We start from the raw sequence: 72,089 nt of genomic DNA on the forward strand, positions 1-72,089 counted from the left end.
GAAGATTGCAGGTTTCAATAGTTTTCTTCAAAACAAGACTGAGCCTTCGTTTAATTCAATCAGCTGGTATCAAAGCAGAAAAAAATAAAGAAGAGATCAATCGATTGCAGTGATATTGACTACAAGAGATCAAACTAATACAACAGGACTCCTTGCTTTGGATTATGTACCTATCTATACTTCACGTGCATGGTTTAATGTGTTTAATATTGCCTTGTTGGCTAAACCATTTCATTCTGGACATTGATGGTTAAAAGTATTTGTGTCTAGACTCTAACATGGTGGAATAGTCTCTATCCAAACCAACTATACTCTACAACTTGGTTCCCCCAAGATGTTTGCAAGGGACCTAGTTGTGCTGTGAATGACTTGGTAAGGTGAAATGTGGTAACTACTTATGCTAAACAATCTGTTGAGCCTTGTATTTAGCTGTGACACTCTGAATTAGTTTCCCAGACTTGAAGAAGAGCTCTGTGTAAGCTCGAAAGCTTGTCTCTCTCACCAATAGATGTTGGTTCAATAAAAGATATTATCTCACCCACCCCGTCTTTTGGTAAGGAGAAAATCAGTTTCATTTTCTTCCTCCTACAAAATTCGAGTTATTTAAATCTATTTTACCAGGCAAACGCTTTGAGTCAAAACACTTTGTTTCTAAGAGTGTCTCATGAGATAGTAGCAACGGAGGGAAAATGACATTTCTTTATCCGTTACAATACTAATGTGACATTCAAACACAACAAGTGCTATTCAGTTGCTTGTAAGTCACAAAAGGTGAGTGAAAACACTTACCTCTTTTGTACAAATTAAAAAGGAGGTGGAGAATCCTCAATGCAAAGATCCACTTTGACTTAAAATATAGAGTAAGCAGCACTACACATTTATGAGCACAAAGCCCATCTATTAAGATTCTGAACAAATAGTAAGCTTAGATACCAAGAAGCTTTCTTGTTAATGTACGGTTAGTTATGTCAAGGACAGTAAATGAAGCTGCTTTTCATATCCAAATTGATCAGTGTATGTACACAAGAACTACTGGGTCAAACTGTCACCACCAAAAATTTATTTTTCAGTGTGTTACAGATGATCAAATGTTAATAGGTAAAGGAGAAGAATTTGTAAATAATAACGTTCCACTCCATTAGTAGTTGTTTAATACATACATAAAGTTGATGCAATATTCAATCCAGGTGGATACTCTTGTAAACAAATTCTTAGTTTAAAACTCTGAAGCTCAGTTTAAGACAAATAGAAAGAATTGTTCAGGTTTAAAAATTATTCCCACACAATTGCACCAAAGCATTCAAAGTTACCCAGTGAGGCCTTGCGCCTACAATCTGGAAGACAAATTCAGACAAATTCAAAACGAGAAATAAGGTGCTTTTACAAATTGCTGCATGTCATCCTCGGCAAAGACCCCACCACCATCTTGAATAGCCCCGTGAATACTTTGGAGGACCCCAAGTCACAGGCCACCAGAGTGAACAGTGAGGAGGAGGTGTTGGACCAGGAAGAGGAGGAGTATGGGGGACAGGTGACACAGTGAGCCAAGACCTACAGAACAGTCAAGTGAGTTCCTACAGTCCAGCATGGACAGGTCTGATGCAGAGAAAGGAACTTCTGATAAGTACACAGTTTTCTTCAATACTGCAGGGACACACCTGTTCATTTACTCTTTTATAATCATACTAGAAGAGGTAGTGAAATAACCAGTAGAATTACTATCTGCTTCTCATTCCCCTGTACGGTTAGGTAGAGGGAGCCCTGCAGAACAGTTTGTTATGTGCACCAGGATGTCCCGTGAATCCTCCATAGAGATCTTGAGGAAACTTTCCTGGAGGTAGGGAGGGCTGCCTTTTTTCTTCTGCTGGGGTAAGACACTTTCCCATTCCACTCAGCAATTACTTCAGCCAACACCATTGCAGCACACAGGCTAGCAGTATACGGACCTGGTCTGTAGCCAGACATGGGCAGGAGCTGTTCCCTTTCAGCCTCCATTATCCTCAGGAGTCAGATATCAGCTAAAATCACCACTGCCAGTGAAAAACAGGGCCAGTATTCAGTTCAATTGTTCAATTACCCTAGCCGCACACACTCTCACCCGCGAACTACCCCCCAAGCTCACCCCCTCCCCTTTGGCTGAGACTGCTTCCATGCTCTATGAATCCCAAGTAGAAGTGAGAATGTTGTGCTTGTAACTTGTGTGGGTCAAGGGGAGTGAGTTCAATATACCAGTGTTAGGAATACACTCACAATAGTACCACTGTGCATTGTATCTTTTACGGCTAGACAGATGGTCTTGAGGGTCTCTCCATCCACTGCAGCCGAGCAGCTCAGCCAGATAAGGAGGAGAAGGAAGAGGACATGGGATGACATGTTCCACGAGATCCTGCAAGCCTCTGCTTTGGATACTGAGCACAGGACTTGGAGGATCACTCTCATGGACAGCATGGACTGGGAAAGAGCAGAGGAGAAAGGTGGGGGAAAAGGAAAGGGACGTGCCGCAGGAGATACTAACGCTTCTCAAGCAGCCAGCAGACATGCTGGAGACTCTTGTTGACTTTCAGGCTCAACAGGCCCATGCTCGCCTCCCTCTGCAGCCCATAGAGAACTGCATTCCGGAACCTCCCCACACACACTCACACACATTCCACGTGGCATCCAGGGTGACTACACTACCCCTACCATTCCAGCCAGGGGAAGAGTGCAGACAATCACAGCCGCACATACACTGACCTGTGAAAGACACAGTTGGTGTATGTGTTTCTGAAATGAAACGGACTGTTCTTTCCCCTGTATTTATAAAGTTTCAGTTACAAATATGTCTGTTTGCATGGGTTTGGAATAAAAGTCTATTTACGGAAGCTTAATCTTTTTTAGTTCACAACATACGCTGGCTGGGGCTGACATCATTCACAGATAAGAGCAAAATGTTATATTACTACACACACAGCACTCATTGCAAGGTTCATACCAGGATGCAAAACAAAAAACAAAAAACAAAAAACAAAAAAACAAAAAAAAACAATGCCGGGCAGAGCCCACTACAGCAACACACATTACTCTGGCTCACTATTAAAATGGTCTTTCAAAGCCACCCCGAGCCATATAGTTCCCCCTTGAGCTTTTCTTATAAAACCCGGTGTCTGGCTGCTCAAAATCAGCAGACAGCCATTCCACCTCTGCCCTTCATCACAGCTGAAGCTTTACCCCCTTTGCTTCACAGGTATTATGAAGCACATAGCATGCAGCTATAACCATTGGGATATTTTTTTCACGGAGGTCTAATCTAGTGACTAGACAGTGCCAGCAGCCTTTCAAATGGCCAAAGGTGCATTCAGCTCTCAGTCTGCACTTGCTGAGCCTGTAGTGGAAGTGCTTCTTGCTGTTGTCGACGTGGCCAGCGTACAGCTTCATGAGCCACAGGAGTAAGAGGTAGGCTAGGTCTCTCGGGATCTCTATTGGCATTTCAACATCCCCGGTGGTAGTCCTCTGGTCTGGAAAGAAAATCCCTGCTTGCAGCTTTCTGAACAAGCCTGTGTTCTTAAAGATGCGAGGGTCATGCACCTTCCCTGACCATCCAACACTAATGTCAGTAAGATGTCCCCAGTGATCCACCAGCTTTCTGTTGATGTACTCTGTGGCAAGGTGGTCTGGTGCCAAAATAGAGATATGCATACCATCTATCACCACACTGCAGTTCAGGAACCCCATTGCTGGAAAACCATCCACTATGTCCTGCACATTGCCCAGAGTCACAGTCGTTCATAGCAGGACACGATTAATGTCCCTGTGTACTTGCATCACAGCAACTCCCACAGTGGATTTCCCAACTCCAAAATTATTCCCAGCTGATTGGTAGCATCCTGGCATTGCAAGCTTCCACACAGTGATCACCACTTGCTTCTCCACTATCAGTGCAGCTCTCATTTTGGCATCACTGTGCTGGAGGACTGGGGAAGCTCCGCACACACGTCCAGGAACGTGACCTCATGCATCCAAAAGTTCTGCAGCCACTGCTCATCACCCTATACATGCATAATGATGAGATCCCACCACTCAGTGTTCGTTTCTCAGGCCCAGAGTGGTGCTCCGCCATCTGCAGCTGTACCGTGAAAGAAACAATTCAAGGTTATTGTTAGCAATGTCCCACAGCAAGCTAGCCTCCAAGAAATCATCATGTTCCCCATGGCTCCTCTGGCTGCTCTGCAAATACTGCAGGATCAGGCATGCCATGCTCGCAATGCTCATCACCATAGTGCAAAGCTGTGAAGGATCCATAATTCTCACAAAGATGATGGACGTGCGGGTTTGCAGGGCTTTTGAAAAAAGCCGTGAAACATTATGGGGTGCAGATAACATTACGGGATGGAGAAAACTGCATGTTCCCAATCACCCCTGCACGACTCGTTTGTCCCCATGAGGCATTGCAAACCCTTTCCAAAACACCCTGCACTAGATGGGGACACATTGCGTGGTGGGATAGCTACCCACAGTGCACTGCTCTCTACATCAATGCAAGCGCTGCTCGTGAGGAAATGCATGCCAGTTTGACATAACATAAATTGACTTAATTTTGTAGTGTAGACTTGCCCATAGTGAAAGATCAAGGCCTACAGCCTCATTAATGTACTTCTTCAGCTTTGCCCTTTTCGTTTGCTCATATTTATTCTTACAGATCTGAAACAGCCTATATTCCAAATCATAAATTTTAATGTCTTCCCACAATTTGTCTGAAATATATTCCTGCAAGAGATCCCTCATGCCATGTTATTGGAATCAGCTGACTGAGGCCAGACCAGAACTTCAGCAAGTGAGTACTTCTACTGAAGTCAGTAGTAATATTTCTGAACAAATGCACCCAGAGAGTTAGTAAGACTACTCATGTACTTAAAAGTTAAGCACATGCTTAAGTGCTTTGCTGACTTGAGGCTTTAGTTACGTATTTCATAAATAAAGAAGAGTCCATTTAAAATATATTTAGAAATGTTAAAGAGTCTATTGTCTTTATCTCGAGCTAAATACACATATAAGTCCAATTAAGGCTATTTAAATGAATAGCTGGGGAAAGGATGTATACAATACACAGTGTAATTAGTGCACCTGAAGGTTAAATACAATAGAAAACAAGCCTTAAATAGATTGATTAACATATAGGGCCAGATCCACAGCTAGGGTTAATTGGCATGGCTCCACTCAAGTCAATAGAACTATGCTAGCTTTCTATCAGGTGACGATCTGGCCCATAAAACAGTGCCAAATATAAATGCATTGGTTTTGGTGGGTTTTTTTTAAATGGAGATTTCTTAAATGAATAGTTGTGAAAAGCTAAATTGGCTTTATCTGGACACAGAGACAAATGAGGACAGACTGCAACTTTTATTAAACTATTACACACAGGGCTGGGGCACTACCTACCCATCACCCATGTGTTTTAGTGGTTCCAGTGCAGGGGATATAGGGTTCCTGTCATGTAATCCACAAATTGGGGTAGGATCTCCTCAGGTTAAACCCAGGACTCAGCTCACTCCAAGTCCAACCATCACCACCCCACAGTGAGAGGAACAGAGGGTACAAACAGGTGGGGACCTTGGCTGACGAGGTTAAATCCCTGGAATGGGGGATACTTGCCAATCAGCACCCCTCACCCCCAACAGCCCAATGGGTGCCAGTAACTCCAAGGGGTGGGGGAGTTACCTGGTGTCCCTCAGTGAGTATTTTCCTCCCTTACCACGATTGCTGTCCCCTTTCACCACTGGCCTCATCAAGTTCTCCCAGCTCATTGAGGTGGGCAGGTGGCATTTGATCTGGACACATCAGTGAAATGAGGACAGACACATGGATGGATTTAAGTGGCAGGCCACAACTCTTATTAACTTAAACACAGGAGAGGGGAGCTACCCACCCATCACCCACACTCTTATAAATCAGGCATCTAAAGTGATTCCAGTGCAGTGGTTATAGGAACATAAACATATAACATAACATATAATCAGTACCTTGGGGTAGGCTCTCCCCAGGATTCAGGTCACTGTGAGTCCTATAACCACCACCCAGCAAGAGGGTCAGAGGGTGCAGCAGGGTGGGGACCTCAGCCCATGAAGGCCACAAGGTCTCACCCCAGCCCATGAATGTAAGGCCCATCAGAAATATCTCAGGTCTTTTACATGTGGGAACGGTTTGTTTGTACTGAAAAATGGCCACAGGGGCACCAGCAACTAGCTTAGTCACCCCCAACCCTGCCAGTTGGCATCACAACTCCTGCCCAAGCCATGCCCTCCCATTCTGTAGCTAGATGTTAGCACCTCCATCCAACAAAGGTACACCATCGTCCTTGAAAAATTCAGCTGATTATAACTGATGTCTCTAGGCTGTACCATTATCCTGCTGACCTCCTGATATACTTTCTTCCTCACCTTGTCCAAATGGGCTGGGTCTGTGCTTCCCCACCAAACCCACCTTGCGAGCATTTGACCACACTAACCAAACCTCTGGCCACAGTTGCCTAATCAAGCCCACATCCCTCTGGAGTCTGTCCCTTAAGCTGACTCCCACACAACCCCCAAGATTGTTCTCCAAGGTGAATACCAGAACATGAGACAAGTACATTTTTTGTCAATGAGTGCAGAAGTGGCATGAGCTGATCCTGCTGCATGCTTCTGCTGCTGAACCACTAGAAGCAAACAGCTGAGATCTGCCTGCCATCCTGGTCTTCCTTTTGTGGGCCTAATGCACTGTAGAGTGCCTGCAAATCCAAACACTGAGCATGCTCTGCATGCCCTCTGAAGCAACCAAACCAAAACAAAAAGCACATTGGGCTAGTTACATTTTACCATTCCCTGCCATCTTCTCCTTGGTGCAGACATAAGTCCTGTAACACCTGGATTTCCAGCACCCTATCACCTGCACTTTCCAAGGGCCAAAACCCCCTACAGCCACTGATGTCACTGCCCTGATCCTGAGAGTACCAAATGTACCCCAGTCCAGACCACAGTAGTGCAAGGTTTTTCTCAGTAGTGTGATCAATTGATACCCCTCAGACAGAGATCAACACCTACAAGATCTTCACCAAGCATTCTCAAACTACAATACCCACACGAGGAAATAAGGAAACAGATCAACAGAGCCAGACGTGTACCCAGAAGCCTGCTGCTGCAAGACAAGCCCAAGAAAGAAACCAACAGAACTCCACTGGCTGTCACATACAGTCCTCAGCTAAAACCTCTCCAACGCATCATCAGTGATCTACAACCCATCCTAGACAACAATCCCTCACTTTCACAGGCCTTGGGAGGCAGGCCAGTCCTCGCCCACAGACAACCCGCCAACCTGAAGCATATTCTCACCAGCAACGGCACACCACACCATAGTAACACTAACTCAGGAACCAATCCATGCAACAAACCTCGATGCCAACTCTGCCCACATATCTACACCAGCGACACCGTCACAGGACCTAACCAGATCAGACACACCATCACCTGCACATCCACCAATGTAATCTACGTCATCATGTGCCAGCAATGCCCCTCTGCTATTTACATCAGCCAAACTGGACAGTACCTACGTAAAAGGATAAATGGACACAAATCAGATATTAGGAATGGCAATATACAAAAACCCGTAGGAGAACACTTCAATCTCCCTGGACACACAATAGCAGATTTAAAGGTAGCCTTCCTGCAGCAAAAAAATGTCAGGACCAGACTTCAAAGAGAAATTGCTGAGCTTCAGTTCATTTGCAAATTTGACACCATCAGCTCAGGATTAAGCAAAGACTGTGAATGGCTAGCCAACTACAAAAGCAGTTTCTCCTCCGGTGGTGTTCACACCTCAACTGCTGGAAGAGGGCCTCATCCTCCCGGATTGAACTAAACTCGTTACCCCTAGCCTGATTCTTGCTTGCATATTTATACCTGCCTCTGGAAATGTCCACTACATGCATCCGACGAAGCAGGCATTCACCCACGAAAGCTTATGCTCCAATATGTCTGTTAGTTTATAAGGTGCCACAGGACTCTTTGCCGCTCCTCAGGAAGCTGCCATCCTCGTGTATGAACAGGTGGCACAGCTGCTGGCCCTGGATTTTTAGTGAGGCTTTAGTTTTCTTTCCTGGACACAGGCATTCATCTGCACATGCCTTCAACACCACATGAGCCCCCCGCCCCCATTCTGGTCCATTTTTGAGTACCTTAAGTGCAGGGACACCTCTCCTGTAGATAGCTGTGCATTTGTTAAGTTGAACGCATGCTGGGAACCTGTTCACAGCTGCCAAAGGCATCAGCTCACTCACTTTAAAAATGCCAAAGAAGGCAACAACGAATGTCGCCCTAAATAAAACGGTGTCCCTCCCACAACTGCATACCTGTGGTAGAGCCTCTAATAACTTGTCAGGGTTTCCACTGTTATGGGTAATCTGTCTTCCCTCCAGTGCCTGCCCCTCCTGGGCCCCCCTTCTAAGAGCTTCCGTATTATGAAATGCCTGGATGGGTCTGAGAAACTGCTTCAGTAGGACAGGCCCACTAGCTGGCCAGATATAATGGAGGGATCCAACCCGCAGTGGGCCAAAGACAACACATGCTGCCCCTCTTCATATGCAGCTCTGGGACACCCATGATGAAGCCCTTCCTGTGTCCTAAATTCTGTGAACTCTGAAAGGCTGGCCTTAGAGGCCCTCAGAGTCTGCGGGGCCACCAAGTCCTCAGCTCGTCCCACAGCTGTCATGAGCCAAGGTTCCAGAGTTGTTGGGGCACTGCCCACAAATCCCTGCTGGCCAGTGGAACAAGTTCCCAGAATCTGTCATGCGGAAATTGAGATAGAGCATCCACAGCACCATTATCCACGCCCAGGACATGCACTGCATGAAAAAGGATGTTAAACCACAGACAGAGTTAAAAAAAAAACACAAAGGCCCTCACCAGTCTCATAACCTGAGCTGTCTTAGCTGACTGTCAATATACAGCACAGACCACTAGAAACAGATGTTTTTGTTCTCCCCAAATAGTGACTGCCACCAATACAGGAAAAACCTCAAGGAAGGTGATGTCCCCTTAATGCTGTGAGCCACATAAACTTTCTATCCACCTCTCCACATACCACTCTCCTTGAAAATTAACCCCCAAACCTATGCCTCCCGACGCATTGGATTGTACCTGCAGCTCAGTCTTGAGCAACCAGTCTGAATGCCCCATTAAACTCCTCCAGAAATCTCTCCCACACTTCAAAATCTTCCTTCATTTCCCTCATCATTCTGATAAAGAAGTGAGGTTTTTGCAGTCCAGAGGCCAACACCAGGCAGGCACAGAATGCCCAACAGGAGCCACCATCTGACATGCAAAGTTTAGGTGCCCTGTGACCACCTGAAGTTCCCTCAGCATAATTTTTTTTGCCCCTTATGAGAGCATGTATCATGCCCTGACCAATTCCAACTTCCCTGCAGGTAATCTAGAAACACCATGAACTGTGTCCAGTTCATTGCCCAGATATGTTAAACTTTGGCAAAGCCCTCTCTTTTTTCCATGGTGACGGGGACCCCAAGGTGTTCGGGTAGGTTCTGGAACACCTGAAGCAAGTACTCACAGTACCAGCAGCACAGCTGGCTCCCAGTCTGGTTGCTAGGCAATTCAGCAAGCTCAGCTGGGCCCAATGAGCCTTCTCTAAAAGGTTGTACTTCCTGACTGGGCAGGACAGCTTGTGGCCTGCTACTTGAGCCTTACAGTTGCAGCAGCACAGTGGCTGTTCAACACGTACCTAGCCCACAGCTGCACTTGCCCTGGTCCTACTTCCAGACCTGGTTCCAGCCCTGCTCCAGCCTACTTCCAGCCTTAACTCCAGTCCTTTTCCCGCCCCGCTCTGGCCTTCCTCCAGTCATCGGTCCAGCTTTGTTACAGTGCCGTTCCAGTCTTGACTCCTGTCAACTCCTGTCTAGTCTTTGCCTTCCTGCCCTGCTTCCGAACCTGATTCTAGTTCCAACCTTTGGCTTGGCTCCTCACCCCAGACTCTGGCTTCACCCTCAGCCCAATATCAGACTCCTGGATTTATGCTGGCTGAACTACCATCACAACCAGCAGACAAAGTCCTGCTCCACCCTCAAGGCAGGTAGGTTACCCGTGCCCTGGCATCTTACACACAGTTGCCTGTCCCTAATCCTACTGCAAATAAGTCATTGAGATAGTGCATTGGTTCTCAACATGTACCCCTTGGGGTACAGAGAGGTCTTCTAGGGTGTACATCAACTCATCTAGATATTTGCCTAGTTTTACAACCAGCTATATAAAAAGCACGAGCGAAGTCAGTACAAACTAAAATTTCATACAGACAATGACTTGTTCATACTGCTCTATATTCTATACACTGAAATGTAAGTACAATTATATGGTAAAAATTACAAAGGAAGCAATTTTTCAGTAATAATGTGCTGTGACACTTGTATTTTTAGGTCTGATTTTGTACAAGTCGTTTTTAAGTGAAGAGAAACTTGGGGGTACACAAGACAAATCAAATTGGTGAAAGCAGTACAGTAGTCTGGCAAGGTTGAGAGCCACTCAGATAGTGTATCTCATGATACAGGCCAGCCTTGCACACAATTGTTCACTCCATCCCGCAGGCACTGTTTATCAAAAGAGTAGTGGCCTTCCATCTGACACACAAGCAAGTTAAAGTCCCTGGGATGTGCTGGAAGCAACTGGAATGCAGACAATGTCACACTTCCTGAACATTGCCCCACGACCACACTCTTTAACCATGGCTACCGCTGCATCAAATGAGGAGTATCTCACTGAACACAGTTGGGGGTCAATATAGTCATTTACTGATGACCTCAGGGACAGGACAAGTGATGGATAAGACTGTAATCCCCCTTTGCCTTCTTTGGTACCACACCCAAGGGAGAGATGCATAATTCCAGCAATGGAAGGTATGGGAAGGGGCCTGCCACTCTCCCTGCTCCCACTTCCATGGTGAGCTTTGCCCTTACTATACGCTTGAAGCCTTTAACAGACTTCCAAGTTCTCCACCCAGGAGTGGCACCTCACTCCACATACGGGATTTGAAAATTGGCTGAAAATCCATTTCATAAATCAGCTGCATCTTTTTCCCTGGGGTAGTCCAACAACAAATTCCATAACACCCATGTCTTAACTGGAGAAGGAGCCTTTCCCCTGGTTACTGCTTCCACCTGTAGCATCTCCCAAAGCACTGGATTCTTGCAGAAGACCTTTCCTACCACGCTGTTGGAACTGCCCTTTACCCCCATAGCAGGAGAGGGCACTATGCTAACCACTGCACCTTCTACAGAGGTCTTTGTACTTGCATTGGGAGCAAAAACATTTCCCATTGTCAAATGCAAAGCAAACATTCACTTCTATATCTATTTTGAAAGCTAGGTTTTGGCACTGACAACCCACTGTCTGTGACTGTCAGCTGACTAGGATGATAAGGATATACACTGCTGGAATGGAGCCAAAAGTCTCCCCACATGGCCTATGCTCCAGGGATGGACTATTTGATGCTTACCTGTTCTGTTCATTCCCTCTGGGGCACCTGGCATTGGCCATTGCCAGAAGTCAGGATACTGGGCTAGATGGACCATTGGTCTGATCCAGTATGGCCGTGCTTATGTTCTTAGTCATTTTTAGGTAAATATAGGCCAAAAAGTGTTTCTTTAGCAGTGTGTTGGAAGTTAAATGGTTGCCTTGTTAACAGTGTGAGTTGTGTGTGTTTTTCCTGAACAATTAAGTTGTTTAAATCCACAACATGGTTTATAGCTATTTTCCCAGTCTTTGAAAAAAAAATAAAAATATGTACTGCATATACACTACACTTTAAATATTTTCATGATTAATTTGTTTGTAATAAGTCTAACCCTAATCCAATGTTTGTTAGAACTGGACAGGATTTATTAAACTGGTTAAAGATTATCAAATATATGCAGCTCTTTACATATATTACATTAATTCTCTTTCTAAATATTTGCAAAATTTATCAAGTCTTTGCAAGAATTTAAGAAACACTACACAATGCTAAAATTGACTGTGTTTGTAGCACTGATAGAATGTGCAGATTACGAGAGAAGCCAGAAAGCCACGTCACAAGAAATAAGCCACTCAGTAAGAGCGGGGCAATCCAAATAGCATTTGTGTGTGTTTTTATACAGGACATATTTTCAAGGGGAAACTCTATTTAGAAGTTTTCAACTTGATTCTCAGGTCCAGCTGTGGTCTCAATGCAGGATCCAAGAGGATGAGGGGGGCAAAGATGTTTTTGTGCCACCTTTGCATTCCCCAGTCCTGAGATTTGATGGAAGCCATTTCAGTCTCTGTTACAACTAAACTTCTTTCAGCTGACCACAGCCCTGTTGGGCCATTCCAACAGCTGGGAATTGCCAAAGTGCAAGCTATGGCTCTTAAACTGGGGGCTGCAAAAGGGGACAATGTAGAGGGTGAAGGGATGGTGTTATAGATAACGCACTGGACTGAGATTTGGGACAGGAGAGCTGAACTCAATTCCCAGCTTTGTCACATACTTCCTGTGTGACCTTGGGCAAGTCACGTAAGCCAAGATTTTAAAGTTGTGTGATTTTAGGTACTTCAGTTTTTAGGTGCACAACCTGAGACTCCTAAAAGGGGTCTGATTTTCAGAGACTGGGTACTCAGCCCTTTCTTTAAATCAAGCCCCTTCGAGGTGTCTCAAGTTGAGCACCAACTATAGAGGCACGCAAAATCCCTAGTCACTTTTAAAAAAGTTGGCCTTAATCCTCTGTGCTTCAGCTACTCATCTGTAAAATGATGAATGCTGGCCTGCTTCATGGGGTGTTGAGAGGATAAATTCTTCACTGCATGTTTGGTGTTCAGCTATTACTGTGATGAGGGTCATATAATTACCCACTAGAGCTGGCAGAAATTTTTCATTTGAAATGGATTTTTTCCATTAAAATAGCCTATTTTTGAAGCAGAAACATTTTTTAAAGAAAAGTTCTGATATTTTCCATCAAACCAAGGATTTTCAACTTTTGATTTTTCTATTTTCCCCTCTGTATCTTCCCCTTATTCCTTTTTTTTTAAGCAATCAATGCAAAAATGGCCTTTTTTCCTTTACATTTCATTTTTCTTTTCTTCTTTTCACTTTTGTCCTTCTGTAACTTTTCAAAGCTTCCTCATCTTTGAAAGTTACAGAGTGGCAAAGTTAGAGTTTCATTTTCCATTTGCCACCCTGCAACTTTTCAAAAATCTTTGAAAAACCACAGAACAGAAAGAAAAATAAGGAAAAAACAAAAGAAGGACTCTGACTGCAATAAAATGAATGACACACAGTGGCAAAATGGAAGAGAAGGGAGGAAGGGAAAGATTTTATCAAGAATTACAAAAATTTGAAATTTATGTTGTGACAAAGTTCCTGCTCTACCTTGGTGGGTCTTGCGCTTATTGGTAGATTTGCTTGCCTTGGAGCTTCACGGCAGCCCTCAGCTTGGCCGTTTTTCTGAACCCACAGTCCATGTCAACTCCTCCTGTGTCTGACCAGGAGTTAGGAGGATTTGGGGGGAACCCAGGCCCGCCCTCTACTCTGGGTTCCAGCCCAGGACCCTGTGGAACCCTGGAACAGCTGTGTGACAGCAACAATTCCCTGGGCTACTTCCCCATGGCTTCCTCCCAACACCTTCTTTATCCTCACTGTAGGACCTTCCTCCTGGTGTCTGATAATGCTTGTACACCTCAGTCCTCCAACAGTCCGCATTCTCACCCTCAGCTCCTAGTACCTCTTGCTCCCAGCTCCTCACACGCACACCACAAACTGAAGTGAGCTCCTTTTTATAACCCAGGTGCCCTGATTAGCCTGCCTTAATTGATTCTAGCAGCTTCTTGATTGGCTGCAGGTGTTCTAATCAGCCTGTCTTACCCAGGGAAAAGGGACCTACTTAGCCTGCTCTCCTGCTGCTGCCACCCTCTAGGCTGGGCTTTCCTTGCTTTTTGCCCCTGCTTTCGGCTTCCCCCCCGACCAGGCCAGATGCTCTCCCCCCCTTTCTTTTCTTTTTGTTGGTTTTTTTTTCTTTCTCTGCTGTTACTAGAGTGCTGGCCGGCTGCCGGCCGGCTGTTAGCCCCCCCCCCGCCCGCCCGCCTGCCCTCGGACACTGCTGCCGCTCCAGCTGAACCCCCCCCAAGAGGGGGGAGGCCTGCCGGCCCGCTTCCCCAGAGAGGGGCAGTGGAAGGACCCAGCCTCCAGACCCAGCCACTTGCTGTTTGTCTGCGGACCCGTCTCCAGCTGAGAGAATTTCTTATCATCTGCTCCAGCATCCCTGGAATGCGAAAAAGAAAGCCCAGAACAGACAGAGAAACAGCCGTCTACCAGAAGAACACTGCCCGGGGAATCTACAAATCACCATGGAGGGGGTCAAGACTGAGTAACTTTCGAACTGTGCTCTCGTGTGGGGGGAGGCCTTGACTGTGTCGTGACTGTGTTTGTAGGGACACAGGGGGTGTGGCACAGAGCTGCCCCCCGATCCATCTGTGTCCTCCCAACCCTCACATTACTATCCTCATCACTGCCCCCTCCATCGTCATTGCTGGCTGTTTAACATCTGCCTCTGGACTTAGCTGCTCACCCTGATTCCACCATGTGGGCCAGAAGCACCAGCCAACCAAACAGGACTCTCTGGACAAGTGTACAGTGGTTCATGTGCGCCCCTCCCCCCCTGAACTGCCCATCCCACAGCCTGTCCCTTTTTACCTGACCCCAACTCCTGTTAACCACCTGCCACCACCCCCGCTGGGGCTTCGGCAATGGAGGGCACCAGGGTGACCTCCGCCGCTGCCATGCCCACCGCCTCCCCAGACTCTATGGGAGCCCCCCCAGCCGGCGGGAAAGGCCAGGGCAAGAAAAAGGGAAAGGGCCCCGCTAAAACCACCAGGCCCTCCGTGGCAGGAGCCACCCCACACTGCTGCGGCCCTGCCACCGACCACGGCGTCCCTCCCTGCTGCCCCCTCTACCAGCTCTGCGGGTGTCCCTCCCTCACCCCCCAGGACGTATGCCCAGGTGGCGGCAGCCCCCCCCCGCCTGCCACCTCGTCATCTCTCCCGCCGACCGTCTCCGCCACCATCAACAGCGGCCGGGGCCCCTTCCCCACCATGACAAGGAAGCACGGTGTCCGATGCCTCCTGGTGTCCGCCTCGCCCCACATGGAGACCTACGTGCGGGCGTTGGTGAGGGTGGTGGGGCCCTCGGCCATTGTGGTGGCCTCCAAAATGTATGGGAAGGTCATCGTCTTCTTCGCATCGGAGGCTGCTGCCCAGGAGACAGTGGAGAGGGGCCTGGCAGTGGGGGGAGTGTTTGTCCCCCTAGAGCCACTAGAGGACCTGGGCGTCTGCATGGTCCTGATCTCCGTCCCTCCTTTTCTCCCCAGTGCTGCCCTGTGTTACCCACCCTTTCCACCCTGGGGAAACCTGTTTCTGTCATCAGCCCTCTCCCGTTGGGCTGCAAGGACCCCACCCTCTGTCACATCTTTTCCTTCCGCCAGCAAGTGCAGCTTCTACTGCCATCGGCGGCATGTGACAGAGAGGTGCTCAAGGGGTCCTTTCTACTCCCCCACCAGGGGGCCCGTTACCAGGTGTATTTCTCCACGGGGAAAGCCCCATGCTACCTCTGCCAGGTGTCAGGGCATGTCCGGAGGGACTGCCCCTTAACCCGCCAAGGAGGGGCACCTGGGATCCCCGAGACCCAGCAGGACATCGGCCCCATCATTGCCGACGCCCCTGGCCGCCCGATACCCGAACCCGCCCCCCCCCCCCCCTTTGGACCATCACTTCTCCCGCTCAGGCCCAAGGGGCACCTCCCCTACAACGCCCAGACAAGCGGGAGAGCCCCCCCCCTCGCTGCTGACAGTCTGGCGGGGCCTATGGAGGAGGGTGTGGCAGAGATACCACCAGGCATGGGAGAGAGCCTGCCCCAGGGAGAATCCTCCATCCCTTATGCTGCCCCACCGCAAGTCCCTGAGCCATTGCCTTTACCTCCTGATATGACCCCTGCTAACCAGCCCCCAGATTTTGCCATGGAGGGCTGGGCCCTAGTGCAGGGGAAGCGAGGCAAGCGGAAGGCTCGAGCTCCGCCTCATCTACCCTAGGCGGAGGCCCCCCAGAAGACCAGGAAGGGGGGCACCGATGCCGAACCTTATGCTTTGCCCACGAGTGTGTCCCGTCCACCGATGTCAGCCAGGAAAGACATGGTAGCACAGGAAGAGCACCATGGGAGACCCTCCCCTCTGAGACCCTCGAGGAAGCCCCTTCTGTCCTGACACTACCTGAAGCCCCCATGAACCCCGAGGCAACCGTTGTGGCGGGTGCCAGAAGGGAGAACCCCGGGGAGACGGAAAGTGTCCTCTCCTCCATGTTCAAGGAGATCAAGGCCCTAGATCTGACCCTGGTCGCCCAGGGGGAGAACGACCTTTTGCCAGCAAACCTCGATTTGGGCAACCTCACTCCACCCCTCTTTTCCCCATGCTCCCTGCCCCTAACTGCTGCTTCTGCTCCCACCTCCAAGGAGCCCCTGGACTCTTCCATCGACCCGGCCGCTGATGGCACCCCGCTGACGACCACTGAGCCTGCTCAGGTGACAGCCGGTACCACGCAGCCGGGACACGAGCCGCCAGGGGCACCCCCCGTTGGTGCGGAGCAATCCATTTCCTTCCCGGACGGCGGCCCAACAGAAGATAATCCACCTCCTGATGCTGTGGCCGCTAAATCCACCATAGAGCCCATGCCCAGTATCACTGAGAGCTCCCTCCCCACCCCCTTAACTCTCGAGCCTGATCGGGAGGCGCCACCATCCAGCTGCTTGCCTCCCGAAACCCAGGACCTCGCCTCTGCCCCTGCCCCTATCCAGTCTACCTCCTGCGATGTTATCGCCGCCCCCAGGGCTGACTCCTTCCCTTTTCCAACCGATGACCCCCAGGGAACGGCCTTTGCATTCTCCTGCCCTGACCCATTAGGGGCTGCTATTTTCCCTCCACCGCCCCCTATCACCCCAGGGCTTGAGGTGGGCCTAGAAGCTCCAGCCCATCAGGCACCCCGTCGGGGGTCCGCACCATGCTTGCCCGTTTTAGTGGGCCACGGGGCTGCACCAAGAGCCCCGCCAGGGAACAACCGGGAAACCATAACCCCCCCCCCCCCCCCCCATGAGCTGCGAGGAGAGCTGCAGAAGTTTTTAGAGGATGTCCGTGGCTCCCACAACAAGGTACAGCTTGCTCTCCAGCGATGGGGGGATTTTTTTCAAATCCTCTGGGCCACAAGGGCCCTCATGGGGGAAGGTAAAGGGATGGGGAAGCAGGATGCCGCGGCCTACTGGCGGGTCCGCGTCTTCCCGTAGGTGAATAATTGGTCACGGATGGGTCAAGGACTGTTGCGTGGCCCGCTGGGAAATGCGAGCATCCCTGCCAATGAGGATCCCCGCCAGCCCTCCCCATGACACCTCTCACCATCGCAATTTTGAACTCCCGGGGCTGTAGGATGGCTCTCCGCAGGTCCCAGGTGCTCTCCTTCCTTCGGGAGGGAGGGTACTCTGTGATTTTCCTGCAGGAGACCCATACAGATCCAACCGCCGAAGATAGTTGGCGGCTGGAGTGGGGGGACAGGGTCTACTTTAGCCATTCCACGATTCAGCAGGCTGGAGTGGTGACCCTGTTCTCCCCCGACCTATGGCCCGAGGTGCTAGGGGTCGCCGAGGCCATGCAGGGTCGCCTGCTGCATCTCCGGGCCCGTATAGAGGGGCTCGTGGTTAACCTCATTAACGTCTATGCCCCGACATTGGGCCCGGAGTGGCTGCAATTCTATCAGCAGGCATCCGCCTTCCTTGGCACCTTAGATTCTCACGAGCGCCTGGTCCTGGGAGGGGATTTTAATACCACCCTCGAGGAGCGAGACCGCTCGGGGACCGAGCAGTGCCTGGCCGCCGTGGACACCCTCCGGGAGATAGTTGAACATCACTCCCTAGTAGACATCTGGCGTGACCACCACCCGGATGACATTTCCACGTTCACCTTTGTCCGGGTGGAAGCCCATCGGTCGAGCCACTCCCGGTTGGACTGCTTTTATTTATCATGCTTCCATGTCTCACGAGCCCACTCCTCCAGCATTCGGCTGGCCCCATTTTCTGACCATCACCTAGCCACCGTGACAGCCTCCCTCTGTGCGGAGAGGCCAGGGCCGGCCTACTGGCATTTTAACAACAGCCTGTTGGAGGATGAGGGCTTCGTGATGTCCTTCTGGGAATTCTGGCTGGCCTGGCAAGGGCAGCGGCGTGCCTTTCCCTCAGTGCGGCGATGGTGGGACCTGGGAAAGGTGCGCGCCTGGCTTTTCTGCTGCGACTACACCCGGGGCACCAGCCGACGGAGAAATGCGGCGATAGAGCAGTTGGAACGGGAGGTCTTAGAGCTGGAGAGGCGTCTGGCCGCCAGCCCCAAAGACCCGCTCCTCTGTGGAGCGTGCCGGGAGAAGCGGGAGGAGCTCCGGGCCCTCGAGGAGCATCGGGCCCAGGGCGCCTTTGTTCGATCCCGCATCCGCCTCCTTCGGGAGATGGATCACAGCTCCCGCTTCTTCTATGCCCTGGAGAAAATGACGGGGGCCAAGAAACACGTCACCTGCCTCCTGGCAGAAGACGGCACGCCCCTCACGGAACCAGCGGAGATGTGTGGGAGGGCCCGAGCCTTCTACGCAAGTCTTTTCTCCCCGGATCCGACCAACCCTAGCGCTTGCAGAGTGCTTTGGGAGGAGCTCCCTATGGTCAGCGCGAGCGACCGAGACCGGCTAGAGTTGCCTCTCACTCTGGCCGAGTTCTCGGAAGCCCTCCGTCGTATGCCCACTAATAAGTCTCCAGGCATGGACGGGCTGACCGTGGAGTTCTACCGCGTGTTTTGGGACGTCCTCGGCCCAGCCCTAGTCACCTTCTGGGCCGAGTCTCTGCAGAGCGGGGTCCTCCCTCTTTCATGCAGGCAAGCTGTGCTCGCCTTATTGCTGAAGAAGGGGGACCTCCATGATTTACGAAATTGGCGTCCCGTCTCGCTCCTCAGCACGGACTACAAAATCGTAGCGAAAGCAATCTTGCTGCGGCCAGGGTCTGCGCTGGCGGACGTGATCCACCCAGACCAGACCTACACCGTCCCAGACCGCAGTATCTTTGATAACCTATTTCTGGTTCGGGACCTTTTGGAACTCGGGCGTAGAGACGGTCTGTCATTCACCCTCCTGTCCCTAGATCAGGAGAAGGCATTAGATAGGGTGGACCACGGGTACCTCCTGAGCACTCTGCAGGCGTTCGGCTTCGGACTCCAGTTTGTGGGTTTTCTCCGGGTGCTGTACACTTCCGCAGAGTGTCTGGTTAAGTTCAACTGGACCCTGACCGAACCGGTCAGCTTCAGGTGAGAAGTATGGCAGGGGTGCCCCCTCTCGGGCCAGCTGTACGCTCTGGTGATCGAGCCCTTCCTCTGTCTCCTCCGCAGGAGGTTGACAGGGTTGGTGCTGCGAGAGCCGGAGCTGCAGCTGGTCCTGTTGGTGTACGCTGATGACGTGCTCCTCATGATCCAGGACCCCGGTGACTCGGCGCAGGTGGAGGCTTGCCAGGCCATCTATTCGGCAGCCTCCTCCGCCCGGGTCAACTGGGTCAAGAGCTCTGGCTTGGCGGTAGGAGACTGGCAGCAGGCGAGCTCCCTCCCACCCGTGCTTCAGACCATCCGGTGGAGCGCAGGTCCGCTGCTCTACCTCAGCGTTTACCTTTCTGCCACGCATCCCTCTCTGCCGGAAAATTGGGAAAATTTAGAGGACGGGGTGATAGAGCGGCTCCGGAAATGGACGGGACTACTCCGATGTCTCTCCCTCCGAGGGAGAGCGCTGGTGCTTAATCAACTAGTCCTGTCCATGCTCTGGTACCGGCTCAACACCCTGGTCCCGGCCCCGGGTTTCCTGACCAACCTCCGGACATCAATTCTGGGGTTCTTTTGGTCAGGAACGCACTGGGCCCCTGTAGGGGTTCTTCATCTACCCCTGAAGGAAGGAGGACAGGGCCTGAAGTGTCTACACACTCAGGGCCGTGTCTTCCGCCTCCAGGCCCTACAGAGACTCCTCTATGGTGCATGCAGTTCGGCGTGGAGCACACTGGCGCATGCTGAGACGCATCCGAGGGCTCCGATATGACCGGCAGCTCTCTTATCTCCGTCCGGGAGGTCTTCCGCAAGACCTCTCAGGGCTGCCGGTCTTCTACCAGGACCTCCTCTGGACTTGGAAACTATTTTTAACGACCAGGTCTGTGGCAGCCACTGAGGGGGTAGATCTCCTCGCGGAGCCCCTGCTACACAACCCCCAGCTCCGTGTGCAGGTGGTGGAGTCCCGCTCGGTGCGCCAGAGCTTGATCCTGGCAGAAGTCACGAGAGTCGGAGACCTCCTGGACTACGACCAGGGAGACTGGGTGGATCCCCTGATGCTTGCCTGGCGCATGGGGCTCTCCAGACCTCGTACCCCCCGGCGCGTACTTCAGGAGGCGAAGGCCACTTTGCCGCCTGCTGCTCGAGCTTACCTCGACCAGCACGCCCCGCCCTCTCTATACCCCAGGCCTGCCGGACCTTTTAATTGGACCCCTGCCCCACAGACCCAATTGACCCCCTCACCCCTTCACTGCGAGCCGGCTGCATGAACTGCAGCCGGTACATTGCCAAACTGCGCCAAGGAAACATCTATACACGCTCACGCTCCACACCCTTCACGCCCTCACCCTAGTGTCCCGCCCCGACACAAAGTGGCGAGACCTTCTGCCACCTTTGGAGGGTGAGCAGCCCCGGTGAGCCAGCCTATATTCCACCTTGGTTCTGAGGCCCGTTGGGGACATCAGTTGGCGGCTCCTTCATGGAGCTGTGAGCACGGGCACGTACTTGGCGCGATTCACCCCTGTCCCAGATACTTGTCCCTTTTGTGGTGTGAGGGAAACCCTGGCGCACGTATATTTGGAGTGTGCCAGGCTGCAGCCCCTGTTCCAGCTCCTCACAAATCTCCTATTATGTTTTTGGTTGCATTTTTCCCCTCACCTTTTTATTTATGCACTCCCCATCCGTGGCCTCACAAAGTCATGGGATCTCCTAGTTAACCTCCTCCTGGCCCTGGCTAAAACGGCCATCTATAAAACCAGAGAGAGGAGGTTGGCCGATGGAGTTTCCTGTGACTGTGAGGCCGTTTTCCGATCCTCAGTCCGTTCATGTATCCGGGCGGAGTTCCTCTGGGCGGCGTCCACCGACTCCCTTGATGCTTTTGAGGAACGGTGGGCACTGTCCGAGGTTCTCTGCTCTGTGTCCCCATCCGGGTCCCTTTGTCTGACTCTTCGATGGGGGAGAGAGTAAGGGACCCCAGGCCCAACCATTGCTGCTGCGTACACCACCACCTTAGAGGGGCCCTTTCACACATGGGACCCGGACTGTCCACCCCACAGCCTGCCCCTTTTGTTGGGTGCTTTCAGAGGAGGGGCTTGTTGGTGACACTCGGGCGTGGCGCCAGGTAACTCGAGGGGGTGGAAGACCCCAAGAGTTGATGAAGCCCCCTCGCTCTGGGCCACCAGGTAACTCGGAAGGGTGGAAGACCACGAGAGTCGAGGAAGCCCCCCGCTCTGGGCCCAGGCAAGCTTGAACACTTCCCTCCCCTGAAGCTAATGAGAAAACAGTTGTGATTGGTTGCTGCGTTACACATTGCATATGCTGCTGTTTTTACTTTGTAAGTGTGTTATGCAAATAAAAACATCTTTTGCTTCAAAAAAAAAAAATTACTCTCCTATAGTGGGGCTCCTCTAGACAGGGCCCGATCCTGTCACTATATCTATCTATCTATAGTGATTTTTGTAAAAAAAAATATATATATTTTTTTCCATTTGACCCCTGCAATTTAGAAAATAACATTGAAATATCAACATTTTTAATGACTTTTTTTCCTTTTTTTGACCTGCTGTAATACCTAGATAAAGCCAGCTGTCAGCTGCGCCGGTTCCCTTCATGCCAGAGGAATCCTCAGGAGTCATTTAAACTGATGTTATGGATGTTTTTCCACAGTCAGAGCAGCTCAAAGGAGTCTAACCAGATCAGAGAATCTTGCCCTTCAACATCTCTGTTGTCAAATTGTCTTTTAATTTTACCAAATACAAATAGATGAAATAGTATTTATCGGTGTTGGGTGAGTTATTACATATTACAATCCGACCAATGAGGTATTTATACACAGGAATTCCACTATAAGATCATTTTGTGTGTACACACACACTGATCTCTATAGCTGAGATTTGTTTCCTTCTTTTTTCGTGCTCTCATTCCTATGTATGTCGTGATATGACAATCCCCTTGGGGCAGGGACTATGCATTCGTTCTCTCAGTAAAGTGCCATGAATGCCTATGTCAGTATATATGAATACTAAATAATGATCACATATACAAAACAGTAAACTTTGCAAATCACACATGTGTAGAGAAATGCTTTCCGTTTTGCAAAATGGATATAAACTGGCCATCAACAAGTTTAGGCTTGAAATTAGATAAAGGTTTCTAACCATCAGAGGAGTGAAGTTCTGGAACAGCCTTCCAAACAGAGCAGTGGGGCAAAAAACCCAACTGGCTTTAAGACTGAACTTGATAAATTTATGGAGGGGATGGTATGCTAAGACTGCCAACAATGGCATGCAGCTGATCTGCAACTGCTAGCAGCAAATATCTCCAATGGCCGGTGATGGGACACTAAATGGGGAATGCTCCGAGTTATTACTTTCCCTGGTGTCTGGCTGGTGGGTCTTGAGCACATGCTCAGGGTCTAACTGATTGCCATATTTGAGCTTAGGAAGGAATTTTCCCCTAGGTCAGATAGGCAGAGACCCTGGGCAGAGGTGCCAACTTTCTAATGTGGCGGAGGATGCTCCCCCTGGCTCCACCCCCACTCCACCCCTTCTCCCAAGGCCCCACTCTGCCTGCTTCTTCCCACCCCATTCTGCCCCCAACTCCGAGTGTGCCCTGCCCTTGCTCTTCCCCCAAGACCCTTCTGCATGCTGCAGAACAACTGATCATGGCAGGCAGGAGGCACTGGGATGGAGGAGGAGGCACTGATAAATGGGGCCGCCGGCTTGCAGGAGGCACTGGGGAGGAGGCGCTGATAGGGGGGCTGCCATTTTTTTCCTGTGAGTGCTCCAGCCCTGAAGCATCCACAGAGTCGGTGCCTATGAGCGTGGGGGTTTTTCACCTTCCTCTGCGGCATGGGGCACAGGTCACTTGCAGGTTTAAACTAATGAAAATGGTGGATTCTCTTTAAATTGAAGTCTTTAAATCATGATTTGAGGACTTCAGTATCTCAGCCAGAGGTTAGGGGTCTATTACAGGAGGGGTGAGTGAGGTTCTGTGGACTGCAATATTCAGGAAGTCAGACTAGATGATCATGATGGTCCCTACTGACCTAAAGTCTATGAGTCTGTGATAAGGCCATATTCTTAGCTGGTGTCAATCTGTAGTCATTGAAGTCCATGATTTACCACCAGTTGAGGTTCTGGCCTATAACGTGGGTCCCACTAGGCATTCTGGTCACTGATTCTAATTAACCTTTCCACAAACTATAACATTCTATACTTTCCGCCACATGGCCTCAAATATATGCAGAATTCTTCGCTGCTTATGAAAACATCTGAGATAATTTTTTTAAATCACTTGCAGATTAATTTTTGCAACCAAAATCTGTACTGATCAGTACAAACAAGAGGCAAATGCATTAGCAGCTATGGGAACCAGCTTCCAGAAAGTAAGATTTTATTCACATCGATGAATGATTACTGTGAGAGGTCACCACCACAATCAAACTCCACTGTTTTATTTTCAATAAATCATCAGTTATATTACCCCATTGATCACTCCACTGCAAAATGCCAACTACCCCCCTCACTGAGTTGGGGAACTTGATGGGGCTGGTGATGTAAGAGGACAGCCCCACCAGCTGAGGGACATCTGTAGGTCTCCCCATTGGCTGGGAGGGAGGGAGGGTGGCTGACTGGCCAGCATCCCTCGGCTCTAGGGATTTAACCTATCATAACATCACTGTAATACTGTAAAGTCAAAATGGCAATGATCTAGGTGATGGTGGGAACCATTCAGAAAAAAGTTTACCTGAATGTATGAATTAGTAGTAGAAAGTGCTGCTTGGAGAATGCCCATAATCTGCCTGTGTTTACATATACTCCCTCTTCTGAAGGGCAACATACCTGACATTTCTAATTCGTAGAAATTAGAAATTTAATATTAGAAATTAGATATTTAATATACATGTGCATATTAAATAAATATGCACATGCTGCATTACCTTGTGTTGGACCATTCCAAGTTTTCCCATGTTTTAAATTTAAAACATTAAAAAAGCTCAAAAAAATTACAACTTTTCAATTTGCCAAAAAAAAATCAATTTTTTTAGAATGGCCATTGAACCAAAGAATTGGCTGTGTGCACAGCTCCACGTGGAGGGACACAAGGGGTGGGGAGGGTGATGAAGTAAGGGCAATGAGCCAAGAAGATGATTTTAAGCAGAAGCATTTTTAATAGACATTTAGGGACCAAGGTTGCAGTAGTCACTGCCAGAAAGCAAGGAAACTGCAGTAAAGATGTGAACTGATGAGTGCTTGGATGAGTTTTGGCTGTGTGGACTGGCAAGAAAGGCCAGATTTTAGAGATGTGTAAGAAAAAGTGGCAAGATTTAGAAATAGACTGAATATTTTGGTCCACTGACAGGCTGAGTCAAGGAAAACAGATTATGGGCCTGAGTGACAGGAGGTTGGTGGTGTTGTCCATGGTGATAAATTGGAGATAGGGGAGGACTTGGGTGAGGCAGGGAGAAATCAAGTGCTCATGGTCATGGTAAGCTGAAGATGGCAACTGGACATCCCTGAAGAGATGTTGGAAAGACAGGCTGAGATACAGATTATATGAAGAGATATAGCTCAATCAGCTGAAAGGCAAATTTGGACCATGATGATAAAGATGGTAGCTAAAGTCATAGTTGTGAATAAGAACACCTAGAGTTTGAATGTAGAGAGAAGAGGAGGGGGCCAAGGATAGAGCCTTGAGGGACACCCCCAGAAAAAGGGAGATGAGGAGGATGACCAAATGAGACCCTGGAAGAGTAATCAGAGAGGTAGGAGGAGAGCCATGAGTGGACAGAACTATGAAAGCCAACAGAGGAGAAAATTTCAAGAAGTAGGGTGTGGTCAATGATGTCAAAAGCCACTGAGAGGCTAATGAGGTTAAGGATGGAATCCAGGCCCTGAGATACAGCCAGGACTTGATCAGTACAGGTTTTAGTGAGAGACATTTTAGTGGAGTGCAGAGCATGGAAGCCAGACTGGAGAGGGTCAAAGAATAGAATGGTGGGGGGGGTGGGGTTGGAGAACAAGTCCAAAACTCCATGGTTGTAGACAATATGATCATTGAGTTTGGAGAGGAAAGAGAAGAGAAAGATTGGGAAATAGTTTGAGGATGAAATAAGGCCAAGGGTAAGCTTTTTAACATAGGCAAAGACCAAAACACGTTGATTCTGGGAGGGAAAGCAACCTGATCAAAGTGATAGATTGAGGAGAAAAGTGAGAGATACAAAGTGAGAACAAGGGTAAGAGAGGTTCAAGATGAAAGGGGATGGGAAAATTTGTGTAGACCGCCTTAAGAGATTACAATTATTATTCCTAAAGAAGGGTTTTTGAAGGGGATTTTGTAAAATTCAATGTATTATAATTTGTTTTTAAATTTCTGAAGATGGAAAATCCCCAAGTGTATAGACAACAGAGAGAGAAAGATCTTCAAATTAATCTCTGAAATCAAATTGGTGGTCAATTGTTCTAAATCATTAACCTCTACAGAGATGCAACTCAAAATAACATGCAGGTTGCAGAAAACTCCTAGCAAACTTTCTATTATTATTGATTCCCTCTCTACTTACTGTTGGGAAGGATGTATTGAATGAAAGGTACCCTTGGTGTTTCTGGTGGAATTGCTCTACTATTTTGGAATTTAGGCTACTGGTTAAACACAGAATTTTTTAAATCACCAGATTATATTTTCCTTTTATGGAAAATATTTTCTCATTGTGCTTATGGTCTCAAATCAGCCTGCTGAGCCACTGAAAGAACCTTTACTCACACATGATATTAGCTATGAATAATGTATTCACTATCTTTTGGGAAAGGCCCACACCTGCCATAGAGACAGAACAGGTGGAAAGGATGTGGTTCATTTCAGCCGGGGCAAGTTAACACTGCACCTGCAGAACAAGTTGCAGGCTTTGTTGAGAGTCAGTCTCAGTTTTACACTTTCATGGACAATAATTTCCTGCATGCTTGGAACCCAAACGTTACAATAATCTTCCTTCCTCTTTTTTTTTTTTTGTTTGTTTTGGTAATTCTCTCTTATTCGAATACATGTGTATAGTAAAACCATTCATATAATCCCACGGCAGAGACTTGATCTCTTACAGTGTTCAAGTTTAGTTAATAACATACAGCCAGATCCTCAACGCTGCTTCCTCTCTTTTCATTGTGAAAGGCATAGACGGTGAGCTGGCAGCATGCTGAAGGCCTGACTCAATAATCTCTTATTAAATAATAATTATAGCTAAAACTGAGGAATCTTCACAGCTATTCCACTAACAGAAAACAAAATACATTCTTCATTTGGGTTTGCAGATAACTTATTTAACTGGTGTGCTCTGGATAAGTGTTAGAGAAACTGAGGGTTTGCCTTAGTTAACCTGAGGGATGGGGTAATGCTGTTTCTCCCTATCTAACTTTTCTTTGGGTAATGTTTATGGCTAATTCATTTTATGGCAGGACTAAGCATCTGGAAAAAAAAATCAGGGCCAGATTTCCAATTAGGCACAGTAGGCATGTGCCTAGGGGCGCCTTACCTCTCTAAAACCGTGTGCAACACAAAGATCAGCTGTAGGGGCTGTGGGGGGGATGGGAGGGAGAGCTGAAGATGCTGTGCCTAGGGGCACATAAGGTGTAAATCCGGCCCTGGTTGGAATCTTGATGCACTGAGACCAAGAAATGTTCTGAGAAATGTAAAGCAGAGTAACCAGAGAAATCCCTGTTGAAGGAATGCAGAGGAAGATTGTTGCAAACTTTCTGGCCTTGTCTATACCAAGATGTTAAAGCACCTAAGGCATAAATTCAAATCTCACTGAAACCAGCAGCAAAGAGAATTACAATAATCTTCCCCTGCATTCCTCCAACAGGGATTTCTCTGCTTTGCATTTCTAAGAACTCTTTTTCGTCTCTGTAAATCAAGATTCATAGAAATGTAGGCCTGGAGGGGACCTCAGTAGGCTATCTAGTCCAGGCCCCTGCACTGAGGCAGGACTAAGTATTATCTAGACCATCCCTGACAGGTGTTTGTCTACTCTGTTCTTAGAAGCCTTCAGTGTCAGAGATTCCACAATCTCCCTAAGTGCTTTGTTCCAGTGCTTCACTACCCTGACAGGACGTTTTTCCTAATCTAAATCTCCCTGGCTACAATTTAAGACCATTACTTCTTGTCCTGTCTTCAATGCATAAGGAGTACAATTTATCATTCCCCTCTTTATAACAAGCTTTTACATACTTGATGACTATTATCATGCCCCCTCAGTCTTTTCTTCTCCAGACTAAAGAAAACAAGTTGTTCCAGATACTTAGTCCCACCATAAAAAGATATTGGTTTTATTGGTCCCTATCACAGGGTACATTTGCTGCTGGGGCTGCCCCTTGTGGTTGGGTCTAGGGATTAGCTCCCACCTGGCCTAGTGTCCCTTCTGTTGCTCGCTTGCTCACTCATTCCATGGCCCTCTCACTCTCCAGGACTTAGGGTGCTCTCTCTTTGTGACTCAGCCCTCCAGTCAGATCACTCTATAGTCCCACCCCTAGGGTATTGATGTTTCACTGGACCAACTGTCCAGATGCCCCTTCACCAGTCGTGCATCACTCCTTGGTGGCTGGTAGGGGAACCTGGGCTTACCTGCTATTCCAGCTCCCAGTGCAGGGCCCCTATAATCATGACTGGTGTGGAGAAAGTAAATTAGGAAGTGTTATTTATTCCTTCACATGACACAAGAACTAGGGGTCACCAAATGAAATTAATAGGCAGCAGGTTTAAAACAAACAAAAGGAAGTATTTCTTCACACAACGCACAGTCAACCTGTGGAACTCTTTGCCAGAGGATGTTGTGAAGGCCAAGACCATAATACGGTTCAAAAAAGAACTAGATAAATTCGTGGAGGATAGGTCCATCAATGGCTATTAGCCAGGATGAGCTGGGATGGTGTCCCTAGCCTCTGTTTGCCAGAAGCTGGGAATGGGCATGAGGGGATGGATCACTTGATGTTACCTGTTCTGTTCATTCCCACTGGGGCACCTTGCATTGGCCACTGTCGGAAGACAGGATACTGGCCTAGAAAACTTTGGTCTGACCCAGTATGGCCGTTCTTACGTTCAGCAGCCAAGGTCTACAAAGTCTCAATCCTTTCTGCCCTTTCCCTAGGCTTCTTCCTACTCCACCTTTCTTCCCCACAATTCCTCTTAGTAAACCCTTCCCACAGGGCTAGGATCCTAGAGCTTTTACTCCCCCTGGGGTTTACTCTTACCCATCGCTTTGTGCCCAGAGAATGACTGTAGACTCACTCACTGTAGTCGCCTACTGCTCTCAACAACTTGGCTTTATACAAGCCCAGGTGGACTTCATCTTCAGTTAGTGCTTATCACTCAAGCCTGACTCTCCCCGTGGTGCGGCCTATAAGGTTAATGGCCCCTTTCTGAGCCACCTTAACTCCTTCAGGCCTCGTGTGGGTTGAACACCCATTACAGTTCCTAAGTAGTCTATGCTAAGATTTGAAAGTGTAATAGCACTAGAAAGTGCCAACATGATTTCCAGCCTTAGCATAGAGAGGGTCTTTGCATCAGCAAAGTCTGTCACATTATGTCACTTGATGATATAGGCACCAAAGACAGGAGTTTCCAAAGGGTCATTGCCCCCTACTTTTTAAATGGGGGGGCATGCCTTTCACACACACTTTTGAGACCATGAACTTGGCAGAGGTGCTACAAGGCGGGTGAGGGCCCAGGCCCCTGACCAGAGCTGTTTGGCATAATGGTGGAGCCCCTTCCCTGCTGGCATGACAGAAGGGTGGCCAAGCCAAATTTGAGCAAGTGGCATTGTGACCATTGTGCTCCTACCCCTCCCCCCCACACACACACACACTTTTGGAGTCCTTCCACCACCCCTGCTTGATGGTACCATAGATCGATGGTTAATAACAAGCTGTCTTGAAAAACAGTCAAGCCAAGAGCTTGGAAAAAGAGGTAAGAAACGTTTTGGTGCAATAAGGTAAAAAACGTAGCTGGAATTCTGCATGGAATCCATACAACATGGGGGGAAAATACATGCCTTTACTGCATCAGGTAAAGTAGTTTCTAGAGGAGTACGCTGTATATTTCTAAATAGCTGCAGTGATATGCAGCATTAATATTTGAAGGTTTGAGTAGGTTATCACTATATGGTCAATCCATCCGTCACAGCTTATTTCTTTGGAAGCCCCTGCTCCTCAGACATTAAATAAGTACTTTGGGAGATCACCCATACAAATGGATTGTCACTTATGTATTATTTTAACTGGCGGCAACAGGGTTAACATTGTGAATTGTGGTACACCTTGATAACCAGCATGTATCAAACTTTGTCAGGAAAGGAGATGTACTCCAAACAGGAAGAGACACAGTGCTGCTGAGAATCCCTCATCAAATGCAATAGAATATGAAGGTACTGCTCTGTTTTTTTAGTTCTGCCATCCAAAAGCAATTCAGAACCCCGAGGACACTGTCTTAGTCAGAGATCTGAAATGCAAATGAACAGTAACGTTGACAACCCAAGACCAAACAAGAACAGAGACAAAGGACTTGACTTGAAAGCTTCCTGGAAAGGTCTTTCTGTGAACTCATAGCTTTATGTGTGGCAGAGGCATATTTATATCTTAAACTTTACCAGGATAAGCTAGATGGGTAGTTTTATTGATTGCTTGAGTCCCCCAGAAGATTTTAGTGGAGAGAAAACCTGAGGTGATGGTACAGAGAAATCATTTAGCAGTGGAAGACTTTAGGACTAATGAAACACCTGTCCAACATGAAAAGTTTTGGGGTATGATTTAGCCCCAAGGAATTATCATTCAGATCACTCAAGTAGCAGAACATTCTCATGCCTTCTTTTTCTTGAAGATGCATTTCTTCAGATGAGAAGCTAAGTCCAGCTCCCTTCTGTGTCCCTCTGGTAATTTGTCATAAGGTCCCTTACCAGGAAGTTATAACCCCCAACAAAGTCAGATACTTTTGATAATCACAATGTTATTCATCCAACAACACCATCAAAGACACTTTGCAGACACTGTCAGCAAATGCAAGGAGTAATATGAGAACTTTAATCCACAAAACACTCCACTCCAGACTCTGCCATTTCATTCAGAAGACACAACCAACTAATAGGGGCATCCACAATCCAGGGGAGAGATTAGGATTCCATGCCACTTAGAGAGTAGAGGGGGGATAATCAAGCTGTGCTAGCCAACAATCCTGCTCTCAGGGTGGGGTTTTTTTGTTTGTTTGTTTTTTTAAACGTTCTAATTAGATCTGAGCACAGATTTTGTAATTAATGCTGAAAAACAGGTGAAGCTCTCTTGGTTTGGGGTTCATTACAAATTGAAAAGTTGGCCCTGTTTATTACAATTCTTTCAGCTGACCCCGAGTTGAGTTTTAGGCTGAATTCAACCCTCTCTGTAGATGCCAAAGGGCAGCTTGTGGTTCAGAATGGAAACAAGCAAAACTCAGTAGAAAATCAATGTTGCACCTCTGAGATGGAAAACATGCAAAACTGCTGAGCCTCGTATGATTCCCACCTGAAGACATAAGTATCTCCTCAGCACCTTGGGGAGGGAGGCATCTAGTCAGAAACTCAGTCCAGGTTCACTCAAATCTGGCCTAAGTTCACCTGAAACGTATAGCAAAACTCAAGAGCTGTGTGCATACGTATTGGCAGCTTTAGCTCCAGGGTCCAAGACTGTGTGTGGTTCATTATTTGGTGCGACACTAGCAGAAGCAGTAGCTTTGGGGAAAGAAGCCAAAGAGAAAAACACATGGAAAAGGGATGGTGAGAGGCCTACTGTGGCCATACTGTTCCTGCTCTGCAGCAATAGATAGAGCTTCCTGCTCTCCCTCCTTGCACACTTATTGTAACATCTCTCAATGTCACTTTCTGGCCAACAGCACTGGGTGGCAAATCAAAAGGCATCTCATACTTGGCACTTGCCTGGTGCTGGTCTTGGCTATTTTCTTCAGCCTGTCCCCCTCCCCCAACACACTGTCTCTCTTTCTCACCCTATCAAGAGACTCCATGAGGCTTTTGCCTTTTACCCCTTCCATCTTCTTCCTACTTAAAACAGAAAATTCCCTTATTTCCATCCAGCCCCACAGGTTTGGCTGCTGATGGGACACCACAGCCAAAGGGTTATCCCCTGTGGCCACACTCTTCACACATCCCTAGGACTGGCTATGCACTTGCCAGTAATATTCCTGTGCTTTGCAGGGCCCTAAGAAAGGGGTTTGAGCTGTGAGTGATTGAGACTCGCATGGCTCAAAAGAGTGCTTGTCTTGCTTGTTCTTAAGGCTTGGCACCTGCTGCAACTTGCACAATATCCAAGGACACTGGGAAACCAGACAAGTCAAATACATAAAAAACTTTCTGCTGGATGTTCTGTTCCAAAACTAATTATGGCTGACTGATGCCAAATGGTGCATTGTCTCAACAACAGCCAGGTCACTCCCGTAAAGAGATTTACCTGAAACATTAAATTTGCATCTGGATCCAGATACATATTTGTCCAAGGTTTGGAACTGACATTTGGGTAGCTGGGCTTTTACATTGCTTCATTATAGAGATAAGAGCTGGAAGCAAAGTTCAGAACCAGATCTGAAATACCCCAGACTGAAGGGATAGTCAGATCACAGTTTTGGAAGCAGGGATATGCCAAAACCCGCAGCATCAGAGCAGGGAATAATATAAAAGGAGAGGAAACAAAGAAGAGTACAAATAAGGGAGAAAATCCTGCTGCTCAATTATACTGTGGGCTTGGCACACAATATTTACTTTCACCGTTCACTCAGTTTGCCACAGCTTGGAATATTACTCACAGGTTCATCAAGGTACTTAGGAATGATTATGAAAATGTCCCAGGAATCCAAGTTTGTCAATAACTTCATTAAAAGGACTTATGTAGAACAGAAGAATAGCTATTCCTATATTGCATGGCCATCTACTTCTATCTGATGAGTTCCCTGATTCAGAACGAAACATCACAATATCGCATCATATATATCAGTAATTCTTTATTTGCCCTGCATGCTCTTTTTCAAGGTGTGTCTTTTGAACCTTAACAGATCTTATTGATACAGTCGGGTTTAAAATGTAATGAACCAGTCAGAGGGTCCTAATTTCTGCATGTGTTGAATTTTTGTATTAAAATAGGCATTTCCACACAAACTGATTAATTTGCACACTTAACTACCCAATTTGCATGTACAAAATGCTCACTTGTGTGCACACATAGCGTACAAGCAAATAAGTATTGTGACGGGGCAAGGCCAGATGGCTATAGAAAAGTAGTGGGAGATAGATATATTAGCTCCGGGCTAAACAAATCCCTGGTACCAGGTTAAGTGAAATGGAAGCTGCTCCAGGTCAATTAAGACACCTGGGGCCAATTAAGAACTTTCCAGAAGGCAGGGAGAATGCTAGGTTGATTGGGACACCTGAAGCCAATCAGGGGCTGGCTGAAACTAGTTAAAAGCCTCCCAGGCAGTCAGGTGGGTGTGGATGTCAGGAGCTGTGGAAGGAAGCTGTGCTGTTGGAGAGGCTGGGTAGTACACACCATATCAGGCACAAGGAAGGAGGCCCTGAGGTAAGGGTGAAGTGGAGCTTGAGGAATTGAGAGCTGCTGTGGGGTAAGTAGCCCAGGGAATTGTACATGTCATGTTTCTAAAAGGTCAGCTACCATAGCTGATACTATTAGGGTCCCTGGGCTGGAGCCTGGAGTAGAGGGTGGGCCTGGGCTCCTCCCCCCCACCTTTGCCCCCTGATTAATCACTAAGACTGGGAGACATCAGAGACTGTGCAAGAAAGGATAACTTCTCCACACCTCCCTCGCTGGCTTATGATGAAAATGGCTCAGTAGACTGTGACCCTTGTCCCTAGAGAAAGAAGGGTTACGTGGAAGGTCAAGTGAGTCTCTGAGGCTAGCGAAATCCACCAGGAAATGTGGGACCCATGGAGGCAAGGACAGAGCTTTGTCACAGTATTTGCAACTGCAAATCCAATAATTAGGCAAGAATTGAGGAAACTTTTGTGTGCAAATATCAATTTCTGTGTGCCAACAGGTACATGCACAACTGTGTCCACAGGACTCAGAGGCCCTCTGAAAATATCCCTGTCTCTGATAAAAGCAACATTAAGTTCTTTCTGAGATAGGGGAGGAGACAGAACACTTCAACAGCCCTATTTAAAACACATTTCTGTTTTATGATATTCAACAACTACAGGGAGCAGCAAGTTTGCTTGATATATTTGTGGGGAAAATACAAAATGTCCTTTTATTTTATGAATAAATTTATTACTTTTCTTCAAATTTACACAGTTTTTAAAAGGTGGTACGATTTTATGTCACACCTTGCATGCTGAGTATGTTTGTTTAACCCTGCATTATTGGGATATTGAATTGTAAGTTAGAAAGGGATGAATGTTCTATATTTATAGGCCTGATTCAGAAGAAGCAACCAACTACCCACACAAAATACACAAACTGTTTTGCACATGCTGTTATCATGACTGTACATGCAATTCTGTTGACAACTATATGAACAAACAGCCAAGTTCTCAGCATTTTGCACACACAATTGCACACATATGGGGAAGACTTTGCAAGTCTTAGATGATCTGAGATAAGCATCCATACCTGGGTTGCTGGGGAAGGCATTTATCCAAGCCAAACCTCCACTCCTTTGGAGATTTACCCATCACTAGCATAAGGTGCTTATGTCACCACAAACAAGAGGTAGTTAATTCCATATTGAGTCACAATGGACTAAATTTTACTCACACTTCCAATGGTACAAATCTACAGAAACTCCATTGAAGTCCACTAGAAGTTACATCAGTGTAAAATGGTGAGAGATCAGAATTGGGCCCAGTACCCCTCTCCTGGCCTGACAGTTTCTCACCAACTTCTTTGATCTACCAAGGTCAAAGACCTTTCCCAGCTCCACAGCAGATCATAATCCAAATACTATATTTACAGGCCAAGGCTCCCTTTTTTAATAACACTACTTATTTTCTTTTCTGGTAGCCCCATTACCACCTACAAATCTTAGACAAGGCCAGGGGAGCACACATGTTTCGGGGAGAAAGGATCCCAATTTCTGAGGCAATATTACTACCATCATCATCATCTACTTTCTGCCCTTGATAACATCCTCTGAAAAGCTGGCAGATGTGAAACTTGAGCTACCCATTGGCCTCCAAACATCCCATAGCTATAGGTATCCAAAGTGGTTCGGATCTTCTCCAATTTCTATGCTGATCATACATCTCCTTCTGAAAAAGGCAGGGGGAGTAATGTGTGTGAGAGAGAGAGAAACAGAGACTAGGCTAATCATATTTCTCCTTCAGAAAAGGGGGGATGAGAGAAGCAGAGAGAGATTAGATACAGAAAAACTACAAAATTTTAAACACATGGATATATTAACCGTGTGCAAAAGTTTCCTAGCGAGAATATTTCCTTTTGGATGATTTAACAAATGTAAGCTGGATCAAGTCTACATTATGCAAGAAATATGTTAGCTTTCTTCTATAGTCACGCACAAATGGCTGGAACTAGCTCGATATGGTCCCATCCTATAAGCTGAAAACAGAAATAAATTGAAAGATTTATAAATTGGAGGTGCAATTCTTCAGCTACATTCATTTAAAGATGGTGAAATAAATGACAAAAGCATTCACTCAGAATGTTTTATGAAGCAGATCTAATGTGCAGGTTTTGTGACCTGCAGTGACTTTAACTTCTCAGTAAATCAAAAAGCTTAACAAATATTAAGATGGCAAAGATTACCTGTGTGTGCCAGATTTTATCTTTTATCCGTTATCATTTAGGAAATGAAAAGCTTGACTCGGAAATCAGACAGTGGGTCATGTGATTCAGGAGGTCTGGCAGTCCCACAATACAAGGACCTGCAGCAAGAGACAGACATTCCACATTTACTGATTAGTTTTCAATCCTTAAGAAAATGTAGGCTTTTTATTGGCAATCAAATGACTTTTAGAATCAGAGCAATTCCTTTTAAGTTCCATTGCATAAAAATAATTATGACCTACAGAAAATAGCCAGACCAATGGTTCACCTAACAGTAGAGCGCAGGGTCAGCAGCATATTTGATTCTGTGAGGCCTTGAGCTTTTGGGGACAATCCAGCACTGCTTTGACAAATCATAGGCCAGTGCATTTTACCTCTCCAGCTATTGGTCTAGACCAGTCGTTCCCAAATTTGTTCCACCGCTTGTGCAGGGAAAGCCCCTGGCGGGCTGGGTCGGTTTGTTTACCTGCCGCATCCACAGGTTCGGTCAATCGTGGCTCCCAGTGGCCGCGGTTCGCTGCTCCAGGCCAATGGGAGCTGCTGGAAGCGGCGGCCAGTACATCCCTTGGCCCGCGCCTACATTGGGACCATGTGTGACTTAAAGTCTAGTCATCAGGCCAATGAGATATTGCAATGCCTGTATAGGAACAGCTCCATAGAAACCTCGTTTCCCAGCCTCCCCAACTCCCCTGGGGTTTTTTTGCATCCTTTAACATTGCATAGCATTCAGGGGACTTGAAGCCCTGTATTCCCCAGTCTCCAGATCCCCACCACTGCCTTTCCAGCCTCATAGAAAAGAAGCGTCATTCATAAGTTTTCCCCTCACTGGTGTATCCCATGCCTTGGGATGTGACTAAATTAGTGTGCATGCAAATACAGAGTCTCAGTTGAGGGAGTGGCTGCTGCATCATGACCTAAAAAATTCTGTATTGATGCAATTTTGCACAAGGCACTTTATATAACACACACACACAACTTAGGAATCTTCCCTGAAGTTCCCACTGACACTGCTCTCTTCTCTTTCAGATGCAGTGACCTTTTTAGATTTGTTTCAGTCTTCATGGGAGCTGACTCATGTAATCCAGTCTTGCTTGTGTGCATGCAAAATGTCTGATACAGTAATTGTATGGGAAGAGGTACACACAGAACGGAACCCTGTTTTGACTACACGGACATTTATTGGTTTGCTTCAAATGCTACTAAGTAAAGAAAGGACACAGGATAAGTAACTCATCCAATAGGCCAAGAGAGTCACAATGGCTACTTAATTATGAAGCTCTTCTAGGCACTTATATATTAATTCCTGGTGTAATGTAGTGTCAAGCAGAGGAGAATAAAGGTTAACATATTCTATTAGTCCCAATTGTTGCAAGAATTTCATAGCACAATACGGTTCATTAAATGTGGAATCTAATAATTATGTTCACCATAATAGAAATTATTCACATGAACATGATCTGAATAGTTATGATTTATTAATTTAGACATAAATTTAATTAACAATTGATTCCAATTGAGTCTCACATTGAACAATAAGTTTTGTTGTATGCCATATAGTGGAAACAATATCAAGTGAGAAATATGAAGTTATAGGAAGCAAGGGGTCACTCCATTTTTAGGATTTCTATTACTGCTTCCTGCTTTATAAAAAGGGTTGTTTGCCGTGTTGTTGTAGCCATGTTGATATCAGGATACGAGAGACACAAGGTGGGCGAGGCTTGTCCCTTCTACCAACAAAAGCTGGTCCAATAAAAGATATTATCTCACCCACCTCGTCTCGCTCATAAAAAGAGTGGCACTTCAGTGAAGCATGGAAACTAATTTTGTATCTGCGGGTCTTTTCCCCCACATTGGTAAGAATCCTAGTTGGATCGCCTGTGTGCCAGATCAAGCCACAAAGATGTGTTATAATGCCGACTCTTCAAAAGCACCATTTAATTTGCTCCCATTTCTCTACCCACCTCATTTCTTCCCACAAACAACGGAAGCCAGTGTGTGCAAATAGCTGTCACACATGGAAACAGAATGGAAGTAAACTACTTCATTTGCCTTATATACAAATGACTGCAAGAGCAAGTGACTGAACAAGGAAAACTGTGGGCGCAGATGATGGCCCATGCAACATAGTGGGCCCAAACTTCAACATCAGGTCGGGGCCTCTTTGAAAATATGGTCTTAAGTGTACCAGTTAAAGACCCTGGGACACAGCAGGACTTTGAATACATTCATTCTTCACTTTGTATTCAGAATGATTCATGTAGTCAGGATCCAATCCTGATCAGCTGAACGCAGTATTAAACCACCTGTCCGCTGAAGCCAATATTAGGAGGCCTGCAGCGAATAAATCAGTTTTGAAAGTACTTTGAGACCCTGCACAGGGGAAGACTTTTTATACTGAAGTCAACGGGGCTCTCTCATGACACAGGGCTGCATGAAACAGCTTGTAGGGTTGGGGCCTAAGGGCTAGATTCACAAAAGTACTTAGGAGCCTAAACCCCAGACACAGTCTCTTTAAACTGGGCTTAGGCTCTTAAGTACCAGTTTTAGCCTCCACTGTGATTCACAAAACTTCGGCTGAACACTGTAGGCACCTAAACTCACTCAGCAACTAAAACTTTGCAGTTTAAAGATCCCTTGGCACCGAGGTTTCTGGGCATGAGCACTGCCTATCTCCCACCTAAGCCCCAGAGCGATTCAAAAACCAGGGGAACACCGGCATTCAGTTGTCTACGTCGCAGGTGGGGCCTAATCCAGTTGGCAGCCTCAAGGGCAAGACAGCAACAACTTCCCTCATACCTTTTAGCCCAGTACTCACCTGGGCTGTGGAAGACCCCTGCTTCAAGGCCCCCCTCCACCAGAGGGGGTGAAGGGATTTGAAGAGCAATCTGCCACCTCCCGAGTGAGTACTCTAGCCACTGGGCTATAAGATATTCTGGTATGGGACTCCCCCAGTGTCTCCTATTGAAGCTGTGGATAACTAATTGAAGAGCCATGTTGGGGGTGGAGGGGAAGAGAGAGAGCACGCGCACAAGAATAAGAATGACTGTGAAGCCTGATGGTTCGAGCACTAGCCAGAGCTCTGTAAGACTCAAGATCCAGAGCCCCTGCTCCAATGACTCTTAAATTAGTTATCCCCAGTGGAGCAGCTGCAACAGGAGAGGCTGATGGAGCCCCACCTCCCATCCGAATATCCCATGGTTCAGTGGTCGGGGCACTCCCAGGAGAGGTATCCCTGTTCAAATCCTGTCTCCCCCTCAAGTGGAGGGAGAACTTTTGCTAGGGGTGTCCCATATCCCCGGTGAGTACTCTCACCACTGGTTCTTCTCTTCATCCCCTCTTCCAAAAATACCTTAGGCACCTCCCTGCAAAGAGGGCTCAGAGCTGAACATTGCTAGCAGAGGGACATGCCTCCCGGCAGCTTGGATTTAAGGGATGCAGCTCCAAGAGAGGGTGGGCCTTAGCACACATCCCTCTCATCAGCATCTCCCATTGGTTAGTTTAGGTGGCTCCCCACCTAGCATGCTGGCTTTTGTAAATTGTATTCTAAGGGTATGTCTACACAGCAACTAGACACCAGCCGACTCAGGCTCATGGAGCTCTGGCTGCAGACTGTTTCATTGCTGTGTAGACTTCTGGGCTCGAGCTGGAGCCCAAGCACTGGGACCCAGTGAGGTGGGAAGGTACGTCTACATGGTGATAAAAGACCCACAGCACAGCCATGACAGGCCCAGGTCATGTAACCCAGACTCGTGTGGCGGGGGCTGCTGGTCTATAAAATTTCAGTGCAGATGTTCAAGCTCAGGCTGGAGCCCAGGCTCTGGGACTCCCATGCACTGCCATTTTATAGCCCCACAGCCCAAGTCAGCTGTGTAGACATACCCCAAAGCATCTGTCTCTCCTCATTCACTGTATAGGAACTAGGCATCTAACTTGGGCTTTGTGAATCGCAGTGTGTGCCTGTGGTATTTCTAGGCAGCTAAGGGTCTGATGAATATCATAAGGAGTTTCTGGTTTTGGAGGAGAAAGGTATCCAGATGAGACTAAACAAAGAGCATCAGGACAATTGAGCCAGATCAATACTCCCAATAATCCACTTCCTTCTATTCCCTCTCCCTTTCTGGTGGCATGTTTAATGATCAACTGTCATTTTAGTGTTTCTTTGTTCACATCCATACTATGCTGGGGTGTCACTCATATTACTCTTTACTATTACTGAATGCTACACCCAGCTCCACCACCAATTTGCTTAACCTCTCTGTGACTCAGGTTCACAATCTGCAGAGTGGGAACAATACCAACCTCCCAGGAGTTCTGTGAACCTTAATTCATTAATGTTTTTAAAACACTTTGAGGTTCTCACATGGAAGACACTGTAAAAATGCAAAGTATGATTGATTCAAACTGACCTTCCCCTTGAAACATCACCATTTGAGCTATAATTCCAAATCCTGACTATGACCAAGTGCTACATAGTGGGATTAACTATATTAATGCTTAAAGCTGTTGCTTTTCCTCCCCCACTCCCATGTTCACAAGCTCATGCTTGTGTGGATCTAATCTTGGACAATTCCTTAATGATGCATATTTTTATTTGAAAATTACTATTATATTTTCCTGGCTTCTAGCAGATTTTATTCTCATTGCATCTAAAATGTCAGAGTTTCCATTAACTATAAATATACCATGCTCAGTATAAACCTTCACAATTTGTGTGTATGTGCGCATACACAAAAGGTAAACACTAAGTAGTATTTTTACATATATATGCACTAACACAGAGAGAATTCATGATAGTTTGAAGAGGCATTAGGGGTTTACGAGCTTGAGTTTGGAATGGCCACATATTTTACAGGAAAAGTATGTTAGATGTTTTAGAAATTATTTATTATTATCATTTCTTGTATCCCTTCCCCTGCGAAGTAAGGTTCCCTGGGTACCAGGATTCTAACTGTACAGATCTCAAAAACTGCACAGACCTCAAAGAGAGAGAAAAATTGTAACTAACACATTGTTAAAATATACTTAAAGAGCTTTCTTATACATAATACTGCTGCAATCATATTTTGAAACACAAAGGTACAAAGTTATAGTTGAGTTTCCCGCCCTGGGCCAGATACTGACCTAAATTTCATAGGTCCACAATCTGCTTTCAGTGTACATACCTATGCTGATTTACATCAGCTGAGGATCTGGCCCACAGACGTGTGCAGAAGTTGTTTTAAGATCACCTTTGCATCTCTTAATATGCTGCAGCTCTGTGCAAGGCCAGTCTCCCCTGCACCCTATGTTATAGGAGCCTTAACACCTCCTGAGAGGTGCTTCATGTCCTTAACAACTATTGAAGCTAGTAGGGCCTAAGGGAACTCAGCACTTTTGTAAAATGAGACCTGTGTGAGTACTAGTAACAACAATTGGTTGGCAAAGATGCCGAGAAACTGGGATAAGGGCTCTTTTTTTAAGGTAACTATTATAAAGCTAAATAGATTAGAGAGATCTTGTAAAATAATCATCTCTAATTTTAAGAGATTTCATTAGTCTGTCTAGAACTCAGGAAACAAAATTGTGTTCTATTTCTTCTTAATTGCTCTCATTGAATTAGCATTACAAGGGTATATTAACTATTATAAGGTGACAGCAATTTACTAGTATTGTTGATATGTTAATTCTATAACTGAACAGTAACTTTAAAAGAGCAGAAATACCAACTTTGCCAACCTACATGCAATTAAATGTGCTTCCCAGTGTTACGAACATGCTTTTAAAATAGATGTAATGACAAGTGTTGCTATACTGACCTGTAGTGAGGAGGATGCATAAGACCCTGCTCAATAAATATGGCTGATTTACAACAATCTCTGTGCTCACAAAGCGTGTTTTTGAAGATATCTTGATTATTAAGCACAACAGGGCTGGTCAGGATGCCAGCGCCTCCTTCAGCCACCAGTCCATGTGCATCTCTCAATCAGAGAGAGCAGCAATACTCCTGTAAATTGACTAGCTCACTGGATCCATAGGAATTTTTGCAATTCTGGTCTTCCATGACACTGAACAATCCTCGAGGGGAGTAACATTGGGAACAGCACAATGTCACATAAAACAGTGTAGATTCCCAGCAGACAATGTCAAGGAGAAATGATGTGTCTCAGGATCTTCCAGACAGCTCAGTTCAAACACCATTTTAGTGCATGTATCTACTTTGGTGATTTTCCAGTGCAGCTGAAGTCCCCACGCAATAGGTCCCTTAGGACCCCAAACCTTCTAATCTGGATTTGCTGAGATACCATGACATCCATTCTCTGGCTGGACACCATGTCCCAGGAAGGCTTTGCATCCATGTATCTCTGAATTTAATGGATCTACCAACATGAGACGCTATTGTGGATGCTACACTTGACTACAGGAGGCATTAGGTCCCTGATCAACTGCCCAAAGGTATAGCTTGGTCCCCAGAGATCACTTTAGTGCAAAGAAGCATGGTCAGTTAAAGCTCAGTGCAAAGCTTCTGAATCATGTGGGGCATGATTCAAGACTGATAGCCTGACAGAGAGATATCAACAGTTTGGCAAATACCATTTCCTCCAGCCATCAGGTGACAACATGGACCATTCTATGAACATAGGGACCTCATGGCTGCAAGCACTTTTGTAGCTCTGATGGCACATTTCCACATGATACTTCATCTGAAGCCCCTGAGATGATATGCAGGGACTCTCATATCTCACTAGCAAACCGCAGAGGCCACAGATATGTATAACCTGATTTAGGGTGCTCAAGCAGAGGGGCTTCCTACCCAAAGGACTTGGTCTTTACAGGAACAACACCCGAGTTTCAATGTTCTAAAGATCAGGATACTAAGGGCCTTCAGAGAGCTGGTGCCAAAGAGGTGACCTTGATTCAAATGGACAAGCAGGTCACCCTCCTTTACTGCAATAAGCATGAAGGTACCAGGGTGCACCACATGTTGGCGAGTCCTGCAGGTGTGGGAGTAGACTCTATCCCAACAAACACTCCCAGTCTGCACTGACCTAACAGGGAGAAGGAACATGGTCATAGGCAGATGGAGTTGATCCATGAAAGGTCTTCATGAGTGGTCTCTGCTTCAGAGAGTGAGGAAGCGGCACTTTCTATAGTGAGGAACACTAGAAAAGGCTATTTTTGCCCTCACCTGAACAGGAAGCTACTGGTCTTAAGCTCAGGATGCTGAGGAATGAATTAATTTCAAGGCATGGCTTCTCCTTTTACTGGAGATAGAGGCTTCTTTATATCTGTCTACCAGATCTCAGATACAAAAGTCCTATCATGCACAAGACAAACAAAGGTTCAGTGAGATTAATAGTCCCATGTGAGCCTGGAGTAGTAAATTTCTCAGCCAAAGCAACTAGCATAAGACTACGATAATCTCTTGGAACCAGAGCCCTTCACTCCATCCCACTGCAGGAACCCTCCCTCTGACACCTTGTTACCTAATTTCCCCAATACTAATTTCCCCCTGCTGTTACTCACACCTTCTTGTCAACTGTCTGAAATGCGCCACTCTCATTACCACTTCAACAGTTATTTTTTCTCCCTTGGTATCCTGCTGTCAATTGAATTGTCTCGTTAGACTAACCTCACACTTGGTAAGGCAATTCACATCTTTTCATGTATTTATACCTACTCCTGTATTTTCCACTCCATGCATCTGATGAAGTGGGTTCTAGCCCATGAAAGCTTATGCCCAAATTTGTTAGTCTCTAAGGTGCCACAAGGACTGTTTTCGCTGATACAGACTAACACGGCTCTCTATGTAAGGTTACAGCTCCAATGGTACAGTGTGTCCAAGCAAGTGGCCCAGGTCCTCCTGCTTTATCAGAGGCCACCAGCAAGAAGGGCTTGCAATTGCAAGTGGAAAGGTTTTACAGTTGATGCATGCAGGCCTACTTGGATCCCTTTGCTTGCCCTGCACAAAAACTATTTGACTATCTTCTTCATCAGTCTCAATCTAACATGAGACTAACTTCAGGCAGGGTCATTTGGCAGCTGTTTCCACTATTCTGACTTTTTGTTTCATTTGACAGCCATTCCATAGGCAAAGCCATCAGTAAGAGGACCATGTCTAAACAGAGGCCTGGCTGCGTATCTCAATGCTGTCACCTGGCTGATACAACATAAAGGTTCCTCCACTTCTCTCACTGATCTTTTATGCAAAGATAAATATAGGGCAGCCACACAGTCCTTATTCCGTGCACTTTCATGGTACTACGACTTGGATTTGTCTGCTCAGAAGAATCCTTGCTTTGACATCTCATTCCTATGGAATCTGTTTCTGAATTTGTAAAACTCAATCCTCCCACTTCTCTCTCTGTTCCTTAAGTTAGGCAAATATTTAGAAAGCTTTTATTTTTCAGACCACATCCTAGAATCTTAAAAAGCTATAAGCTTCATGTTGTTTCAGAAGCAATTTACTCCTTCCAGGATATTAAAATTAACAAAACTTCTCTCTCATTTGCATTGGCCTTGTTCACCCTGCCTATGGCCATGTCTATTGTTACCTTTTTGGGATATCCTTCGAGCTTCCGACTCTCTAAAGAGGGAAAATCCTGTGATGGTGGTTGATGGTAAAGAAAAATAACTTACTTTGTGTTTTACACCTCTACCCTGATATAACGCAGTCCTTGGGAGCCAAAAAATCTTATCGTGTTATAGGTGAAACCACATTATATCAAACTTGCTTTGGCCTTGAGCATTTCCGTTATTAATAGTCACTTCCTGCCCCCTGATTGACATCTCAGAACCCCCGACCCATCCAACTCCCCCCCAGCTCCTTGTCCCCTGACTACCCCCTCCAGAGACCCCCTGCCCCAACCACCCCTCCCAAGACCCCACCCCCTATCTAAGCCCCACTGCTCCTTGTCCCCTGACCGCCCCCTCCAGAGACCCCCCTGTCCCTAATCACCCACAGGACCCCATCCCCTACTCCCTGTCCCCTGACTGCCTGGACCACTATCCACACCCACGCCCCCTGACAGGCCCCCCAGGACTCCCACGCTATCCAACGCCCCCATTCCCCTTCCCATAACCGCCCCACCCCCAGAACCTCCGAACCATCCAACCACCCCCTGCTCCCTGTCCCCTGACTGCCCCCGAAGACCCTCTGCCCCTTATCCAACCCCTCGGTCCCAGCCCAGCACCCTTAACACGCCACTCAGAGCAGCCTGTCGGACCCAGACTCGCTGACGTGCTGATCCGCCGGAGTGCGCAGCCCCGCCCCCAGACCGCTGCTCTACTGTGCTATATCCGAATTGTGTTATATCGGATCGCGTTATATCGGGGTAGAGGTATACTTATTTTGAAGTTATCTTCTCCCAGAGTTTTGTTCTTATTTGAGACACACACACATACCTTCCCCTAAGAGTTTAAGAGTTCTTGTAAGTGATACGCTTTTGTATTTGTAGCTATGTACGTTGTTTCTTCCTTAATCCCAGGGAGGTGTTTGGTTTTATGCAACCATCTTCCATTCCCTACAAAGTAAATGAGACATGTTGACACAGGTTAAATATTCTAATCTTTTGCTTGAAAAAAGAACTAACAATTTGAAGGCACCGCTGGGCTGCACCATTCACACTGTAGAGTTATAATCTTCCACTTGTTATTGTACGGGTGGTAAAGATCTCCAAAACTCTTTAACTTTGGGAGTTCTCAGCCTCTGTCACGCTGGAGATTTGAAACTCAAAAGCCACAAATCTCGTGGCATGATGCATTCAAGATAGCAGAATTACAAAACAAGTAGTTTTCCTTATATTCATCCCAGTCCCAGAAGTGACATCAGCTGCCAGGTTACAGGTGAACCCACTCAGTAGATGAGGCACAGAGCAACCACTTTTTCATCTACTATTTCAGCACTTCCACACCCAGATAAAACTTGGAATGACAGAGGGGCACAAATGTGCTTTTAAAGGGGGATAAATAAGAGAGCCAGATATTTTCAGACATCACAAATAGGTGGGCTTGGCTTTGCTTGAGTTTTCCAAAAAATGGTGAGTCAGTATTATCTGAATTAGTTCATCCGTTACTACCAATAACCTAACTCTTCCAGATCTTAATGCCATGATCATCATGGGCTTGTCTACATGGTGCATTAGTCCACACCAGAGGGATGTAAATTCTAGTGTGCACTAGCATATTGCGCACCAACTGGCCCATGTGGAGCCTGCTGGCATGCACTGAAAGTTCCCTAGTGAACATTAATATAGTCCTGTTTTAAACAGGACTACAGTAACATGCACAAGGGAATTTTTAGTATGTGCTAGCAGGGTCTACATGGGCCAATTAGTGCACACTAGAATTTATATCCCTCTGATGAGGACTAATGCACTGTGTAAATATGCCCCTGGACTGACCTCATGTTTAACACATGAAATAGGATTTCATGCAATAATACCTGTTGTGAAAGGAATTCTTCTTCCCTACTGTGCACAGCAATGTTAAGATTCTGTGCACAATTTAAAGATGAACAGGGCAAATTCTCCTCTCAGACACCTCACTGTAAACCCCACTGAAGTCAATGGCCACATAACTGTGAAATATGTTTGGTTTATAATTATAAAATACTACATGTTTCTGTCATTCCATTTAATAATATGAATTTTAATGTGATTTTGGTAAGCTTTACTTTTACTGAATTATACTTACTCCCTATGCTGCATGTGAAATATCCAAGTAGAACTGCACATTGCCACATGGAAAACCTAAATCAAGGACACGACTGGGTACTCCAACACTGAGCGTGTAAAAGAGGTGCATGTTATAAAAGCTGACAGTGGACTGCTCAATCCACTTCCTGGTTTGCCAGTGCAGATGAAGTGTCATCTGAGCTGATGTGGACTGGAGCTGCAAAGATGTTCTCCTTATTCACTCAAAGGAAGACACCCCGTGACACACACACGATGCGTTGGTGACAAAATCAGAAAATAGAGCTGTCAGTCATTATCACAGAAGATTACCAGAGGAAATTTCACAGGAAATTGTAGCAACAAACCTGTCTTTTAAAAAATTTTACCTTAATGAATCATAGAATCATAGAATATAAGGGTTGGAAGGGACCCCAGAAGGTCATCTAGTCCAACCCCCTGCTCGAAGCAGGACCAATTCCCAGTTAAATCATCCCAGCCAGGGCTTTGTCAAGCCTGACCTTAAAAACCTCTAAGGAAGGAGATTCTACCACCTCCCTAGGTAACGCATTCCAGTGTTTCACCACCCTCTTAGTGAAAAAGTTTTTCCTAATATCCAATCTAAACCTCCCCCACTGCAACTTGAGACCATTACTCCTCGTTCTGTCATCTGCTACCATTGAGAACAGTCTAGAGCCATCCTCTTTGGAACCCCCTTTCAGGTAGTTGAAAGCAGCTATCAAATCCCCCCTCATTCTTCTCTTCTGCAGGCTAAACAATCCCAGCTCCCTCAGCCTCTCCTCATAAGTCATGTGTTCCAGACCCCCAATCATTTTTGTTGCCCTTCGCTGGACTCTCTCCAATTTATCCACATCCTTCTTGAAGTGTGGGGCCCAAAACTGGACACAGTACTCCAGATGAGGCCTCACCAATGTCAAATAGAGGGGAATGATCACGTCCCTCGATCTGCTCGCTATGCCCCTACTTATACATCCCAAAATGCCATTGGCCTTCTTGGCAACAAGGGCACACTGCTGACTCATATCCAGCTTCTCGTCCACTGTCACCCCTAGGTCCTTTTCCGCAGAACTGCTGCCTAGCCATTCGGTCCCTAGTCTGTAGCTGTGCATTGGGTTCTTCCGTCCTAAGTGCAGGACCCTGCACTTATCCTTATTGAACCTCATCAGATTTCTTTTGGCCCAATCCTCCAATTTGTCTAGGTCCTTCTGTATCCTATCCCTCCTCTCCAGCATATCTACCACTCCTCCCAGTTTAGTATCATCTGCAAATTTGCTGAGAGTGCAATCCACACCATCCTCCAGATCATTTATGAAGATATTGAACAAAACCGGCCCCAGGACCGACCCTTGGGGCACTCCACTTGATACCGGCTGCCAACTAGACATGGAGCCATTGATAACTACCCGTTGAACCCGACAATCTAGCCAGCTTTCTACCCACCTTATAGTGCATTCTTCCAGCCCATACTTCCTTAACTTGCTGACAAGAATACTATGGGAGACCGTGTCAAAAGCTTTGCTAAAGTCAAGAAACAATACATCCACTGCTTTCCCTTCATCCACAGAACCAGTAATCTCATCATAAAAGGCGATTAGATTAGTCAGGCATGACCTTCCCTTGGTGAATCCATGCTGGCTGTTCCTGATCACTTTCCTCTCATGCAAGTGCTTCAGGATTGATTCTTTGAGGACCTGCTCCATGATTTTTCCAGGGACTGAGGTGAGGCTGACTGGCCTGTAGTTCCCAGGATCCTCCTTCTTCCCTTTTTTAAAAATTGGCACTACATTAGCCTTTTTCCAGTCATCCGGGACTTCCCCCGTTCGCCACGAGTTTTCAAAGATAATGGCCAATGGCTCTGCAATCACAGCCGCCAATTCCTTCAGCACTCTCGGATGCAACTCGTCCGGCCCCATGGACTTGTGCACGTCCAGCTTTTCTAAATAGTCCCTAACCACCTCTATCTCCACAGAGGGCTGGCCATCTCTTCCCCATTTTGCGATGCCCAGCGCAGCAGTCTGGGAGCTGACCTTGTTAGTGAAAACAGAGGCAAAAAAAGCATTGAGTACATTAGCTTTTTCCACATCCTCTGTCACTAGGTTGCCTCCCTCATTCAGTAAGGGGCCCACACTTTCCTTGGCTTTCTTCTTGTTGCCAACATACCTGAAGAAACCCTTCTTGTTACTCTTAACATCTCTGGCTAGCTGCAGCTCTAGGTGCGATTTGGCCCTCCTGATATCATTCCTACATGCCCGAGCAATATTTTTATACTCTTCCCTGGTCATATGTCCAACCTTCCACTTCTTGTAAGCCTCTTTTTTATGTTTAAGATCCGCTAGGATTTCACCATTAAGCCAAGCTGGTCGCCTGCCATATTTACTATTCTTTCGACTCATCGGGATGGTTTGTCCCTGTAACCTCAACAGGGATTCCTTGAAATACAGCCAGCTCTCCTGGACTCCTTTTCCCTTCAAGTTAGTCCCCCAGGGGATCCTGGCCATCCGTTCCCTGAGGGAGTCGAAGTCTGCTTTCCTGAAGTCCAGGGTTCGTATCCTGCTGCTTACCTTTCTTCCCTGCGTCAGGATCCTGAACTCAACCAACTCATGGTCACTGCCTCCCAGATTCCCATCCACTTTTGCTTCCCCCACTAATTCTACCCGGTTTGTGAGCAGCAGGTCAAGAAAAGCGCCCCCCCTAGTTGGCTCCTCTAGCACTTGCGCCAGGAAATTGTCCCCTACGCTTTCCAAAAACTTCCTGGATTGTCTATGCACCGCTGTATTGCTCTCCCAGCAGATATCAGGAAAATTAAAGTCACCCATGAGAATCAGGGCATGCGATCTAGTAGCTTCCGTGAGCTGCCGGAAGAAAGCCTCATCTACCTCATCCCCCTGGTCCGGTGGTCTATAGCAGACTCCCACCACTACATCACTCTTGTTGCACACACTTCTAAACTTAATCCAGAGACACTCAGGTTTTTCTGCAGTTTCGTACCGGAGTTCTGAGCAGTCATACTGCTCCCTTACATACAGTGCTACTCCCCCACCTTTTCTGCCCTGCCTGTCCTTCCTGAACAGTTTATAACCATTCATGACAGTACTCCAGTCATGTGAGTTATCCCACCAAGTCTCTGTTATTCCGATCACGTCATAGTTCCTTGACATCACCAGGACCTCCAGTTCCCCCTGCTTGTTTCCAAGGCTTTGTGCATTTGTATATAAGCACTTGAGATAACCTGTTGATCGCCCCTCATTCCCAGTATGAGGCAGGAGCCCTCCCCTCACAGACATTCCTGCCTGTGCTTCCTCCCGGTATCCCACTTTCCCACTTACCTCAGGGCTTTGGTCTCCTTCCCCCAGTGAACCTAGTTTAAAGCCCTCCTCACTAGGTTAGCCAGCCTGCTGGCAAAGATGCTCATCCCTCTCTTCGTAAGATGGAGCCCATCTCTGCCCAGCACTCCTCCTTCATGGAACACCATCCCATGGTCAAAGAATCCAAAGCCTTCTCTCCGACACCACCTGCGTAGCCATTCGTTGACTTCCACGATTCGACGGTCCCTACCTAGGCCTTTTCCTTCCACGGGGAGGATGGACGAGAACACCACTTGCGCCTCCAGCTCCTTTATCCTTCTTCCTAGAGCCACATAGTCCGCAGTGATCCGCTCAAGGTCATTCTTGGCAGTATCATTGGTGCCCATCCAATCCAATGAGTTGGATTTTAGGCTATAAAACTGGTAAAACTATCCTGCAATTAATTTGATTAGAATACAGGTTCTGTTGAAAAAGAAATACAGTGGGACGGGGTATCTAAATAGCTCAGGGGACTGGTAATGGGAATGGAGCATTAGTGACATGAATGCAGAATCTGCTCACTTGTAACAAAAGTCAATATCATATGATGACTTTTTATGGCCTATGCAAAATAAGTTTCTAACTTCAAACCTAGTAGACTTTTGTCCGTATTTCAATAACTACCAATGTATCTGCAATCAGTTGGCACCTCTTTTTGTCTCAGTAGAGAAAACCAAGATTGAATTGGCATGAAGGCTTAATTTACCTTCAAACCCCTGTAACTCCAAAAACAAGCTCAAGGCACATTGACTAAAAAGTTAAATACTGCCATTCCTTGTGCTAAACCAGTTCTGTGGATAATACAGGACTTCAGTCATTAACGCTCCCAATCTGGCCCCTCCTCATAAGCACTAAAATTCACAATATACATACATATACATATAACAGCAATGTATTAAGTAGAACTGTGTAACTTTTACAATCCCTACAGCAACTTTTCCCTTCTGAAACTTGCTGCATATCTCATCAACATGAGGAGAAAATGGAAAGTAGTGTGCAGGATCGTTAAGTTCTGATTTTCTATAATGTAGCCGTAATGTTCTTATATACACTGTATCCGTAATTGCATCACTGCCTTTTTCTAATGCGTGCACAGGAGCATTAGAAAAGGACTGAACAGCCATGAATGTCCTGGCTTCTGGGAAACCTGACAAATAGGCAGTGATAGGATTACAGATTGCTGACAGCAGTACTGAGAGGTATATTCAGTTGAGTACAGCAGGGTGACCAAGTTCAGACTGTTAGAAGAATCAAGTAGAAATGTGGAAAGAGGAAACAAGCAGAGACTTAGAGGGTCTGCTTAAACAAAAACATCCAGAAAGCACTAATTAGCCAGCTGATAGAGGGAGAGCCTGAGAGAGAGAAGATTCTTCAAGGTGGTGCATCCAGGCCTGACCAGCAGCAAATCAGTCAAAACAAATTGGAGAAGACAATCCTAGAGGAATCCCCAGAAAACACAGTTCAGCCAGCTGGTACAAGGTCTGGGACCATCTTTGCCTTGGGTGATGAAAAGGATATATCGCACTGAGAGCCCCAGTGCTGCAGCAGGGGCTGCCTAATATGTAAACAAGGCAGTTGGAAAAGGAGGACAAACAAGATGAGCTAGCAGACAAACGATGCCATGAGCTATCCCTGAAAATACAGAGCTTGTACTTTTACTGACTTTCTGCTTTGGTGTGAGCTTACTTTATTGGAATGATGGGGTGGGGTTTTTTTGAAAGGTTTAAGCTTTGCTTAGTTGAAAGACTTGAGTCCTTTATTATTGTTTAGCATAAATGTGTATCTAGGACTGAATCACTCCATAGAAAAGTCAAGTATTTTAAACAGTACAGTATAATCAACTAAGCAGAGCTGATCAAACTACTTGCAGGAAACAATGTATTTGCCCCTTTTTTCTGTTCATTAGCAGACTTTGATTTTTATGAATTTGTTTTTTCTACAGAATTATTTGATGAATGGCAAACGTACTTCAGCTTACTATTCACTCTTCATAATTCACTATTCACACTGTGTATAGAGTCATCTACATCAGATGGTATTATTTCTGCTCCCACACTGGGGGATGCCACGCCCACAAAGACCCCTCAGCACGGTACTTAAACATGTGCCTAACTTTAAGCATTTGAGACACCCCAGGAGCCATTACAAGTCAATGTGACTAACATGCTTAAAGTCAGCTATGTGCTTATGTGCCTTCTAAAACTGAGGCTAAAGAACTTTCAAGATGGCTATGCAAATACGTATGGAACAAATATTAATGAAAATACAAATTCACATAAAACACTTGCACAGATACACATACATATGGATAATGAACCATATATTATATTCACTTTTTTTAATTCATAAAAATTCTCACAAATTTTTCTTTGCAGTGTTTGTCCTCTCTCAACATTGTGAGTATTAAAAAAAAAGTTTCTTACAAATTTTAGAAGGCATACACTTAGCAGAGTTTCCATTTCACATGTGTCTCTCCTCCACAAAAGCTGCCCACTTCACTGCTTTAAATATATCTACAGGGCAAAAGAATATGACTGTAGAGAGGACTATCATTAGTTTAGTTCTATCAAGACAATGTTTAGATGAGTTTATACTAAGTAGGAACCACATTTGAATAACACATGCATATTGTCTTCATGCAAAAAAAAAAAAAAAAAAAAGCCCACACAACCACATAAGCCAAGTCAGAAAATTTAATTAGGAAGATAAGAGATTTTTTGTAGGTTAAAAAAAATAATTTAAGCACAGAATTAGCATCTTGTAATAAACTTAGACAAAAATTATTTTGTTTTGCTTTGGTTTGTAAATTAGCTCATGATTAAAGTATCTCTCCAGTTGAGCTTCATTGTCTTTGTGTGCCTATTTTTTGAATGCAACTCTGACCAGAATGCACTTGCAGCTCAAGTACAAGATTTGCGAGCATGAGAGGAACAATTATAATGAAGTGAAGTACTTACAGTTTTACCACAAAATCAATGAACTTTTCAAGTGATTTTTATCATATTTTGCAGCTGCTATTTGCTTTTGAATGATGTTTATCACATTGACAAACACAGTGTTTTTAAATAGACTCCTTTGTCTAGAAGCTTCTTCCACCCTTATTATTTTCTTCCACTACCCTATACTGGAAACAATGCTTCCAGAGGATATTTTATCATCATCTTTTTCTCTCATATCTTTGAAAGGTTCTCACTCAACATTTAGGCCATGGTCATTTGTCAGGGCCCTGCCTAGTTCTGTCTCGTGATTCTTTGAATGAAATAGAGGCAAAGTTCCAGGCTCCCTACCATGATTTCAACAATTTCCATCCCACCGTCAACCTCAGCCTAGACCAATCCACACAAGCAGTCCATTTCCTGGACACTACTGTGCTAATAAGCAATGGTCACATAAACCCCACCCTATACCAGAAACCTACTGACCGCTATTCTTACTTACATGCCTCCAGCTTCCATCCAGGACACACCACACAATCCATTGACTACAGCCAAGCTCTAAGATACAACCACATTTGCTCCAATCCCTCAGACAGAGACAAACACCTACAAGATCTCTATCAAGCATTCTTAAAACTACAATACCCACCTGCTGAAGTGAAAAAACTTGACAGGCTGACAGAGCCAGAAGAGTACCCAGAAGTCACCTACTACAGGACAGGCCTAACAAAGAAAATAACAGAACGCCACTAGCTATCACCTTCAGCCCCCAACTAAAACCTCTCCAGTGCATCAAAGATCTACAACCTATCCTGAAAAATGATCCCTCACTCTCACAGATCTTGGGAGACAGACCAGTCCTCACTTACAGACAGCCCCCCAACCTGAAGCAAATACTCACCAGCAACCACACACCACACAACAAAAACACTAACCCAGGAACCTATCCTTGCAACAAAGCCCGATGCCAGCTCTGTCCACATATTTATTCAAGTGGCACCATCATAGGACATAATCACATTAGCCACACCATCAGGGGCTCGTTCACCTGCACATCTTCCAATGTGATATATGCCATCATGTGCCAGCAATGCCCCTCTGCCATGTACAGTGGTCAAACTGGACAGTCTCTACGTAAAAGAATAAATGGACACAAATCAGACGTCAAGAATTATAACATTCAAAAACCAGTCGGAGAACACTTCAATCTCTTTGGTCACTCGATTACAGACCTAAAAGTTGCAATTCTTCAACAAAAAAACTTTGAAAACAGACTCCAACAAGAGACTGCTGAATTGGAATTAATTTGCAAACTAGATACCATTAACTTGGGTATGAATAGAAACTGGGAGTGGCTGGGTCATTACACATATTGAATTTTTCCCCATGTTAAGTATCCTCACACCTTCTTGTCAACTGTCTAAATGGGCCATCTTGATTATCACTACAAAAGTTTTTTTCTCCTGCTGATAATAGCTCATCTTAATTAATTAGCCTCTTACTCCACCTTTTCAAGTTCTCTGTATGCGTATGTATATATATATAACATCTTCTTACTCTGTGTTCCATTCTATGCATCCGATGAAGTGGGCTGTAGCCTACGAAAGCTTATGCTCAAATAAATTTGTTAGTCTCCAAGGTGCCACAAGTACTCCTGTTCTTTTTGCGGATACAGACTAACACGGGTTCTACTCCGATACTTGATTAATAGTTTCACAGCAGTTCCATAATGTGACCATTCAGGGCTGCCTCCCATACACTTAAACTACCTGAATGAATGGTCTCACCTAGTTGGGTGCCCTGAAGTCTGGATTGTCCATCAAGAGATGTACAATAAGGAGCGAAGGGGAGACAGAGCACTCCTAAGACCTAATCCAGCATCCATTAAAGTCAATGGTCAAGTGTCCATTGACTTGAATGGTCCAGGATTGGGGCCCTCATTGGGGTTTACTGTTCACAGCATGTACTTCTAACTCCCTTGTATAACCTTCTAGCTAAGGACTCTTCCCAAGGGAGTGGAGTGCCTGCCCTTATTGGACAACCAGCCCTGCTTATGTTTCATCACCTTGATTCTCATGCCAGGAAACTGATAATTCCTGAGAAATACAGCCAACTAATGCTCATCCTGATCTGCTATGGATTCTACTGCGTATTAACAGCTTGATCCCGCAAATGTTTATTACTGGGTATTGTATCGTTAGCAGTACACCTTTGACTTCTTGGAACGATTAGTATTTTTGTATTATGGTGGCACCCCACTGCACGAGGTACTGTACAAACCGCTATTGAAAAAAAAAAAGATGGTGTACTGCTTCAAAGAATTTACAGTCCAGGTTACAAGGAAATATAACAGGGGCAAAACAAACAAATGTAGGGTTTGGGAAAGGATGAAGTAACGATAAAAAGGATACAACTGCATCGCAGTAGAGGTGGGTTTCCTCCAGGTACTAACCCCAGCAGCACAGCCTAGTAAAATCATATTTCATACATTTACCAGCATAGAAAATCGATGCATCCCCACCACTCATATTAGACTTTCTTATGTAAGACCACAGATACTTCTCTTTATAGATTTCATCAATAGAAATTTAACTTTACATATATAATCACTGATAAGCAATAAAATTTTCCTCATTTTTTGCAGTATTTGATTTATCTGAGCTTATATGAAGGACTAATATTCTTCTACAGTGCAGGCAGTTAATCTCCCCTACCGTACAACTTTTAAACGGCACTCACTATAATCCTATTTAATGGAATCCAAGAAGAGTCATCATATTTCTTCATAAATACGTAGGCTGACTTGTAACTTTCTGAACAAAGATCCTTGGGCCTGGCCATTTTGTGCCAAGCACAGCTCGTGGCACTTTTATCCTTGGGCCACTGAGCACCAGTCCACTCCTGAGAAACAACTTAGAGCAGAAGTAAATTAGCCTTGGAGGTTGTCTGGGTTTGGTTGGTTGTCATGGGCCCCCACGGGGTTGTTTTAGTAGCTGGGAATGCAGCTGGCCTTGCTCCCTTTTCCCTAGCCACACCACCTTCATGTTGGTGGCCAATGCAGATGCTTGTTTCTAATGTTCTTTTATGCTGCCCTTATCACACTGCTGGTACTACTAACACATAATTTGTAAATCAAGACCAGATATGCTTGTAAAAGAGATGTTGTAAGAATTATTTTGGGGAAGGTCAGACAGATGATCACAAAGTTCCCTGGAACCTATGAATCATAGAATCATAGAATATCAGGGTTGGAAGGGACCTCAGGAGGTCATCTAGTCCAACCCCCTGCTCAAAGCAGGACCAATCCCCAATTAAATCATCCCAGCCAGGGCTTTGTCAAGCCTGACCTTAAAAACTTCTAAGGAAGGAGATTCTACCACCTTCCTAGGTAATGCATTCCAATGTTTCACCACCCTCCTAGTAAAAAAGTTTTTCCTAATATCCAACCTGAACCTCCCCCACGGCAACTTGAGACCATTACTCCTTGTCCTGTCCTCTTCTACCACTGAGAATAGCCTAGAACCATCCTCTCTGGAATCACCTCTCAGGTAGTTGAAAGCAGCTATCAAATCCCCCCTCATTCTTCTCTTCTGCAGACTAAACAATCCCAGCTCCCTCAGCCTCTCCTCATAAGTCATGTGTTCCAGACCCCTAATCATTTTTGTTGCCCTTCGCTGGACTCTCTCCAATTTATCCACATCCTTCTTGTAGTGCGGGGCCCAAAACTGGACACAGTACTCCAGATGAGGCCTCACCAATGTCGAATAGAGGGGAACGATCACATCCCTCAATCTGCTCGCTATGCCCCTACTTATACATCCCAAAATGCCATTGGCCTTCTTGGCAACAAGGGCACACTGCTGACTCATATCCAGCTTCTCGTCCACTGTCACCCCTAGGTCCTTTTCCGCAGAACTGCTGCCTAGCCATTCGGTCCCTAGTCTGTAGCTGTGCATTGGGTTCTTCCGTCCTAAGTGCAGGACCCTGCACTTATCCTTATTGAACCTCATCAGATTTCTTCTGGCCCAATCCTCCAATTTGTCTAGGTCCCTTTGTATCCTATCCCTGCCCTCCAGCATATCTACCACTCCTCCTAGCCCTGGTCTACACTAGGACTTTAGATCGAATTTAGCAGCGTTAAATCGATTTAAACCTGCACCCGTCCACACAATGAAGCCCTTTATTTCGACTTAAAGGGCTCTTAAAATCGATTTCCTTACTCCACCCCTGACAAGTGGATTAGCGCTTAAATCGACGTTGCCGGCTCGAATTTGGGGTACTGTGGACACAATTCGATGGTATTGGCCTCCGGGAGCTATCCCAGAGTGCTCCATTCTGACCGCTCTGGACAGCGCTCTCAACTCAGATGCACTGGCCAGGTAGACAGGAAAAGAACCGCGAACTTTTGAATCTCATTTCCTGTTTGGCCAGCGTGGCAAGCTGCAGGTGACCATGCAGAGCTCATCAGCAGAGGTGACCATGATGGAGTCCCAGAATCGCAAAAGAGCTCCAGCATGGACTGAACGGGAGGTACGGGATCTGATCGCTGTTTGGGGAGAGGAATCCGTGCTATCAGAACTCCGTTCCAGTTTTCGAAATGCCAAAACCTTTCTGAAAATCTCCCAGGGCATGAAGGACAGAGGCCATAACAGGGACCCGAAGCAGTGCCGCGTGAAACTGAAGGAGCTGAGGCAAGCCTACCAGAAAACCAGAGAGGCGAACGGCCGCTCTGGGTCAGAGCCCCAAACATGCCGCTTCTATGATGAGCTGCATGCCATTTTAGGGGGTTCAGCCACCACTACCCCAGCCGTGTTGTTTGACTCCTTCAATGGAGATGGAGGCAATACAGAAGTAGGTTTTGGGGACGAAGAAGATGATGAGGAGGAGGTTGTAGATAGCTCACAGCAAGCAAGCGGAGAAACCGGTTTTCCCGACAGCCAGGAACTGTTTCTCACCCTAGACCTGGAGCCAGTACCCCCCGAACCCACCCAAGGCTGCCTCCTGGACTCAGCAGGCGGAGAAGGGACCTCTGGTGAGTGTACCTTTTAAAATGCTATACATGGTTTAAAAGCAAGCATGTGAAAGGATTACTTTGCCCTGGCATTTGCGGTTCTGCCTTTGCAAAAGGTTTCTGGGGAGGGCAGCCTTATTTCGTCCTTCATGGTAGGACACTTTACCACTCCAGGCCAGCAACACGTACTGGGGAATCACTGTAGAACAAAGCATTGCAGTGTATGTTTGCTGGCATTCAACCAAAATCCGTTCACGCGGTGGGAGGAGGCAAAATGCGACCTTGTAACGAAAGCACATGTGCTATGTATGTAATGTTAACTTTCAAGGTTTACCCTGAAAGAGTGTAGCCACTGTTTTATAAAATGTGTCTTTTTAAATACCGCTGTCCCTTTTTTTTTCTCCACCAGCTGCATGTGTTTCAATGATCACAGGATCTTCTCCTTCCCAGAGGCTAGTGAAGCTTAGAAAGAAAAAAAAACGCACTCGCGATGAAATGTTCTCCGAGCTCATGCTGTCCTCCCACACTGACAGAGCACAGACGAATGCGTGGAGGCAAATAATGTCAGAGTGCAGGAAAGCACAAAATGACCGGGAGGAGAGGTGGAGGGCTGAAGAGAGTAAGTGGCGGGCTGAAGAGAGTAAGTGGCGGGCTGAAGACAGGGCTGAAGCTCAAATGTGGCGGCAGCGTGATGAGAGGAGGCAGGATTCAATGCTGAGGCTGCTGCAGGACCAAACCAGTATGCTCCAGTGTATGGTTGAGCTGCAGCAAAGGCAGCTGGAGCACAGACTGCCACTGCAGCCCCTCTGTAACCAACCGCCCTCCTCCCCAAGTTCCATAGCCTCCACACCCAGACGCCCAAGAACACGGTGGGGAGGCCTCCGGCCAACCAGCCATTCCCCCACAGAGGATTGCCCAAAAAAAAGAAGGCTGTCATTCAATAAATTTTAAAGTTGTAAACTTTTAAAGTGCTGTGCTTAAAGTGCTGTGTGGCATTTTCCTTCCCTCCTCCACCACCCCTCCTGGGATACCTTGGTAGTCATCCCCCTATTTGTGTGATGAATGAATAACGAATGCATGACTGTGAAGCAGCAATGACTTTATTGGCTCTGCAAGCAATGATTAAAGGGAGGAGGGGAGGGTGGTTAGCTTACAGGGAAGTAGAGTGAACCAAGGGGCGGGGGGGTTCATCAAGGAGAAACAAACAGAACTTTCACACTGTAGCCTGGCCAGTCATGAAACTGTTTTTCAAAGCTTCTCTGATGCGTACCGCGCCCTCCTGTGCTCTTCTAACCGCCCTGGTGTCTGGCTGCGCGTAACCAGCAGCCAGGCGATTTGCCTCAACCTCCCACCCCGCCATAAACGTCTCCCCCTTACTCTCACAGATATTGTGGAGCACACAGCAAGCAGTAATAACAGTGGGAATATTGGTTTCGCTGAGGTCTAAGCGAGTCAATAAACTGCGCCAGCGCGCCTTTAAACGTCCAAATGCACATTCTACCACCATTCTGCACTTGCTCAGCCTGTAGTTGAACAGCTCCTGACCACTGTCCAGGCTGCCTGTGTACGGCTTCATGAGCCATGGCATTAAGGGGTAGGCTGGGTCCCCAAGGATACATATAGGCATTTCAACATCCCCAACAGTTATTTTCTGGTCTGGGAATAAAGTCCCTTCCTGCAGCTTTTGAAACAGACCAGAGTTCCTGAAGATGCGAGCATCATGCACCTTTCCCGGCCATCCCACGTTGATGTTGGTGAAACGTCCCTTGTGATCCACCAGAGCTTGCAGCACTATCGAAAAGTACCCCTTGCGGTTTATGTACTCGGCGGCTTGGTGCTCCGGTGCCAAGATAGGGATATGGGTTCCATCTATAGCCCCACCACAGTTAGGGAATCCCATTGCAGCAAAGCCATCCACTATGACCTGCACATTTCCCAGGGTCACTACCCTTGATATCAGCAGATCTTTGATTGCGTGGGCTACTTGCATCACAGCAGCCCCCACAGTAGATTTGCCCACTCCAAATTGATTCCCAACTGACCGGTAGCTGTCTGGCGTTGCAAGCTTCCACAGGGCTATCGCCACTCGCTTCTCAACTGTGAGGGCTGCTCTCATCTTGGTATTCATGCGCTTCAGGACAGGGGAAAGCAAGTCACAAAGTTCCATGAAAGTGCCCTTACGCATGCGAAAGTTTCGTAGCCACTGGGAATCGTCCCAGACCTGCAACACTATGCGGTCCCACCAGTCTGTGCTTGTTTCCCGAGCCCAGAATCGGCGTTCCACAGCATGAACCTGCCCCATTAGCACCATGATGCATGCATTGTCAGGGCCCATGCTTTCAGAGAAATCTGTGTCCATGTCCTGATCACTCACGGGACCGCGCTGACGTCGCCTCCTCGCCCGGTATCGCGTTGCCATGTTCTGGTGCTGCATATACTGCTGAATAATGCGTGTGGTGGTTAATGTGCTCCTAATTGCCAAAGTGAGCTGAGCGGGCTCCATGCTTGCCGTGGTATGGCGTCCGCACAGAAAAAAGGCGCGGAACGATTGTCTGCCGTTGCTCTGACGGAGGGAGGGGCGACTGACGACACGGCTTACAGGGTTGGCTTCAGGGAGCTAAAATCAACAAAGGGGGTGCCTGTACATCAAGGAGTATTTCAGGCAGGACTGCACGGAGGGTTCCAATAAGAAATGGTGCACCTAAGTTATCGTTGTTATTGGAACAAGGAGGTTAGCCTGGCCTCTGATTGATACATGGCTAGATTTACCTCGCTGCACCTTCTCTGTGAGTGACTGCAGTGTGACCTAGAGGAATGAGTCCCCTAGACAGGGGAGGAGGCAAATGAGTACAAAACAAATCTGGTCTATTTCTTGTTTTGACCCACTCCATCTATCTTTTACATCTTTGGCTGGCAGCAGACGGTGCAGAAGGACTGCATGCCATCCACATCTCATGGCTGCTCGGCAGAAGATGGTACAGTACGCCTGCTAGCCATCCCCATCTCTTGCCTGCCTGGCAGAAGATGGTGCAATACGACTGCTAGCAATCCTCATCTCTTGCCTGCCTGGCAGAAGATGGTACAGTACGACTGCTAGCAGTCCGTATCGCCTGCCTGCTCACCATAAGACGGTTCAATAGGACTGACTGCAGGACTAAAGAGAATGACCTGGTCAAGTCACTCCAAATGTAGTCCCTGCGCCCATGTCTGCCCAGGCGCTCCCAGCCGACGCGGCCAGGAGCACCTCGGACACGATGAGGACGACTACCAGTCGTATTGCACCGTCTGCTGCCAGAAGGCAAGGGGTTACTGCTACTGTGCAGCAAAGCCGTACCGCGTCTGCCAGCACCCAGGAGACATAGGGTGACGGTTACCTGAGCGGGCTCCATGCTTGCTGTGGTATGGCGTCTGCACAGGTAACTCAGGAAAAAAGGCGCGAAATGATTGTCTGCCCTTGCTTTCACGGGGGGAGGGAGGGAACGGGAGGCTGACGATATGTACCCAGAACCACCCGCGACAATGTTTTAGCCCCATCAGGCATTGGGATCTCAACCCAGAATTCCAATGGGCAGCGGAGACTGCGGGAACTGTGGGATAGCTACCCACAGTGCAACGCTCCGGAAGTCGACGCTTGCCTCGGTACTGTGGAAGCGCTCCGCCGAGTTAATGCACTTAATGCACTTAGAGCATTTTCTGTGGGGACACACACACTCGAATTTATAAAACCGATTTCTAAAAAACCGACTTCTATAAATTCGACCTTATTCCGTAGTGTAGACATACCCCTAGTTTAGTATCATCCGCAAATAACATGGCGCCATAACTGTTGTTTGCAATATTTACCAATTGGAACCTGATGATATAGTCCAGATACAATAAGTTAGTCTTTGCTTCATCCAGCCCACTAGACAAACAAAGTAAACTGATGAAAAGTTATAGTCTAAGAATACAGGAAAGCTGCAGAAGTTTTCACTAATTGTCAGGGACACAGACTGGGCACCTGAACAGGAAATATTGTCCAATATTTGCTTCTCTTTACAAAAATTTGGTGACAAACACCCATGCTAATTTTAATATGATAAAGCACTAAATCATTTAAGTAATGTCCACTATTTCTGAAAATCATGTGTAATGGGGTGTGTGGTAGACCTTCCTTGGAAAACCAGTGCGACCCGTGCTTCCAAACCCTTCTGGTAAGTCTGAAAATCACCTTTAAATGAGTTGTGTCTTATGGGGACTAAAGCAAGTCATGAAAAACCCTTATGTTACATGAGAGATTAGCAAATGAAGCTCTAAGAGAGGATTCCCCTCTGGAGGGCATATTTCCATTGATAATGGTGGAGGAGTACCCGTTTAACAAAACAGAATTTGGCTCACTGAGACTTATACTGTCTGTCTTGCGCCCCAATAGCGGGCACACTGACAACTCACTCCTTGCCCAGTGACTGGTTAACTGGCCTTAGTTTAACCTTATACAGCTATATTCTTGCACTCTTGGTATCATTCATTTTCCTATCTTTTATCTTCTTTCTTTCAGCATTCCATCATTTCATTTTCTCTCTCTTTATAAAAGGTCTGTTTATTGAATCTAACAAAGCAACAAATTTAAACAGAATACAAGAATTCCAAGTGGGTCTGTGAATATAATACAAGTGATTTCAAGGGGAAGTCAAAGACATTTGTAAGGGAAGGTACAGCCAGGTGGGAGTGTAGATCTCAGCATATTAGGAACAGAAAAAGGGTCATTTGGCAATCAAATAAAATTTTGATAAATATTGTTTGCAGTCCAAAAATATTGAACAGTTTTCATTCAGAAGTCCATTTATTATTTTTCTTTAAGAAGCACCAGAAATAAATTACACTTCAAGCAAAAGTCATGCTCCCATTTCTCAGCATAGCAGCAAGAATTCTTGATGGGGCTACACTGGTAGCATTTCATATTCATATATTTTAAGGCCAAAAGAGACCATTGTGATCATCTAGTCTGACCTGTATAACAAAATCTAAAGGACTTCCATGAATTAATTCCTGCATCAATCAAAATAGCTGTGACTGAACTAGGCCATGTCTTTTAGAAAAAACACCCATCTTAATTTAAAGATTCTCAGCCTCGGAGAATCCACCATAACGCTTGGTAAGTTGTTCCAATAGTTAATTATCCTCCTTGTTAAAAAAGTGTGCCTTATTTCTATTCTGAATTTGTCTAGCTCCAACTTCCATTCCATAACTTTGTCTGATAGACTGAAGAGTCCACTATTATCAGATTTGACAGCCCCATGTAAGTATTTATAGATTGTAATTAAGTCACCCTTTATCCTTCTCTGTGATAAGCTACATGCATTGAGCTCCTTAAGTATTTCACTATAAGGTACATTTTCCAGTACTTTAATCATTCGTGTGACTTTTCTCTGCATCTCTCCAGTAGTCCAACATCCTTCTTGAAGTATGGACACCAGAACTGGACACAGTATTCCAGTAGTAATCAGATCAGTGCCAAATACAGAGGTTAAAAATAACCTCCCTCTTCCTACTTAATATTCCTCTCTATACATTTAATGATTGCATTAGCCCTTTTGGCCACAGCATCATACTGGGGACTCATATTCAGCTGATTATCCATCTGTGATCCAGAATTTTTGTGTTGGTGCCTTATCAGATTTCCAGAGTCAAGTAACGCCATTTTTGCAGCCAGAAAAGTGCAAAAAAGAAAAAAAAAAGTTTATTTACTGTGTATCCATTAATGCCCTGTCAAAACAGATAACCAGTACATCTTCAGTGGGGACTTTATGCACATAGACAAGCCCTGAGATACTGAGTTACACCAGTTTAAGGTGTGATTTTAAACCAATTTATTTAAACTGGTGTAAAAGATTCTATAAACACACTTATTTCAGTTTACCTTAAATCTGTTAGGAACAGGTTTAAGCTATACTAAAAAAAGTCACTCACTCTGAAATGAGAGTGTCCACATAGCCTTTTGCACCCGTTTAACCCAAATGGTTTAACTGAACTGGTGCAAGTTTGTGTGTAGACAACCCCTTACACAAGATATTATCAGTGTAACAGTGATGCAAGCCAGAGAAGGTCTGGTTCATATACAGTGTTTCAGGTTTTTTCTTTATGTACATGTTTCCATTCTCCCATCACTTAAAGTTCTCCATTAAAAGAGGCTTATTTCTCATAAAATGTTGTAAGGAAGCATGAGAGAATAATATAGCCTAGTGCAGTGGCAGGCAACCTGTGGCCTATCAGGGTAATCCACTGGTGGGCCGCCAGACCATTTGTTTACATTTGCACGGCCACCCACAGCTCCCAGTGGCCATGGTTTGCTGTTCCTGGCCAATGGGAGCTGCAGGAAGTGGCGCTCAGGCCACTGAGAGCTGCGGACGGCCGTGCAAATGTAAACAAACAGTCTGGCGGCCTGCCAGCGGATTACCCTGACAGGCTGCATTTTGCCACCACTGGCCTAACAGAGAACTGAGAATCTGGAGATTGGAATTATTCCTGCTTTCATCAAAAACTTGATGCATGAGCAAATTGCCTAAACCCTCTGCACTTCAGTTTAGAGGATGATAATACGTCATCTGAGTGCAGCTTGGAGGCTTGTTTCATTCATTCATGTTGGAAAATGCTTTGAGGTCCTTAAGTGGAAGAATCCACAGATAGAATTGCAGGCACCAGAATCCAGGCATAAGCTGTACCTCCCAAAAGGAGGCCAGGTCTGGAAGTGTTCCCTCCCCATTACATATTTTTATGTAAGCAGAGTCAGGATGAGCTCCACCCTGACATCTGGTGGTGAGGTGTGGCAAGTTGTGGAAAAGAACTTTAGGGGCCGATCTCATTTGCATAGGCACACCCACCCCGCCTAGAATGAGGCCATAACTGCCCAAATGGTCACTTTGGCTGCTGTGGGATCCCCAGTGTCTCTGTTATTGGGGCAGGAAGAATAAATTGTTATTACCCTGATTATGGGAACTGTGCTTGGAACTGTACTTGGCCTTTTGTTATGATGGAGGGACTCACCATCACCTAAGTAGCATGCGCTAGGCAAGGGTCATGGGTTCCAAAACTCTGTGAATTGAGAGAGGTTGGGGATAAGTATTAATACTTGGTGGCATGGGCCCCTTGGTGAGGGCCTTACATGCTAATTGCACTTCCTCCTCTCTCCACTGTGGAATATCAGAACTAATTTTGATTTCATTAGGATTCTAGTTACAGGCTGCTGAGCTCACTTTGGGCTAATGGTGCACCAGCACTGAGGCTCCCATACTACAAGCTGAATTCACCTAAGAGCTGAAATCACTGAGCGTTGTGTTAAGTAGTGAGGGAGCCTGAAGATATAGTGTGGAGCAGTTTGTGGGGTGACTGGAGTGCCTTGTGGACAGGCTGGTGAAGCAGTTCATAGGATGGCGGGAGCTGCTGGTGGGACGCGGAGCAGTTCGTGGACCGGCTGGTGGAGCAGTTCGTGGGACGGCGGGAGCTGCTTGTGGGCCGCAGAGCAGAGCTGAGCGAAGCAGTTTATGGGGCAGATGGCGGAGCGGAGCAAAGGCCTATGGAGCTGTGGGACGGTCAGCTTCAGATCATGTAAAGTGCCTCTTATCTCCACCCAGGTTGGGAGGTAAAGCTCTGCAGATAAACTTTCAAACTCTGGGGCTGCCCTGACCAGGGACAGAGACTTTTGGGTCATTGGACTTTTGGGCGATTTGGGGTTGCTGGACTCAAGAATCAAAGGGAAAGGGCATGCCCCAATTTGCTTGGGGTGGGTTTTTTTGCTCATGGGTTGTGTTATGAATCCTGTTGGTGGTGTTTCCCCAACATAATGCCACATTGTTTCTCTCTGTTATTAAAAGGCTTTTTGCTACACTCAGACTATGTGCTTGCGAGAGGGGAAGTATTGCCTCTTGGAGGCGCCCAGCGGGGGTGGTATATATTTCTCCCAGGTCACTGGGTGGGGGCTCGAGCTGGTTTGCATTGTGTTATTGGAATGGATCCCCTAGATATTGAACCCGGCCCTTGTTGCTGCCAACTCTGATGGGCAGAAGGGTTACATTTAATTAGTTTAGATAATCAAAGCATGAAATTACATTTTAGCTGTAGTTTGATATGGTCATTCTGACTAGAGCATTGTGGCTCTTGAGTTTGGGAGCAACCATATTCTGGCATAAACTCTTGAATGAAGTGCTTATCTGAGCCTGTTGCAGCACAAAAGCTTTATAGAACATTAAGGAAGAAAACACCAACTGAAACAGTTTCTTTTGCAAATGTTACCTACTCCTGGCAGGGTTAACACCCACTGGTTTTGCAGGGCATTGGTCAAAAAGTGCATCATCAAGATCCCTTGGGTCTGGGCGAGAAATCCATATGAACACAGCATGTGTAATAAGTAAGACTGCAGAAGTTTTCAGCAAACACAAGAGAAGTATCCAAGGTTGGGGGTTTTTTATGGATTCTTTGTCTATTCTACAAAATAGATTGTGGGGTGAAAGGAAGTCCTGGAAGAGCCTGTATCCTAATCTTGCTCTCTGAAAGCTCTGTGTGCAGTCCCCATATAAAAGATGTTGTTTTCCCCTCTCTCGGAGACAGAGGAAGAACTAGTCTTGGGGAGAAAGGTTAGCCCCAGGTTTCCTTGTGGTTCTTACCGGAGTCTCTATTAAAGCCAAACCTGAGGAAGGGGGTAAGTTTGCACTACATACCCTGTGTTAGGAACAGAGTGGGAACTCCCCATGCTTCCGGACACTTACCACAAACCCTGAACACATCACAGCTTTGAAAGCACAACATTTAACGCAATAAAATAAACTTGTCTGAAAAGCCAAAGCTCCTGTGCTTCAGTGCTCACAAAAGGTGCCAGTCTCACAGACCTGGAGAATGAAGGTCTCTGTTTATCCAAAGATCAGGTACAGCCAAAGCAGCAGCAGCTTCCTCCACACTTCCTACCAATGCACCTCAACCTTGACCTGAAGAGAGGTTCTCTAAGCGTTTGATTGGGATTTTATGACCATTTAGGCCTTGGCATCTCTGTTGAGATTGCCAGCAAGGGGGCCAATTAGTGCCAGCTGTATTGGTGATTTTTTTTCTTCAAAACGTGGAAGAACACCGGTCCGTTGGAACTACTCACAAACCCACCAATTGCACGCAGACCACTAGCCAGCCATCAGATGGTAACAATTTTCAGTCACTGGCTGTCACACCAGAGACCTGAAATTGCTGAGTCACTGCCTCAGAAAGATTTAATCTGTTTTCCTTTCACACAAAGTACCCCTTTGTATTTTAAAAACCAGCCTTGTGTTAATTTAATTTAAAAGACCCGTTATTTTGATGCATCTCTGAAAAGAAGCTGCTCTCTGTGTCCAACTGAACAAAATCAACAACAAAAATAAGTTAGAATTTAGGGGCAGGAGTTAAAGGAAGAGAGGCCACAATCCCACACGCCCCACACCGACCTTTTCCTCAAACCTGAGGGAGACTTCAATCTGCTCCATGGGCTCTTCCCCTCCGAACTCCTTATTGGCTGGAGAAATCAAGACTTAAGGCAGGGGAATTTGAAATGAGGTCAACAGGAGGAGCTAATGCCTGGGTGAGGAGCTTTTGGGGCTCCTAATCTTCTTGCCTCTCTGTTGGGAGAACGGGAAGCATCACCTATCTGCCCCTTCTACAGGAAGGTCTGTCCCGTAACCAGAACCTCCTTCACTTCAGAGGAAGAAGGATGTCCACAGATGTACATTTGTGTATATTAATGCAGTGGAGTTATTCCAGATTCACAAGCCCTCTTTCCTGTCCTCTCATAATGGTACCATGAAATGGTCAGTGGTTCTATACCCGCCTTCCACAGTTACCAGTGCAGAACATATGGAAATGGACTGTCCTTAGGGTAGACTGGTTCTATACTATTTAAGGCTACTGGTACTTACATTAGTACTCTTTAGTAAATGAAGCAGAATGAAGATTCCAGCCCATTCAAGCTCAGACAGGACAAAAACTAAGCTTCCTTGTCTTTTAAAAAGTCCACACTTTACAACATCTACCATTAAGTCTTTCTTTCTAGTCCCTGCCAGGACATTTGCCTAAACATTCCCATCTCTCTTCCTCCCTGGAAAAAATTGTCATTCCAGGTGTATTTCCTAACAACTTACCCTTAGAAACACATCTAGAATCTCCTCCAGGACTCTAGAAGGACCATGAAGATTGTATCAAGGACTTGATTAAACAACAGAAAGCACACTAACCTCATTTGCAAGCTCTCACACAAAAAAAAGAAAAAGATTGACAGCTGATGCCCAAAGCAAAACTGCGTTTCTAAAGTCCTTTCTAGTCCAGCTACATTAATTTCTCCACCCAGTAACAGTCAGTAAACTGTTATCAAACTCAAGTCCGCTAATGCCAGCACTGAACTCGTTACCCCAAGTATTGCTGCAAGTAATGCTACAAAGTTGGAAAATGCAATTCTGCATAGGTGCATTATCATAAATATTCAGCTTATGTCATGATGAGAACAAACAGCTTTGCAACTAAGGTGAAAAGGATGAATGGCAAATAGACCTAGGTTATGATAGACGTTGTGCCTCATTTATTTATAGCTATAAGATGGTTTTGCTATAAGATCCTTGCAATATACTGGATCATGTAGTTGAATTCCAACAAAATTAAGTTGGGGCAGAAGCTAACAAGAGACAATCACCAACAGAACAACTAAGAAATGGAGGGGATAGCTCAGTGATCAAGATGTAGCAATGGGGGTTCTTGTGATCTCTTGGGAGTGTCCCAAGCTTAGATTTGTAATACCTAGTCTCCCAGGCATGACAGGTTTCAAATCCCTGAAAGGTCTTCATCTTTCTGTAGCACTTTAGGATGAGACCTTAAACATTAAATTCTATTTGACGTTAACGTTGCCATGGCTCTTTTTCATAAGAAGAGAGATTTGCACTAGCAAAAATTCACCTTCTCTAGTTATCACACTCCACCTCAGAGGTGGTTGCATTTCAGAGGTGCTGTCTGTCCAGAGTTGGTATAACACTACAGAGTCCTTCAGCAGGAAAGGTGTTATGCTCTCCCTAGGAACAGTACCATTGCAGCGCTGTCTGAAGTCACAAAACACCCTTTGGGTACCTTTTCCCTTCACTTCACCTCTTAGTTCAGCTTTGTCAATTGTCAGTTGCTAATGATAAAAATAATGCAACAGTAGAAATAGCTTCCCAGCACTATGAATATTCAGGTACATGTAGGCACACCAGCAACAATACCAACCTTGCTGTAGCAGAAAAAACACTGACATGAAAGAGAACCTTCATTTGCCTGAATGCCTTGTGCATATTGTGCCATGTGAGACACTTCCACTAAACAAGAACATCCCCAGGAGCCTGTTATTGTTTTTAAAAATGAAGGGCCAAATGCTGATGTTCTTATTCAGTCATCCGCACTGGACTATTGCAGTTTTTATATCCAAGGAAGATGCCCTATACCCCAAGGAAGTTCCTGTTTATAAAGAATCCACTCAGTGACACAGGTCCCCAGAAACACATCACTCCTCTGTGTAACTCCCCATTGAACAGAGGCCAATTCTGTCTATCTAAGGTTCCTGAATGTCCTTCAATACCATAGTGCCTGAGCACCTCACAATTTTAGGGAAGCACTGTTACCCTCATTTTACTGAGACCCCGAAACACTAAATAACTTGCCCAAGATAAGGCAGGAAGTCTACAGTGGAGCAGGGAATCGAACAAAAGTACCCGACTAGGGCCCTAAGATAGTTCCTCTGATTTCCAAAGCCCTATATTGAACTGGTCATGGCTACGTGAGACAACAGCTCTGCTTCCACAACAGCTGTATTCCACTGGAATGATGATACTGTTGACCAATAGGGGTAGGCTTGTCGTGATTATGGGAGACAGAACCTTCACAAGACTCAGGCTATGAATATGGAACTCACTACCTGAACCACTAAACTTACCTCATTCAAGCCAAATGTAAAGCCCGTCTTTTTGCCCAGGCCTACCCCCAATCATTTATATATATATATATATATATATATATATATATATATATATATATATAAAAAATCTAAATCTGCTTTTTGCTGGCAAGGAAGGTCAGGAGAGAGAAAGGCAGAGAAAGAACATTATCATTTTTTAAGTACTGGGAGGCACTTAGATACTGCTGTGATAAGGACAATATAAGGCCTTTAGTCAGTCCTCACTCCAACAAAAATCCCATTGACTGCAATGACAGTTTTGCTGGACTTAAGTCTGAGAAAAGACTTCAGAGTTGGCACAAGAATTTTAACACTTAATTTAAAAACTTTTAATAGGGACCTTTTCTAAAAATCTCAAATTATTACTGTGCCTAAGGAAAAAATATAGTTATTTGTTAAGGATTTTTAATAATCATCTAAGAAATTAAGTCCTAAAATATTTTCCTTTCCATCATCATTCACATGGCCAGCCTTTCCCCTCCCAAACAGGCATTAACTCCTTCACAACCATGACACTATCTATCCTTTTCACAAAGAATTACTTTTGCATTTTCAGTCATGTTTTATTGGTGTACACTGTGAAAGTTGCATTGAGTTTCTATAGGGGCTCATCTACATGCAGAAGTGCACCAGTTTAACAGAAATTAATTGTCAGGACACTCTTATTTTGGTTTAAACCAGGATTATTTCAGTTTAGCTTGAGTTGATTAGGAACAGGTTTAAGTCTAACAAAATAAATCACTCTTAAGAGCGTCCACACAGGGGGTAGTACTGGTTTCATTAAAGCATTAATTTCTGCGTAGACAACTCCTAAATTAACAAACATTTTAAAATAGATCAATCACTTTTCTTTATAATCTGGCAGACTGTCAGATCAGAACTGACTGTTGGTTTATTGATAAAGGCCCCAATCCTGTACTGAGAACCATTCAGTCAGACCATTTCTGCACATGTGCAGAATCAGTGGGATTCTGCATGGGCACAGAGGGCTGCTCAATGGGTCTCAATGCAGATCATGCCCTAAATATCTATTTAACCCTCCCTAACTCAATACAACTTTCAAAGGCCATAATAATCATAGAATCATAGAACTGGAAGGGACCTCAAGAGGTCATCTAGTCCAGTCCTCTGCACTCAAGGCAGGACTAAGTATTTATCTAGACCAGAGGTGGGAAAACTATGGCCCACGGGCCACATCCGGCCCGCGGGACCATCCTGCCCAGCCCCTGAGCTCCTGGCCAGGGAGGCTAGCCCCCAGCCCCTCTCCCGCTGTTCCCCCCACTCCCGCAGCCATGCTGCTGCACGGGCAGCAGGGCTGCAAGCTCCTGCTGCTCTGAGCAGCATGGTAAGGGGGTGGCAGTGGCTCGCGGGGTGGTGGAGGGGTTGGTAGGGGGTCCCAGGGGGTAGTCAGGTGACAGGGGGCGGTTTTGGGCAGGGGGTCCCAGGAGGGGGCAGTTAGGGGACAGGAAGTAGGAGGGGGTGAATGAGGGCAGGGATGGGGGCCAGGCTGTTTGGGGGACACAGCCTTCCCTACCCAGCCCTCCATACAGTTTCGCACCCCCGATGTGGCCCTCAGGCCAAAAAGTTTGCCACCCCAATCTAGACCATCCCTGACAGGTGTTTGTCCAATCTGCTCTTAAAAATCCCCAGTAATGGAGATTCCACAACCTCCCTAGGCAATTTATTCTGGTGCTTAAACACTCTGACAGTCAGGAAGTTTTTCCTAAAATCTTTAAAACACAATAGGAAAAAAAATTAAAGAAAAGAAATGCAACAATCTAATGGGTGTAAAGTCACTGTGTGTATTGACTATTTCAAATAATACCATTCAATAAAAATTTGCCTGACATATGCAGTTAAAAGGTTCAGCCACACAAGGCATGGTATGACCTTCCTTGAAGTTTTAGATTTTCATTTAATTACAGAAATACGTTACACCCCCTTTATGATTCCATTTCCCTTCAGTGCAAGCGTTACAGGTAGAGTTTACATTCAATTATAAAGTAGACACTCTGAAAGTCATTGATGCAATTTGTGCCACTTAAGGTATTATCCCTTATTAGTTTTTCCACTGAATTAGTGCTAGTTAATCTGTGCATGTGACCAAAAAAAAAAGTCAAATTTAGTAGCAATAACTGGACGATGACTCAGAAGAATCTTTGTTGGTCTATCAGTTCTAGACAGCATTACAGTTTTGTCAGGCACAATGATGTGATTTTCAACTCCGTAACAGACCTTTCTAAACAACAAAGCACACAGCTGGATTGTTTTACCCTTAGACCAATGAGCACCTGCACGGTCTGATTGTAGTGAATGGGATTACACAACTGAGTAAGGGTTGGTCATATAGTCTGACCCTAATGGAGGTCATTAAAGAATAAGAAGGCCAAACTGTTAACACAAAATCTGGGAGATGGAAATAACTAACATGATCTTGTAGTCCCTTAATCATGCCAGTAGTATCAATTAAGGCGATAGTGGTCCTTATCGGAAGAAGGACAGCATAAGCAAGGACAGTCTAGTTACCTAGGGCCAGATTATGAACCCTGTACTCATACTGGTGAGCAGTTACACACACAAGTCATCAGTGGTGCTATCTGCATGCATAACTGCTCACCAATGTGAAGCAGTCACTCAATCACTCTGTGCTTCAGTTCCCCCATCCATAAAGTGGGGATGCTCCCTATTCCACAGCGGTGTTGGCCAGGCTTAATTCACTGATGTTTGTTAAAGTACTTTGAGGATAAAAGACACAAGGTGCTATTCAATTGAAAAATATTGTTATTATTCAAAATACAATGCCATTAGCAGGTAGCAAAAATTTTGGGGCTCACTCATGCAATCCTTTGCCATGTAAATAGACCTTACTCACAAAAGTAAGTAAACTCATGGGAAAAAGGACTACCCATCTGAGTAAGGGTTGCAGGATCAGATGCATAGATCACA

The 72,089-nt window shown here is 46.0% G+C and overlaps 1 long non-coding RNA gene across 1 annotated transcript; it reads right to left on the reverse strand.

Annotated features, from left to right (window-relative positions):
* Window positions 1-1,043: 1,043 nt before the first annotated feature.
* On the reverse strand, window positions 1,044-35,306 carry LOC142071446 (uncharacterized). The gene is made up of 2 exons (XR_012667475.1): window positions 35,194-35,306; window positions 1,044-4,102 (listed from the first exon to the last, which is right to left on the reverse strand). It is a non-coding gene; the product is annotated as an uncharacterized LOC142071446 (long non-coding RNA).
* Between the last annotated feature and the right edge of the window lie 36,783 nt (window positions 35,307-72,089).

This window comes from Caretta caretta, chromosome 3 (assembly GCF_965140235.1).
Source record: "Caretta caretta isolate rCarCar2 chromosome 3, rCarCar1.hap1, whole genome shotgun sequence".
NCBI lineage: Eukaryota > Metazoa > Chordata > Testudines > Cheloniidae > Caretta > Caretta caretta.